Source organism: Oryzias latipes, chromosome 9 (assembly GCF_002234675.1).
Source record: "Oryzias latipes chromosome 9, ASM223467v1".
NCBI lineage: Eukaryota > Metazoa > Chordata > Actinopteri > Beloniformes > Adrianichthyidae > Oryzias > Oryzias latipes.
This window is the reverse complement of record NC_019867.2, coordinates 19,335,504-19,396,451: the sequence shown is the minus strand read 5'-3', so window position 1 is coordinate 19,396,451 and position 60,948 is coordinate 19,335,504. Positions and strand designations below refer to the sequence as shown.

The 60,948-nt window shown below is 38.1% G+C and overlaps 1 protein-coding gene across 1 annotated transcript; it reads right to left on the bottom strand.

The window, feature by feature from the left end:
• Positions 1–6,518: 6,518 nt before the first annotated feature.
• Positions 6,519–48,693, bottom strand: LOC101164318 (multivesicular body subunit 12B). The gene is made up of 10 exons (XM_023958624.1): positions 48,639–48,693; positions 45,001–45,102; positions 38,382–38,477; positions 36,606–36,696; positions 35,294–35,423; positions 35,024–35,131; positions 23,883–23,941; positions 12,100–12,155; positions 11,736–11,795; positions 6,519–7,363 (listed from the first exon to the last, which is right to left on the bottom strand). Exons 2-10 carry the CDS (start codon positions 45,094–45,096, stop codon positions 7,322–7,324), a joined length of 738 nt encoding a protein of 245 aa, XP_023814392.1. The 5' UTR covers positions 45,097–45,102; positions 48,639–48,693; the 3' UTR covers positions 6,519–7,321.
• Positions 48,694–60,948: the final 12,255 nt, after the last annotated feature.

The following is a 60,948-nucleotide window of genomic DNA, read 5'->3' as shown; positions in this document are numbered from 1 at the left end:
ATACCAAAGAATTAATTAAAGAAAAAGAAAAAAAAAAATAATGGAGTGAACCACGAACCATAAGAATTGTTTTTTTTTCTGCTCATTTATTTTCATAAGAAATCGAAAAAAATAAATACATCTATAAATCTGCTGTAGATCCCCGTTACTGCATTTGTTGGAACTTTAACAAAGAGTTTTCTATTGAAGCCATGACCAAATCTGTTACAATAAAGTTTTTTAATAATTTACTACTATTATTTCAGCAAACTACTATTCACCTGTCTATTGTATATTATATATATATATATATATATATATATATATATATATATATATATATATATATACATATATATATATATATATATATATATATATATATATATATATATATATATATATATATATATATATATATATATATATATATATATATATATATATATATATACATATATATATATATATATACACACAATAGATATGGGAATATAATAGTGGTATAAAATGTGTTTTTCTGAACAAAAGTTTTTAATTTTTCATAGCCTCAAAAGTTTGAAACTATCAACCAAACCTAATAAACATACAGACTTATTGGTTGACCAAATGAAGATAGTTTATTTTTTTTACTCTAGTTCACAATAGATAGATTTTATGTTTATATAAAAATTAGGCTAAAATGTTAAGGTAAAAAAATAGTTTAGGAATCAATAACAGTTTATTATAACAAGAAGGTAATTATTGCATTCAAGTTTCAATTTAAAAATTAAAATGTACAAATGGCAGAAATGCTAGACTAAACAACCACAAAAAAATGTTTTTTTATTTATATAAATTTCAGATCTCTTTCTTTGAGGCAAATAATGTTGCTGTGTTTGAGATCCTTCAGAAATTAATTCCTGTTGTCTTCCAGATGATTTTTGTTTCCTTTTTAACTTTTGTAAATTTACAGTCAATAAAAAAATTAAAAGAAAACCAGTAAAAAATAAATAGTTTGGGATATTTTGATGGGGAAAAAATCAAATAAAGCAAATAAAATCTGGATCTGATTTGTTTGTCATGAAATCTAGAGATTTAAAATGCAAAAGGTAAAGAACATGAAAAACAGCGATTAGAACATCTCAAAAACTTGAATGAGAGTTCCTCAAACATTTTTTTTCAGAGAATACCAGGAAGTACAGGTAACTGACATTTTACATGGTTCCCCTCAACACTTCTCTCAATGGGGTTAAAGCTTCTTCTCTAAACGATCATGCAATTTACCCGACTTGTCGCTGCAAAAAATAAAACAAAGAAAAGTTTTATGTGAGGAAGAAAATGGAACTCTGTAAGACTAGGGCCATGATTTTAGGATCCATGCCAAAATGAACAAGCATTGGCTCTCAGTTAGTGTAAAGTCTCTGTGTCTGCTGAACAAACTCCATGTGAGGGTGGACTTTGTGGCAGAAGAAGTGAGCAATAACCCCAGCTCATCCAGCTCCAAAAAGGGCCTTTTTTCAGCAAAACGTTTTCATGCCAAACACATCTAAATCAGCAGAACTCCTGTTTATTTATACACTCATGTATTGCAATAAATACAAAAGTTGTCAGCATGAACTTAACTGAGCCGAATATATGTAGACTAACAACAGAAATAATGTCTAACTAGTAACAAACTCCATCGTTTACACATGTGATGTTTTTATTCATCTAAATCAGACACACTTGATGCCTTTGTATGCACAAAAATGTGTGTGATTGGAAGTTTGTCATTAATAGGGCTGCACTTCAGAGGGAAGGGTACGTATCCACCAGATGTTTTGCAGCTGGGCGGATCTGGTAGTGAAGATCCAGACAGCATCTGTCACAGGCGAGCATTTCTAATCTGTCCTGAACATTAGACAGAGTGCACTCAAAAAAAAAAAAAATCTCACTTGCAGCATGTGCAGCTCTGTTCAGACCGTGCTCAGCTTTGGTTCTGGGAAAAATCAGCAAAACAAGAAAGAAAAAAAAGGATATTTGTCAGGTTCACTGGGAAAAAAGAGCAATTCTATTTTTTTTTTTTAATCGAATGTTGCTGAGGCAGAAAACGGCTGCTTTTAAGACAGACAGCCTGAGGCCACAGACCAGGGATTTGAACCAGAGATCCAGCAGAGCTTTGTGAGGTCAAGATCTGTCAGACAGCAAACCGCACAGAGTTTAAGGGAGAGGATTTCTTCAAAGCTCCGAACTGAACAGGAAATAAAGAATAAATATTTATACTAAAGTACACATTTGGGTTTTATCGTCTTTAGTGTAATGACTGATCAGAGGAATACGTTTTTCTGGGATTTTTCTGAACTGTAATTCAAAACGTACACAGGAGCTTTTAGATGACATACATGCTCTTTGGAGCTGTGGGAATCACAGCAAACTAAACTTGATGGTATCTAGATGTTTTTCCTTCCTGGGTTCATGTGCCTAGTTACCACTTGGTCAACCTCGTGCCCTGTGAACTGACCCTGTCCTCCCTCAGAGGTTTGAAAGCAAAAGAAACCCAATCCTCCGGGGAGCGCTCCCACTAACAAGAAAACTGCTGGCCCGAATCTCTCAGAAGTGCTGTGTTTTCCCACTGGACCACTTTCAGCTTAATAAACATCTTAACTAGCCAGAGGTCCCACAGGAGCCGCTGGGAAATCCTATGGGCAGCCAGAGCTCAGGAGCTGGCCTTTTATTACATCCAGGTGGCAGTTAAAAAAATGCTGGCTGACCATAAATGTCCAATAAAATGCAAGTGGCACCTTGGGGGGGGGAGACAGTCGGTGCACCTGTCTGTGGACAAAAAAATTCTATCTACTTCCCCTCGTGTCCGATCAGTTTGATGTCACACTCTGCAGGAGGGACGGAGTGGGACTAAAAGGGGCATCTGGTCCCAGAGGTTTCAGATGTCCTGATGGAGGGTTAAGGAGATAAATAAAAGTGGATGCACAAAAGTTGATTCAAAGAACCGTGAAAACAATTTCGTTTGACGTCTCATTTATTTAAAAAAAAATCTCTTTTATTTTTGCAAATACATTAAGGTAGGTTTGGAGTAGAAGTGGTTTGTTGCATATTAGCATCAACAGGCTTCAAGGGGTTAACATAAAAAAAGTCCAAAAACTGATGATAGAATGAAGGAAAAAATGTTAAAAACATTACAGCAAACAACAAAAAAGCCATGAAAGGAACTAAACCAACTATAAAAACTTAAAAGGAAAGAATAAGTAAATTCACACAGATGTAAGGGAACAAACTGTGTCCAAAAAGGTGTAAAAGACCCATTTCAAAAACTTAGTTACAAAATAAATGCATTCTACAACTGCAAAGCCACAAAAAGCAACAAAACAACACAAACATGATACCAAAACTAGTAAAACAAAAGACACTAAAGAAGTCTTTAAAACCACAAAGAAATGGAAAGTCTTTTAATGACAGACACTTTGTTTCTGCAAGTGTCTGAAAACAACCTTAAAAGTTACAGACATGAAGTCACAACATCTGGATGCCCCAATATTTAGCAACACGACACATTGTATGTGTGGATATTCTTGTTTACTTGACTCGTGGGCATAATCTTCAGCTGTCCTTGCCCTCATTAGCATCCGCAGGGAGGGTCAATTGTCCCACAGGTCTCAGTTGGACCTGGTCTCTATGTTGTCGCTTTGATCTGACTTGAAAGGATTTAATTGATTTCTGTGTTCCAGTGTCAGAGCGAAGAGGGGGAAAGATGCTTGCTGGTCATTTCACTACATGTGTAGACTATCTGAAGGAAAGGGGGGCAGGTGGTGGTGGGGGGTGGGTGAAGAGAGAGATCACTTCACACCTGACGACATCCCTGCACAATTACAGTAATGTGGCTCATGTGGGTTGGCTGCCGAGGCAGAGAGGGTAAAAGGGGAGGAGAGGCTGCTATATGTGGGGGAGGAAAAAGGTGGGTCTCTGCTCTGGGAGATCACTCATCTTACCTCAGCTGAGGTATGGATGGACATATATAATGTCCAACTCCCCCTCTGAGTGCAGTCTGGGGGCTTGTTAAGGTGGCTGTATGGCTGTAGTCACGCCACACGCCTAACCCACATTCTGAGTGGAGGTGAAGCTCTCCGGCACTTGATGACGTCAAGGAGGAGTTGGAGGTAAGGAGAGCACGAACAGATAAGTGTGTCACCTTTGAGGGAATCTATTTTTTTGCTTTCTTTTCCTCCCCAGTCATAAGAAGAATTATTCTCTTAGAATCAAAATCAAATCCTAATCTCTGTATTTGATTTGTGTCTGCTCCAAACATGCACTGCTAACTCCGTTAAACTTCACTTTTCCTACAATGTTCCACCTGAAAGTCCAGTTCTGGTCTGGACCTGCTTTGACAACCCCCCACCCCCACCCCCGCCCCCGCCTTTACTCCTTCACCTCACTCCATCTCTGGTCACCTCAGCTCAGGGGGAAACAGGGCTGTCAGAGGGAGAGTGGCAGGCTAAGCCCGTCTTAACACGGCACCTCAAACCACCTCATAAATACAGACTTCCTTTTCTAATTTCCAAGCAGCCTATCCACCTCGGCCTACATGCTTACACACTGCTGCATGTCATGGGCGAGGGTGTGAGTTTAAAAATGACCGTAGGACATCTGGCGGGCTCGCAGAGGGTGGAGCTTTGATCTGCTGCTCTGTGGTTTAGTTCAGCTGAGCCCCCCCCCCCCCCCCCCCCCCCCCCGGTCCACCTCTGCAGGTAACACAGCAGGAGAAAGAAAAGCCAGCAAGTTCAGGTGGGATAGATATGAAGGGATTCCAATGTTTTCAACCAGATTTGCAGAAATGCATAAATCGACACATTTCGGATGTAAAATCCTTAAAAACATCAAAACCAAAACAAAATAGAGTTTTTTTTTAAATACTAAGTGCAACATTTTTGCATGTTGACACTAAACTAACCAATTTTTTTCAAAGCAAAGTTTTGAAAGTAAAACAATTTGCAATCCCAATTTTAAATTTATCTTTTTTAAATAACACCAGTTTTTTTTAGGACTTGTTGTCAGGTAGATTTCACATTCACCACAGTCTTTTCTTGTTAACAAAACAGCTTTTATTAAGAAATATTACTCAGAAACCCTGTTGGATCGCTGAGGTTTTTAAGCTACATCAGATGTGTGGAGTTTGCTATCATCAGTAATGCAGCCCGTCATGTGTGCTGGAATGATCAGAAGCAAAAAGCCAGATGCTTTTCTTTTCTCTCTCTGACTGAAAGGAGAAGAGTTCCATGAGCGAAAACAAGCAAAAAATAGAGAGGAATTTAGAGCTTTAACTCAATTTTAAAACAGCAAAAGGTCACAGAAAACACAGAATATATGCTCTTGTTTCTGTTTTTCCCCCCATTACATTTCAGATATATTATTTGCATAATTTTTAAGTCCCTCTGAGAATTGCAGCTGCTTTTTATGAAGATGTGGGGATGTAGAACACACTGAATCTTCATTTTCTGTCCTCTCATTTAGAAAAAAAGTCTAGCTTTTTCCAATTTTTTAAAGAAACATGCAACTAAACCCAAAAATTCCTTTTTTTTAATTTATTTCATTTCCATGTTATTTAATTATTACACTTTTCTAAATGCCACTTTGGAGGCTGTAAAGTTTTGCTGTTGCTTTAACAAGACAAACAAACAAAAATAAACAAACAAACGAAACCATAATGATTTGCACAATAACTCTCTGACCATATATATATATTATTATTATTATTTTTTGTTTTTTGGTTGAACTGACAGTTCCATGCAACAAAAAAACATTTTTTTTTCTGAATGAAACTGAAATTTTAAGACGTGAAACTAAAATAAAACAGCTTTTAAATGATTTTTTTTTTATTAAAGCAATTGATTTTATGTCTGAACCAGATTTGAACAAAAATAGTGATTGGAACAGGAAACTTCCAACACTCCTTCCGAGTTAAGTTGTTTCAAAAAGTACATTACAAAGAAACATGTTTCTGGTGGCTTTTTTTATTTAATTGTAGGTTGAGCGTTCCCATTAATAAAAAAATAAAAAAAATATAAGGTTAAAAAAGAGTTCTAAAAAATCCTCTTACTATTGTGTTTATGTACATAGTTGTATAAAATTGATAGTAAAAAACAGTTTAAGAACAGTCTGAGTGATGTGTTTTGGGAAATCTAAAAGCCAAATGAGGGAAGAGTTAGCAGCGCTCAGCAGTTTAGTAGTGGGAGTTTGGATACATATGGCACGCTCTGTATTTGCAGCATTAAAACAGCAGGAAGGAAATCTGCTGGTGTTTGACGCTGTGCTGCTGCGCTCCAGGGCATCACTGACATGAGTGTCACCTTCGTGAAGGAGCGTGAAAGCTGCTCCCTCAGCAGAGGATTCCTCAGACCGACTCACTCTGATTTTAGCTACAGAACAGAGTAACACACACTCGCTGCGGGTTGTCATGTGCTATACGCCTCACTAAATACCTGTGAGTATTAAAAGCCATTAGGAACTTTGTTAGAAAAAGAATTCCCTTTACTGTTCACACACACACATAAGAAAGGAAAGCCCAGTTTACAGAAGGGGAACAAATGTATTTGTGTATTTTAACATGCAAAGCAGATTCTCAGAATAACCAACTCACAATCATTCATTATGACATAGATTTTTTAATGTAAAAAATATAATAAACTCTCTCTTGTTAAAGTGTTAAGTTTGAGAGAAAAAGTGTAAATGTCAGACCAAATTTACTCTTTATTCAAATGAAAACCTTTTCCCAACAGTCTTTTCCAGTTACAATATAGATTATAAATAAGTAAATGTCATTTTTGAAATAAAAACACATGCGACTGGGTGGAGGGGTTCCTGCTGACCTGGGCGGATGCCTTGGGAAAAAAGAAACAAAACAAACAAAGTCGTCTCTCAGAGCTCTGTCCATTCTTGCTGCACGCTGCTCATGAGGAACTTCCTGATGGAAAGACGTTTGTTCTTGAGATACCAGGGGAATCAGTTGGAGTGACGAAGTTCTGATCTTTCCTTTTATCTTACCTGACTGCATCTCTGTCAGCACTGCTGATGCACTTCAGCAAACAAATGATTCTACTTAACTTTGAGTAACTTTGTATGAACTCATAGCTTCTAGTCATCCATTTGTAGAAAATGTACATAAGATGTATATCACTGCAGATATAAGCAAATGTATTTATTATTTTATTGAAAACGAAAAATGTACTTTTTGTGATACAAGTAAAACCGAAAATTTGAACTAAAACAATAAATTATGACAGTCATTTCCAGAGTTTTGATTCTTTCAAAGAATTCTGTCTTTTACACATCATTACTGTTACTTTTTTGTACTGCTGCAGACTGCAGGAGTTTACAGAACGATGCTTCTCTCTGTGCCAAAGTTGTAGTAAAACTGTAAAAAGAAGAAGTAGCAAACTGTCAGTAACAGAAATGTCTTGGATTAAATCATCACACAAAGGGATACAAAAGGCATTAGTTTGAGCGGCAGAATAAGAAAAAATAAATAAAAGGCACAAATGTTAATGCCATCCAAAATAATTTAAATAAATTTAAATATTTGGGATTAGGCTTATTGTTAAATAAATTAAATTTCTTTAAAGCTCTCTTGCTATTACCAGAAGAATCCTGCTTCAGAAACCACAAAGAGCCACTGCCCCCTTGTGGCAATTAATGAGTATGGGATCATGACAAACATTCTTTGAAATGGAAGGCATTTCCGTTCATCTAAAATGCAGAATTTAGAAAAAATAAATAAATAAATAAATAAATAAATATATATGTATATATTTATTTGTAAAAAAAAAATGTACAAACATATTTATATAAACCTACTCTTTCATTAATGCAAAACCTTTTTGTGTTCCATAGTTAAAGTAAAACCTGTTGTATTATTATTTTTTTTCACACAAGTACAATCTGAGTAAAATTATTAAACATCGGTGGTAACACTGCATATGGCTTAAGCCCCTGATGAAGACCTAAAGGCATGCAACATGACACTTTCTTTTCTTTTTTTTAAGATTCAAATATGTGCTTCCAACCATCACTGTAATTACAGTTTTAAATGCCACATTCATTTCTGTGTTCATGTAAGCTGTCACAAAAACTGCTGCCATGCTGTGAGATAAAAGTTCCATTTGAGAAGAAAAATACTGTTTTAACTGCTACTGACCATGAGTTATAACCCTGAATGGGTATTAGAAGAGAAAAGGCTGGTTCAAAGCGCCTCTAAATCTTGACTTGCTTTCATCACTAACCTCAGAATTTAATCTAATACGTTTTCCCAAAATGTGCTCCACAGGGTCATATTTTTCCCAAAAAATGATTAAATGAAGGTCTAACTTTTTAAAGAAGTCAAATAATCACAAGAATTTGAATTTATGGTCCCAAAAGTTTCAAAAAATAAATGAAGCAAATGAGGTTTGCTTCGAAAATTTTAACTTTTCCTAACAGAAAAAAAAAAAAAAAAAAGCATTGCTTTCTTCGTTGTGCACATGATGGCTGTATTTCTTCAACGCAGCACTAGGTGATGCTGCATGATCACTGAAATAAGTTTCCAACTCTTCAACAGGAGCAACTCGGACACAAAAACTGAAAGTAGGTGCTCTCATTAAAAAAAAAAAAAAAAAAGCTGCACATTTTCATCTACTCGAACAGAAGCTGTAAATTAGTCCAAACCTGTCACCTATCACAGGCCTATTATTTGTGTAAGAATTCAGACCCCCCACCAAAAAAAATAAAATAAAAAAATCCGTCCCAACATCTGGCACATTAAATAAACATTTCGATGTGTACGTGAGTTTGTGGATGTGTGTCTGTGGATGATGGATGGGGGAATGGGGTGTTATCAGGGAGAGCATGTATCAATGTCTGCCAGTTTTACACACAGCCTGACAGGACAGTGACACTCCAGAACATGGGCGGCAGTCACCCAGATGAGCCCGGCTTCATTTCCTGTCCCTGCTCCACTGCCAAAAATATGTGACATGTTGTCTTCATTAATTCCACCTCTATCTGGAGCTCTCACATACCCCTGTACACTACTGTCCTTCCATACAGTAACGTGGAAACACACAAACATGGCTTGTTGCTCCGACAGCCACACGCAATGGCTCCACAGAAGCACTGAAAACCAATCACACATAGGTGCTAATGAAAATCTTGTCATGTGTGCACACACACACCACTTTCCGCTCGGAAAAATCATTAGCCAGCCGCCAACAACATTTTTCAGCAGAGCAAACTACATAAAGATGTCACTTTAAATCGCTGACTAATTAACACTTAAAAAGACACAAATTAGATATGCGTGGCTAAAAGCAATTATAATATCCGCAAGTTTTGTGAGTCATTTGGGAAATGGAAAAAATGCCTAATTGCTGGAACCAACATCATCTGAGACATGGCTCAAGTGATGCCTGTTAGCAAATGGTCTCCTCTACAACTGTGGCTGCGACTGCAACAGTTTTCTTCAGTGACCTGGAGCACAAAGACAGGCACACTGGAAAAAATGTCTGTCTCAAAAGAAGTTCAAAAATATAAGAAAAAACAAATCTATCAAAAGAAACTAGCAGAAATTGTCTTGATGAGATTTCTTAAAATAAGTTGTGAGGTCCAGACCTTTCAAAACAAAGTGTAACCATGAAATTAGCTGTAAATATTCATATTTAATATGTTGCTGTGATAATTGTAAATATTATGTCTTAAAACTGTTAAATAGAAGTTCCATATCTTTAAAGTACTTTTACATACATATGTATATGCTTATACTTTTCCCCAAAATATCACTTTTAAGTGCCACGGCATTCCAACTATCCACATTTCTGGATGAATGAAGATAAGAAAGGGAAAAAAAAACATAAAAAAAAAGGTTGCACATAAATAATATGTGAAATATGAGTCCAAAAAATTGTTTCATTAGAAATATTACTTAAAATAAGATGTCAGCTGCAATTTATGAGTCGATTTGCTGGATATAAAAATAAGTAAGTAAGTAAGTAAATAAATAAATAAATAAATAAATAAATAAATAAATAAATAAATAAATAAATAAATAAATAAATAAGATGTTTTAAAAATTAAATGACCCAACTAGATTTTTAAAACTTATTTTCTTAAAATAACTTGTTAAACCTAACTAAAAAGTCAGTTTTGTCTTACATCAAGCGTAAAAATATATTCAAGCTAGAAACTAGTGATATTTTTTACTTTTCCAATGTAACTAAAAAAAAAAAAAAAAAAGATTTCTTTTCGAAATAATTTTTTGGGAAAAGACTATTTTAAGCCTGCACAAAGAGCGCCTAATGGGACAGTGACCTCTTCTGGGCTAAAGAATAAAAGTACAAACACGGCAGAAAAGGGAATAGTTTTATACAAACGAAAAAAGCTTTTCCTGAATATAAATAATATAATAATTAGTTACGCTACATTCTTTAGATCTACCTTTCAACTTTTCCCAAGTTTAAAGCTCAAAAAAAGAAAAACCTAATTAATGTTTTAATACAAAACCATAACAAAAAGGTGAAGTTGGTCAGTTTCCAGCTTGTTCACAAGAGATTTACTGACTGTTTTCCGCCTCTTTGTTCTGCACATTTCTTCACAGCGTAATAACAATAAGAGGGGAGAAGTAAAAATAACACAATGGTGAGGGATGTTTCCACTTGGAAACTAATTATCAAGCTAAGCTGTGACTTATCCTCATCAGCCTGGTCCCACCATTAATCTTGTGCTGTCGTCCACTCCACTAAATCCTGTGTTACACTATCTCACATTTACTTCATCAGCTCCAGCACAGCTGTAATTAATGATTTCTCATGCCCTTCCCTTCTCTTCCCGAGCTCAACTCACCATGTGTCCTCCTGCTAATCACACTCGGAGAAGAACGAGAGAAGGAGGAGGAGAGGCAGGAGCAGAGAGAAGAAGAGAAGAAGAAGAAGAAGGAAACAGGATGAGCAGTCAGCCTGTCTCCAACCCAGACACACACACACACACACACACACGCACACATGCATGTCATTAATACCTGCGCCGACAATGAGCTTCATTCAGATGACCATGTGACAAGATGGCGACTCTGTGTGATTTGGATAGTATCTGACAGAAGACAGAGGCAGAGTGCAGAACAGACACTCGGTTTGATGAGGGAGTGTTTGCTCTGTAACACATCTCAAACCCAACAGCACCTGTTCTTTTACAGTGGTCTGTCACTTCCTGGCAGTTCTGATACCAAGATACCGTGCTAATGAGAGAGAAGGGGGGTTGTCACTCTCTTTAAAGCGCACACACTCACACACACTGGCTCTCTTTCTGCCTCTTGCTCTTACAAACACTAAAGAATGATTTTTTTTTTCCTCTTACAGATTGCCTGTAGGCTATTTCATCAGAAACGGAGAAGACTTTGAAATGCTTTTTATTTGTTCTACACAATATCTAACTTTTTATGCCAAAACTGATTGGAAACTTGAAAGTTGCATGCAGGACGAGTGTGCTGAGCTATGTAGAGTCTTTTTAAGCGATGCAAGAAACAGGATTGAGCTGTTACAGGAAAGAGCTGGGGAATATAAAAGTCGAGCATTTCTGAACAGGAGACGAAGCTTTTAAGAGAGAATGGCTGCCTAGCGTGGCCTTGCTTTTATTCAATTGGGGCTTAGTGGAGCCAACAGGGCCTCGCTGTCTCAGACACTTAATTACAACCCCAAGACCATTTGCTTTGCATTCTGGGCCAGCGGCGTCGGCTGCAGTGGAGCGTTACAGCCTCTACTCACTTCCTCCTCGATCTCTGCCAGGGATTTGATCGTAATGCCCATTAAATTGACTTGCTGCATCTGAAATCAAAAGCACAGAAAGGAGGAGGGAGAAGGAGAAGAAGACGAGAAGGGAAGAAAAAAAGTACACACACAAGAAACATGGCGGTTAGGCTCATGGCTAAGTAAGCATGTTTAAAATCTTTAATCCTCTCCTTCTCTGTGTCAATACAAACGGCTTTAGTAACAGCTTCTTCCAGCCAGCCAAATGGACTGCATTGAGTCAGCCCTGCCTGACTGCACACTTTCATCCACTTTTTTAATTCTACATTAGTAATAGGGAAATGAAGATGCACCAGCAACCTCAGTGTACAGGGATTTGTACCTTTTTGTTTTTTCCACCAAACTTCTCAGAGACCGTAAACGGCACGTCGTCCAGAGCTGCAAACAGACCGGGGAAAAAACAAGGTTTGGATAAAGAATTTTACAAAATAAACATGCTTTACAAAAATAACATATTTTTAAACCTAACTATTTCCTGTTGAGATAATAAAACAAGCGATCCCCAGACACCCCAGCACCTACCCTCCCACTGTCTACAGAGAGAAGATGAAAGGCTTTCTTATTCTTTGCTGTATTTGAGTACCTCTCTCCTCCAAACCAGCCCTTTCCCAGCTGTCTTCCAGTTTAATTACTCTTGATTATTCCAGATTCTGTCTTGTCTGAGAGATGTTCACCTCTGAAACAAAGACGCACTCACACTAGGCACTGAAAAGCGGAAATAAGGGAGACAAAACATTCGCCAGATAGGAAATTTGCATGAAAATACACCACACTGTTCAGCAGGCAAAAAGTGGATTGAAATGAGGACTTGCCAGAAGCGTGGTGGTATAATTAGCATTTGACCAAACAAACGAGCTTCAACAGAGCTATAATTAAGCAGGCCTGTAATTAAGTGTATGCCCTTTATCATAATGATCGTGGTTAAAATGGTGTGATGGCTGCCAGTTGATTATTAATGGTGTAACCCTGTCCTGCATGCATCCTGCACTGGAATCAAGGTGTCACGACTGTCAGGCTAGAGAGCAGCCCTTTGTTTATAAAATACATTAGGGCCCAAATTAACACAGGGTGACAAGAGACACAAAGGCTCCTGCTTTCAGGATGAGGGGAAAACTTCTGCTGCTCTGCTTCTTTATAAAATTCCCAATTTGGAGGCACAAAACTGGCTGAGGTTGTCTTCCAAAGAAACTCTACGCACTAGGAGGCCAAGCTTCAAAACTTGCAGCTCTGATGGACCCAAAGTCCATCAGACCTTTGGCGCAGGAAAAGGAGCTAATAAATGTAAGCTGGTGGCCCTTGTGAGTCATCATTTAGGAGGTGACGCTCCTTTTGGCCTTTCCTGCTCATTGACAAGTATGAATTTATAAGATTTCCTCCACTTTGACACTTATGTGATTTGCTTTCCTTTCCTCTGTAATTACAGATCCATTACAGATCCATTGCTAGGCACTGTTCCACAAACGTAGTACAAAGTGATCTTTATAATCAAAATATGACCCCTTGCCTCAAGGACCAAAGGTACACTTATCCCGTTTTTCTTCTGCAACATGTGGCACAGTGCTTTCTAAGACTTTGCACAGAGGTGCTTTGAGCTAAGCACTAACCAGGGCATGCTTTCATGCACAGAAGAAGACAGTTTAAACATTTACCATACTCAGCAGTGTCAAATTACATTATTAACACTTGAAAAGGGGACACTTCCAATACTAGGAAGCCAAAAAGAGTTATTCAAAGAAAATGATGACATTTAATTATGTGTTTCATCGAAAACTCTTAAATGCCACCTTTAGAGAGGTGCTAGAAGATCACCAAAATCATAAGGAAATGTCCTCTGAGAGCACCCAATCTCATGGTTTAATAACTGTTAAGGAATTCCAGCCCAGATCAAAATGATCCAACCAACTGGCAGCCCCAATAATTTCAAAACCCATGACCCCATCCTGATTTAAAAAAAAACAAACACATACCAGGCGAAGGGACCAAAAAGATGTCATAGCCACAACATTCTTCTCTACTACGGCATGCTTTAAATGTGGGGTTATTCGGAGCATGAAACCATGTGGGCTGACAGCATGTTTATAACTAAAACATAATATAAACATGTGCTACTGTGTCGCTGGCAGCACCTAGACCAAACCAAGGTAGGCAAGGAGAATACATTTGAATCTCCAGCCAGCAGTGGGAAGCAGAGATTGTGGCGGCTGATGGATCTACACGGCATGGACAGATGACTGCACACAGCTGAAGGCCAGAGGCTTTCTTTATTGCTCATGGATTACATTTAAAACCAGATCTCACTTTGTATTCCCCCTCCATCTATACTAAGAGGCTATCTCACATCCAGAAAAATGAAGACACAGGAGCTGACTGGCTGGTAAAAGATGAATGCTGTACTGTGAAGTAATCTGAAGGTGAAAGGGCAAAAATAATGTAAATCGAATCTCCTGACCGGCAAATCCAGCCTGAAACATGTTGTAGCCTCTCAAATGGCCAGGCTACACTCCATTAACTCATGAGTGTTCTGCAGTGTGGGGAATTGGGTGGTTATTTGGCACTTGAAGTCTGAGAGGGCAGTCAATACAAAAACATCTGGCAGGACTTTTGCTACTGTGACTATGATGATGATGGTGATGATGATGGCTGTGAGCGCAGAGGTGGCGTTAAGTAAGGAGGACCCTGTGGCTTGAGCGATTGCAGTGTAAAGAACGAAGTCAGCACAGGCCCCGTGTGGATCATTGCCTTATTAATGACTCCGTCAGGTGCGATGAGCAATGGCTGCATTGTCATCTCCAGCCCTCGGGCACAGATGAATGGCTGGTTCAGGGCGGGAAGGGCTCGCTCGTACGCCAGGCTGAGCTCTAATCCCTCACTCTTCCATTGTTGGATGCACTGTCACCCCGGACTTCAGCGGCACAGTACAATGCATTTCTTGGGGTGCAACAGACATGGCAACACATAACGCATGCAGCACACACTAACAGATAAACCACATCGAGTTGTGCTCCAACACTGACTGATGGAAAAATATGCGTGGGTGATCGAGCATACCCCATATTACCTGAACCACAACTCAACAGTAGCACTAGGAGAATGTTGATGAACTTTTATTTTACACTTCACTAAACCAGCAGAATTGCATTGATCTCTGTCTAGTATGATTACTGGGGTGAGTCTGTCTCGTTGCTGAATTAAGTGCAGAAGTCAAAGGCAGGGCAATAATGCTCAGCTGCAAATGAATGTCTATTAGGTTTGATTTGATTTTTTAGAACCATAGAGTCATAGAGAAATACAACTGTATGTGAAGCAGCTAAAAAAAAAATCTTTATTTTGAAGCTTCTGTATTTCAAGTTTTATAAAACTTTCTTTTAGTGGAGCCATTCTTTCCATGCTGATGTGACTCTCAATTTGAGCCAGATTCCTGCTTCTGACCACAGAATTGCTATTCTAGTTACAGACCCCACTCTCTGTCACCAATGCAGATAATGGTGTGTAGATGAGAGCTGGAGGAGAACCCCCTATGCCCACTCACAGCCCTTAGCCCCACTCTGACATGAGGAATAGTGCCCGAGCCTGACAGCATCTCAGAGACATATTACAGTTTATTTTGTCGCCCGGGCATGCCATCTGTGCCATTCCAATGGAGGGTGTGTGTTCAGGCTGCTGCAAGAGAGAGGACACGAGGCTCTGGGTCCCTTAGTAGCTCTGCAGCCACGGCAGGTCATTAGTCAAATTGCCTAATGAGAGAGAATACAAATGGCCCCCTACCCTGACAGGAGGAATTTTGGAGGTGTCAGAGCTCCTGACCCGTGCTATGAGAACAGATGATAGCACGTTGCTATTTTCAGACTCCTTTAATGACTATGGCTCTATGAAACCCATTCTTTTATCTACTTTTTTTTAATTTAAGACACATAAAATTTGAAAAAATTAAAAAAATAAATGAATAAAGAAATACATGCATCAATACATTAAAGGTCCAGAATGCAAACATTGGAAGTTTAACTCTTGAATTATTTAATGTTTACTCGGAAGTCAATTAAAATTCCTGAAAGAATTTAACACTGATACTAAAGCAGTTTTTGCCCAGAAATGATGTTGAGAGCTTTCTGGTAATGTATTTTTAGTTTTCTCCACTGGCTTGTGTGCAGCTAGTTTCCTCAGCTGCACTGAAGTGTATGCAACCTTCTGCAGCAATTCTCCTGACAGCAAGTTGGTTAGTGTGTGCTGAAATATTAATTTCTTTTCATCTGAATGTTCAAAAATGTAAACAAGTTTAAAAGGTTTCTGAATACTAAGAGTACCAGGCAAACGATGCAGTGAATGAGTATGTTTACAGTTTGAGCTGAGGCTCCTAAACACATTAGATTTATGAGTAAACAGTCAACGAATTTGGAATAAATATTTGTGACATTTAGTGGTTATTTTCTTTAATCCTATTTGCATTTTTAGTAATAGCTATCCACTCATCAAACTACATTTAGGTTTAATTTAATCTCAAGTACAGTACAACAAAATACAACTTTTAAAAGAAAAACAAAGATTATAATGAATGGTCTATTTTCAAAATGATGTCATATGTGTGCACCGAACTATAAAGCTAGGTTCACACCGGTTTCGCGTTCAAGCGGCCATTTTTAAGGAAGAGTTTATGTAAATGTGCGTTTCTGGCTTCTTTAAAACATCTCTCAAGTTTTCTATGACGGTTTTGGGGCTCTACGTACATTCGCACAGCCATTGAATGCGTGTTGCAAGTTAAAGCTGGCCGATGACCAATCAAACTTGGGTTTGGTGGTGACGTGTGGCTGTCTTCTCTTTTAATTCACACAAGTGTCAGCCATTTAAAAATTGATCACGGAGGACAGATTTTATTACCTGTTGACCATAACTCTAGAACCTATTTGTAACACGCTACACCTTAGTCATGTTAGAAGTGTTAGCCACATTAACATATTTGCAAAACCTGATATTCCTAATCTTGATTGCAACACATTATAAAAAAAACAGAAGCCAGCATGTTAAACCTTAACCACGTTGGCATATTCACAATAACACCCAACCAAACATTTTGACAGACTGCCTGTAGGCTACCTATAAAAGTCATGTTAACATCAATCAACACAACCAGGAATAATGCACATATGAGGTGTTCAAGATTCTGCCATCTTTTGAAAAAAACAAGGCTTTTTTAGTGTACCTTTTGGTGCAGAAAATATGGTAATTTGATGTAAGAATTTATTAGGATTTTTTTTTTAATCATGTTTTTTTCTTCAATAAAAGATTGCAAAAGTAGAATCAGCCATTAACTTTACCCATTTGCAAAAGGGAGTCCTTAAAATCTGATTGTGGGTTTGAGCGGATGGTCCAAGCAGACGCTGGTCCATCAGTTTTTCCAGAAGGAGCGCAAACTCAGCAGCATTTGCAGTGAAATGGTCACAAACACAGCTGCATAACTCAAGATCTGTGGCTTACACGTTTCAAAAACCCTGTATGACCACTAAGGAACAAGTTGTACTTTTAACTGCTGAGCATGAAGTATTCAGAAGGTGTGAGGTCTTTTTGTGCAACTAAGTGGCTCCAAGTTATTTATTAAAGCTGTAAACGTGAGAAAAAATACAGGGACAATCCTTTGTGGTGGCTAAGAGATTGAGATCTCTGTAGAAATTAAACAGACAATCAGACTTTAATCAGTAACACAGACTATTTTAAGACACTACCATGGAATTGATCCCCAGCTGTGGCTGCTGGTAAACGTGCAGCAGAATGTGTGTATAAATGGGGTTCGCCTCTCTGGACAAGTGTAAAAGCTGGCAGAGGGCTGACAGTAAATTGCATGTGCCGGATGGGACACAGCAGAAGGCACAATTACACAAATCCCCTCTTAATTAGCGGTTCTGTGGGCAAACTAACCCGTAATGATGCGAGGGATGTGGCGAGCCCCAGAAATCCTAACAAGAAACACTCAGCAGCACTGAAGACTGGGTCAGATGGTCCCAGCTCCCCTGAAGTACTGACTGACGCTTGATCTGTTTTGATCAGCACAGCTGCAGGAGACCACTCCCATGTAGCCGTTCCCCCCTCACAACCCCGAAGCCTCGCTGAACTACCTGCCCTCTGGACTGTGGGTAAAGCAGCCAGCCCTGTGCGGTTGTGGATGGCGTTATTAAGTTTTTCGTGCTCACAGTACCAGGCAATGTAAAGTGGCATCTCGCGGTGAGTGATGAACTGTGCCAGAGCGGAAGCAGGAGGGATGACAGCCAAAGAGGCATCCTTGGCAGCCACTAACCTGGGCATCCACCAATTTATCATCCCCTACTACCAATGCACCACTGCAGCCCCACCATTTGTCATTAATTATGCTGAAAAGGATGCCATTAGTCTCCTGATAAAACAGACTGGTGTTGGTATATTGCATTAACAAATGAAAAAAGATACATTTTTGCATTAGTTTTGTAAAATCTTTTTGCATTAACTTAAAAAACCCACATTCCATTATTTTAATAAAAACACAGTGCTGTCCACTTTGAAATCTAAATAAAAATGTGTCTTGCTTATTAGCAAAAAAGATGACTACAATGCTCAGCTTTAACTTCTTCCCTTTTCCCCTGTCTTTCCTTTTACCATTGCTTAAAAAAGTCTTCATCTATAAAAAAACACTGATGTGTTTGAACTTTTGCACAGCAACTTCATGGTTCTAAGCAAACCAGTCAGAGCAGAAAAATTTAATATAGCTTCTGGGAGCCCCAGATGCCCTTTTCCAAAACGACTTCATTCCCAGAATCTCATTGTGCTTTCTAAATCAGCACAGTATGTATTAGAACATCATTAATTACAAACTTAACAAGTCAGCAGAGCCATTAAAAGATCTTTAAGGCATATTTGACCATAAATCTCCTTAAACTATATTTAATGACTGAATTTTGTGAAATATTTTTTATCAAGTTCTAATTAGATGTGTGATAACAAACCCTGCTGTACATGGGGCAAATGAGGGAACCAAATGACAGGCCCATCCATTGAGGCCGTCCACCTCTGGACACTGAAACTAATGGAGCACTGCTTCTATCTCAAGGATGGATAGAAAGCAATGAGGGATGAGACTCTACAGTCCAGCCTGGCCTGCAAATGCAAAGCCATTTAAAGCTCCTTATTTGAATGTAATAAAGGTCCAAAAATGCCTGGGGGCCCTTGGGGCTTTAGTCAAAAATTCCATTAGATCCAAACAGGATTGATCCTTGAAGCCTAATAGCAACGGTACACTGTGATTGTGTTTATCTAAAAAGCACATAAATGCAAAAAGAAACAAGTTTGCAAGATCTTCATGTTCTCCCTTGATTTAGACTACATCTGAACGAACAACATAAATATATAAATGTATATATAAATCAATCTAAGGAAAAGCACTATAAAAATAAAATGGAATAGCTCCTAATAGTTGTGACAAGACTGAATAACAGAAAGAAATATAGAAACTACATTTGCTGTTTTCAACTGACCACTTGTGAGTGGAATGCTGAGAAGCCTCATTATGTCATGGCCTAAAAATATGGTGAAGAGATTTTTGGTTATAGCAAATGCTGAATCATGGTATACACTGCAAACTACTTGAAAACCTTGTTTTTAGGCATTCAAACTCTTTTACCAGGTTTTAAGTTTAACTTATCTCTGCTCTACACCTTTCAAAGCTCATCTCAAAATCAACAAAAAAAATCTTTTACAGAGTTTGAAATAAAAAAATATTGTAAAATAAGTCAAAATATTTTTGCTCTATACTAGTGACGTTTGAAAAACTTGATTCAAGACAAAAAAATGCAAATTGCTGGGTATTTTTAGTTCAATTTTTAGGATGTTAAAGTTGGACTAGTATTCATTGTCATTATTTTGGAAACAATAAGTTAGATTTAGGTTTTAAGAATAGGTGCTGGTTCAAGATTTTATGAAGATTTATTAAGATGTTATTCTCATTTTGTTCTAAAATGAGTCATTTCTACTTATGACCCTAGTTTTCTGTCTGTGTAATCAAATTGAACAACAGTTAGGACCAGAAAAACCCAAAATTACAAACCATTTGCTTAGAACTATCAAAAGAATGCCTATTATTGCGCTGCATAACATTCCATTCTTATTAAATCTATGTAACAGCTTTTTTAGTTTATTTTTCCATTTTTGATTGCTTGTATGGAACTCCTTGTTTCTAGATTTTTGCTATAAGATTTCTTGTTTAGTAAAAATGACTTGCTCCTTGGACCGATCATTTTACTATTTTCTAGTGATTTTTTTCTTAGGATTAGAGTTCTTCGCCTATTTTTTGGCTGCCTTTATTTAAAGTTTAGTGTCTGATTGTTTCAAACGTTACGGCTCTTTGTTTAAGATAGCCTGCTGCTTTTATTTAGTCCTCAGTATATTTAAGACCAAACCTAATCATCATATGTTCAGGTTTTTACTTTCTTTGTACTGCTTCTGGAAGTTTCTGCCACCGGGACAGTAAGTTGCATTTGCATTCCTAACCCAAATTATCTATAAGGAAAACAATTGTGTGTGTAGTTCCACATTTACTGACTAAAGATTTATTTATGCTAACAAGCAATGGCCATGTCATTTTCTGATCAGTAGATTTCTGAAAAAAATAAAATATTATATTCAATTTCTCACAAACAATATCCGAGTGTTCAATAATGCAAAGAAAAGCAAAACCAAATCAAACACAAAATTACAGTAAATAAAAATATTTAACAACAAGTCATGAACAATGTATTACTTTAAAACTGAGCTCACTTGTGTCTTTTGTCAGTGAGTGTTGTTTCGGGGGATCTGTCGCACCGTGTGCCCCTTTTGTTCTGTTTTGCCTGTTGCTGACCGTGAAAATTAAGAGGCCAAACACGGCTTTTAAAAGCATTCCTTTCGTGCCTTGATGTAAGCTCTGGCACTACTTCAAACGTCAAGACCGGTTTCATAGAAATCCCATTCCATCTAAAGCAAAAGTGCAGCAGTAAATCTGCCCGTGCCTCCCCCATAACACTTGCATAAATGATTCCCTCAGCCCAGTTTAGTTGATGCAAAACAGAATGTTAGTGAACTGTGGACGAGGCTGCAAAAGGCTGCCCAAAAAAAACAATGCTCGGCAATGCCATTGATCTCTAAGAGAGGAAAGTGGGACGGGGGAGGATGGAGAAAAGGATAGCATGCACTTGGAATAACTTTTGTGTTGGTATCAAATAGTCACATTTTAATCCCAACCTAAAGAATTGTGTTATTCTAAAATGTAACCCCATCGGTGCAGAAGCAGTTGACATCCATCATGGGTTGAGATAAGAGTGGGCTGATCTCTTCGCTCTGCACAGCCATGCCCACAACTACACGGGGAGATAAGATGGAACTTTTGTTTGAAACCTGATGAGAAGCCTCTTAGAAAGAAAGCGCTGTGCTAGAAATAATCTTTTTTCTCCATGTTAGTCAATCGAGAAATGGTGTATTTTACGAGGGGGGAAAAGAAAGGGGAGAAAGAAAGTAATTTTGCATAATCAGTGAGCACCATCTGGAACAATTAACCAAATTCCACAGAACTCGGAGGATCAGTCATATTGGCTTATTAAAGATCCAGAATTATACAAGTAATAAATCCTTGGAAAAACGAAGCGTCCCCCTGCCTGTCACGACTATTTTAACTTCAAATACAGTGGAATTCTTGATAAGGCTGAAAAAGGAGATTAATATATGCAAATTTTGTGGGGCATTTAAAAGCCCCCCAACAACTGTCTCATTTTTTCCCTTTTTTTTCTGTCTCTTATTATGAAGCTTTATGTTTTATTCATACACCAACTCACCTGTCATTTCATAAGCTATAATATTATGAGGGTATTATTAAACAGTATAAAGTGGAGCTTTAATTGGAAAGCTCTATTGCATTTTCCAATTATTTGTAGCAAATTAAAAGCAGATGCATATAGTTTAATAAGAATTCAAATATTGTCTCCTGAAAATCAAAAGTCGCTGTCACCCTGCCAAGATCTTTTGCAAATCCAAGTTAATTTTGAGCCACATATTCTTTTCGTCTTCCTTTTCATCTGAGAGATGAATTGTCTAGTGCTTGTTAATTGAAGGCCTCCTAATGGATGGGGAAATAATTGCTCTCCATATTATGTTAGATCAGGGCCAGTGTCAGGATTTATTTTTGATTATTGCTATAGATATGCAAATGTATTCTTTTTTATTAGATTTATCTTTTTATCAGGTGAATGCCTGCTGTTTAGTGTCTGTTGTTTAGTTGGTTAATAAAAAAAGCAGACATTGCATACTTTTATTTTGGAATTTCAGACTTATTTACTTCATTTCATCAAACCTTTTTCTAAAACATTTGAAGGTTTATAGAATCTGCTTTAGAATCTCTGGATTAACTGTCAATTATAGACCTAATAGGAAAAAAAAGACCTGGCATGGATCATAACAATGTTGTCGAATGAAAGTAAAAGGTTGAAGCAGCTGAGAAAACTTTTAAAATGAGCCTCAACTGTCAGCTGATGGAGGGCTGCAAAATAAATGTGAATTAGTTTTTAATATTCTGGTAATAAATGTCAAAGCTTCTGCACATCACATCTGTACATGATGTGACTGTAGATGACAGATTTTTCCGACATGTTACCTCTCCTCCCCTCATCTCTCAAGCTTTTTTTTTTTTTTTTTTGGAGGGGGGGGTGTTGGGGGGTAGGGGGTAATAGTGGTGGTGGTGGAGGTTGTTTTGTTGGCAAATGACGGAGGGTTTAATCAAGAAAGCAGGCAATTCATCAATCCTAAAGAAGGCGCCTGTAGAACCCTGACAGAGCGCACATGGTTTTAGACCAACTCGAACCCGGCCAGCTGTCAGCCCACACACACATGCGCGTGCAGGCGCCAGAGCACACACACACACACACACACACCAGAACTACCACCACACATTTGCTGTCAGCTGCAACCTCACACTTGGTCTACAGGCAATCGCATTATTAATGAAGCGGAGCTATGTTCTCTGAGATTTGGAAAGTGATGCTTTAAGGTTGAGGAGTGCGGCATATCAAGCAATCAAATGAGAGCCATCTTTGACTAAATCTATTATCCTCTTTTCTAAAAAAAAAAATCACATCAGTTCATGAGGGGAGAAAGGTGGAAGTCTGTACACCTGCAGAGGACAGTTTTCTGCAGACAAATGATGACTGCTGGCAGAGTACTGTACAGTGTGTGCATGTTATTCACTGTCACTCACATCCCGTCCCAGTGGACGAAGCGAACACCAAATGCAGCAAAGCATCGAGCTGTATGCTAATGTCTGCTACTTCAGAGCATGTCATGGCCACGCTTTCGAATGATGAAAAATTCCCACAAAATTGATGCATTTATTGTTAAATTATTTAAAAAGGTACTTTTGCAATGTTTTTTTTTATTTAAAAACATTCCTGATACGATTTACATCCAAAAGATTTGACTTGGAGCGATGTTTACTGCATAAAATTGGCTGCATTTAAAGCCTGATCCTGGGTGTGCCACTGCTTTTGTAGCATAAGAAATCCTCACCACATGGTGTCTCTCTCCAGCTGGATAAGAGACTGTCTGCCTCATTCACCTCGTTTGGCTCACACACTCCTGAAGTTCATAGGATTCCAGCCAACTCTGACTCTTATGGTACTAAGGCTGTCAGAGCTAAAGCTCTGTTCTTCGACAAATTCACCTTTCCCTGTTTTAGTCACGGGGCACCATTCGGTTGCTCAGTCGAATCTCTCCTCGACAAAGACTGTGGGAATTCCAATGTACATATGTTAGCACGGGATGTGATGGATCATCTTTGACAGCTGTTAATGCCGACCTCCTCTGGGAAGTCACGTTCTCGGAGATAAAACCCTGCCCTGTACAATATCCATCAGTAAGAACATCCAGACATGCAGCATTTTTTAGATCAAGTACCAGAAGAGCCCTGACTAAACTTATAGAAGTGTTTTTTATTGCATTAGAAAAACAAATACTTTTTCCAAATTCTAGTTTAGACTTTAAGTTAATGTTACACCTTCCAGGCACTAAGTGTAGATAGCTATATCTTAAATAGCACTCATCTCAATTTATCAGTGTGAGTTTTTGCACCTGTCATAGTGTAGATCCCTCCACCCATTTGTGTGTAGAGTGGACTGCTCACGATCCGCCTGTTGAAAGAAAAGACAAAAACTGTTGGCTACATTGATCAGTTTGAAGATGAGAAAGAAAGATATGTGTGCAGTTTGTGTGCAAAACAGACATTTGGACTAGTCTGGGCTTTGAAAAAAATAAAATTCAAAGAATGTCAAAACATTCGTGAGTCTAAAAACATTTATGAGCTTATTTTAAAGTTCACAATGCAAACATATATGGTAAATACCAGCAAGTGTAAAGATAACTATATGGACATGAACTATATCAACTAAAGATCCTAATGGTGAACATGTGTAGTCACATATGTCAAATGTCATTGTTTTTATTATTATTGTATACTGATGATGATGAACCCAATTATGATTGGTAAATAATTATTGTAGTATTCAGGTGTCATAGAAATCTTGATAATAAAATTGCAGCTTTTCATATATATATATATATATATATATATATATAGATATATATAAATATATATATATATAGATAAATATTTTATATGATGATCAGGTAGAACAAAAAACGTTGAGAACAAAAGAAAGTGGATGCAAATGAAGCAGGAATTCTTTGGAATCAAAATCAAAGACATGAAGATTTAGTGAGAATGTGTGAAGGTGCAAATGATGGAAGTGTATTTTGTGTATCATCCAATAAATGGGTTGCCTTTATGAATAAATACCATCCGTCTTTGCTTGAAAGACACGCAAAATAAAATATTTCATATTTATGTTTTAATCCGGGGACTCATATTCTGAAGGTGGCACATGTGAGCGGTGAGTTTCGAACCCTTATCTCTTTGAATGAGATAAATAAATGCAATAATTTCCATCAACAGCAATAGAACAGGACTTGTGACAGGCAGTGGTATTTATGAGAGAAAGTCTGCAACTCAGATTTATTTGCAATGAAAGGGTCGACTTTCTTCCCTCTCATTTACATCCACACTTGGCCATGTTAAACCCAGGCCAATGGTGAATTTTTAAAAGGTTGGCATCAATCTTGCGAGAAGGACTGCCACATTCAACGTGGACTTCCTTTACCTTGCAAAGGTTGCTTCCACTGCTAAGAAAGAAAGGTACACATCTTTCAAAGCGCAAAGACAGATACAAGTTAGGGGGAAAGAAATGAAAAGTGTCACCAAAAAATCTACTGAGTATCTGGATTGTTATGTTAAAATGAAGTCAGAGGTGAAAAAAAAACACAAGTCCTTCATTTTTTATGTATCACTATGAATTAAAAAAAAAAGCTGAACACAGCAAAGTTTGGTAAAAGAAAGATAAGTGTTTTAGGTTTTATTAAAAGTGTATCCAACAGGACTTTTAGATAGTAATGCATACATTAAATACACATTTAAACTTCAATTTGCAGGAAAAAGAAAAGTTATTTTCTAAACTTGTCCATACTTTGACCAGACGGGGATTGAAGATGATAGAGTAACAATTTGTGATTGTCAGACGAAACAGTGTTTACAATTACTTTCTGAAAGAAATATTTGCTGTGTATCCAGTAACGGTGTAGGGTGCTATCAGAGCCGTCAGCCAAAGTACAGAACTCCTCTGTGACTGCAGCATAAACACAGCAAAGAACTAAAGAAAAATCTGTTTTTAAAAGATCCTTCTCTTTTTCCTCAATCTCAGGTTTTTCAGCAAAACAACAAATATTCCGCTATAATGACATGGCCGTGGAAGAGGAGGATCATGGGAGTGTAACCCATGTGCTATCCTAGGCATTATTACATTAGGAGTTGGGTCATCTAGACCCATTAGACAGTGCTCTGAACCTTTTTTCTTCAATGATTTGTGATCTTCACTGGTGTCCATGGATTACATGAAATCGTTCCACCTTTATCCACCTTTGTCATGGTAGAGAGAACACGTCAATGTAAGGGTGGGGTCATCTAAGATAGCACAAGGGTTAAAGGGCTGTCTGCTGTTCTACTGAATGTAATAGTGACACGATTACTAATTCATAGGAGTTTAATGTAAAATTTGTTGCTTGTTCTGTAAGCATTAAATGTGAATTAAAAATAGAGTATTTTAAATGTTATTTTAACCAACAGAATTAGGTTGACAGTAAATTATGTCAAGAGGACCTGGCTGCAGACGTCAACATCTGGAACCGTAAGTCTTCGACCAGAACAGGAAGTCCCTCCATATTGCTCGAAATTTTTTTTTATCTTAACTACTAACCCTAACAGTTACAATTTTTATTGTTTTAAGCTTTAATAAAAGTTTTTCAACAATTTTGAACACTTTTGGGTCAAGGTTTGGGTTTGAGTTAGGTTTTGATTTGGGTTTGGGTCAGAGCAAGTTGTATAATTTCTGCTTCCAGCCAATGATTTCAGGTGCCATCTTGTCTGCAGTCAGGTCCCTCTGAAGAGCTTCACATTTTTAAATGAATACATTTTATCCAAATGATCATAAAAGCATTATTTACTTTATTCAAACTTTTGGAGACTTGAAAATGAGTTCAAAAAGATTAAAGAGACGTTTAAAGTCACTAAACCCAAGCAATTTGCTATTTCTTAAAGTAAATCTCAAAGGCAGGCAGATTTGTTTTCTTCATATGTTTCTTTTCTGCATTTTAAAAACACAAACGTGTCTAAATCCAAATAGCTGATTTCTAAATCCAATTTTAGGTTCATTGGAGTGGGTAACATATGGCAAATCAATTAGACAACTAATTTCTAAAACAAAAACATGGCAAGTGCACTTGCTAATCAACAGCAGTGTTGGTGCTCATATTATGGCGGTCACTGGAGTTTTGAAAACAATTAATCCTCATTTCGAGCTGGGAGAGCCATATTGACATATATTCCTAATTTGAATATTCAATTACAGGGAAGTTCCTCATCAAATTAAAGTAAAACTGGGAACACAGCCTGAAAGATTTACGCAATTACAGCAGAGATCAAGAGTATTACATTCCCATGAAATCTGCCCGTGTTAAAATCATATTAGAGTAGAAAAGCACAACACATCACAAAGGATTACTTGATGACTTGAATACCAATCCACCAGATTTGGTTTGTGTGAAGTTTATCTTTTTTTTCTTCTTCTATAGAATAAACTTCAAAAATAAAAGTTGACACAGTAAAAAAAAAAAAAATCACATGGAAGTGTGAGAGACGGTGGAGGCAGACAAGCAGTAGTCCATGGAGAGCTAAGATGAGAATGAAAGCAATATCACTGACTGAGGAGCCAGAGCTGCAATACAGAAAACTGGAAGCTCCTATTTTGACACACATCTAGCCTTTCCAGTGACAACATCTCCACACCTTTCTGCATGTGCCACCGCCGCTGCTTTATGGGAGCTGCTTTCTCACCCATCATTATCCTCCTTTAAGCTCAGTGTCAGGTGCTGAAAAGGGGGTCTCTGTGAATTTGGCGGCAAATCCCCGAATCGTCAGCGACCATCTGATCTTGGGTGATCATTCAATCATTTCCGATATCACTCTGTATCTGTCCGCTTGATCTCTGCTACTTTTTGGCAACTTTTTGAACATAAAATAATAAGCGAGATTGAGGTGGCAAGGATTGTTCTTCAGCACTTCAGACAGGAGATCTGTCATGTAAATGACAGTCACGGTGTCTTTTTCTCTCAAGAGTTGTGTGCAGTGAGAAGCCTTGGTTAACCAGTGAGCAATGAAAGCTGATACAATACTCCAGCAGAGCTCAAGCAATGTGTGGAGTGTCAGACCTGGAAGACTGTGCAATTTTAAATGTATTGATATAAATGCCAATTCTGACACTGATGATGACTGGCTAGACTTTTTGTGCTAAAAAAAAGAAAAAAATGGGCTTGCAATGAAAAAAAGACAACTGGCCTTGACATATTTATCGCTGTGTAGTTGATCTAAAATGGCTCTGTGTGTACAATAGCCTATTATTCAAAGAACAATGTCAAAAAAAACCTTGGTTTTGAGTGAGGCGAAAGAAATTGCAATATTAGGACAAAGCTAATTTATGCCGGCAGTCATTGTAGAGGTCAGATATCAGCGTCAATGATGACAGTTTTATCAGGAGAACAAATGGCAGCGCTGGTCAGGGGAAGAAAGGAGGAAGATGCTTTAGGATACATTTAAAAGCTGATGAAGAGGCATGGCTTTTTCTTTACATTTTTGGGTGGAGAAAGGGGTGATATGGACTGTTTTGACAGTAAACAAGCTAAAGTGGCTGGTAGGAAGCCACTCCTATAAATCAGAACAGAACACTGTTACTGTCAGAAATGCTGGAGATAAACTAGACAAAGAGGCATTTAACACACTTGGTTAATATTACCGTTAATCTTACCATTTTTACTGCAAATGTTCAGTAACCCCACAGAGACAGGCTCAGAAAGGAAATCAAGACGGTCGCAGAGTTTTGCTGTGATTGGGTCCTGCTGCATGAGCGGATTTTGATCTGGGCTTGTACAAGTACTAGTGTACAAGTACAATTTGCCACACAGAAATGGCCACCAAACGTCATTTTTTGGCCCACTAGAAACTGTTGTTGGTGTTTTTAACATGTTTTGGGGTATTTTTTCTGATGATCGTGGACATTTTCATTAATTCATTTTCTTCCGATTGTCCCATTCGGGGCCACGGGGCTGCCGGAGCCTATCCCGGCCACTTATGGGCAAAGGCAGGGGACACCCTGGACAGGTCGCCAGTCCGTCGCAGGGTCACAGGTATCACACACCCATGCATACTCTCATTCTATGGACAATTTGGAGTGACCAATTAACCTATGAAGCATGTTTTTCGACGGTGGGAGGAAGCCCCCGGAGAAAACCAACGCATGTACGGGGAGAACATGCAAACTCCGAAGACAAATAATGAAAATATTAAGGAAATTAAGATGAAAATGCATTTCTGAGTATTTTTTTATTCAAATTGTTGAAAATCAGTAGCAGAAAGAAAATGTAGTTTGGAAAACAACTATGACATATGGGCTAACATTCTGTGCCTGTGGTGTTGCCCACAACTCAGAGGTGAATTTTTACTGTCTCTTTGCAGAAACCATGTGTAACCCTGCTTAAGTTACTTAGTTTTTTTACTCTTTTATTTAGTGTAATTTTCAGTTTATCCACTGGTGGCAGTCAACATTTTGCTTGGTTTTTAGGAATTGCTAGGAGTGATCATCCTGTCATTTTTTTTTAATCTTTGACGTCTTTCCAACTTTTGCTCAGAGCACAGCGTTAGAGAAAAAAAGACTTGAGCAAGGTAAACAGGGAAAAAAAACAGAAATTAATTGTAGTTGTTAAAACTTTATTTGTTCTAAGTTTTGGAGAAAAAACAACTCCCTACCAATATTTAGTGTGTACCCAGGAAGAGTAATCTGGTTAAGAGCTACGTTGGACTTTGATAACATTGTGGGGAAATACGTTATCTTGGTGAGTGGTAATCGCAGTTAAGTTAATGTTGCATTTACCGGCTATATTCACTGGTAAAGTGTATTGATTGATTTAAAAAAGTGATTTGCAAACCAAATGTTATTAAAAAAACAGTTGAGGTAACCATGGAAATATGTGAGCAGTATAAAGTGTAAAGTTTTGTTAACTTTGATGTGTGGAGTCTCCTCGATTGGCCATGTGTTGTAGGCTAGCTGCACAGTAAGGTAGTTATGACTTGTTTTTTTGCATGCATGTTAAGTTATTTCATTTTGGTGAGTTTGTTAAGTTAGAGCTCTAAAAAAAGGGAAAATGACTGTGAAGTAATGTTAAAAGGACAATATATATGGACAATATTTAATGATTTTCTGCACATTTGTGTAGACTGGTTTTTTCTTGGCGTTCATCTGGATCCCCGACCGTCCTTCGTTCAACTCATCTACTCCAGGGGTGTCAAACTCGTTTTTGTTCAGGGACCACATTCAAGGCGTCTGATCCCAAATGGGCCAGACCAGTAACATAAAAGCAAAAAACAGCTTTGTTCTTTTTTTTTTACTCAGTTGGAAAAAAATGCCACAACCAACTAGGGCTCGGAATCACTGGGTACCTCACGATACGATACGACTTGCGATACATTGCTCACGATAGCGATACTATCACGATATGCCGATAATGTGATAATCAATATATATCGTCTCTAACAACTCACGATATATCAAACTTTTAAGAAAGAAGAACTTGAAAAACTGTTTTTTTTTTTTTAAATATGTCACCATTTATTTTTTTGTTTTTAAACACAATGATAAACAACTTGTGTCCTATTTGGTGTAATGAATAACAGACTTCTGAGTAACATTGCTGAAATCAGTAAGACTTTGTCTTTGACAAACATTTTTATTTGGAAATATTTGTAAAATTCGGTTTAAAAAATAGTGAATATGAAAAGCAGTGCCATTATTTACTAAAAAATAGCTGTAAACAGGATAAAAAATGAATAAGTCAAGTAGCTGCAAGGCACATTGGAAGTAACTGCTGAAAAACAAACCCATAAATTGCATTATTAAAAAAAAATAGCTGTAAATCAAATATTAATTCTGTGAACATATTACTTTGTTAAAAATAAATGACACCATTTAGTGCTACTGTGATGTAAACAAAAATAGAATTCTCCTAGAAGTAGCTAGAAACTTTCCTTTAAGTTGTATGTCTATGAAGACTCTTCTTTAAGTTATTTAAGACATGAACTGCTCTCAAAATAAATTACCAGGGATAAAATACATGAACTGAAAGTGCATCTAAAAGTAAACATCTTTGTGAAAAAAACGTTTGGGGAAAAGCTGCATGTGATGTATGTTTATATGTTCATGCTTTTCTTGAGAACCACAGGCTTTTTCGCGTCAAGACGCCACTCGTCTACCGCTGCCGAAAATGCAAATGTGCAACTCAATGAAAAATGTTACTAAATTAAACTTGCAAACATTTGTGAACATAAGAATTTGGAGTTAAGCTCTCTTTCTCTCCTGACACTTGACCAAGCCATAAATATAAGGATTCAGATCCTGTGCAGAAACACATTTACTGTCATTCAAATGTGCAAAACACAGTTAAATATCTTCGAATATTTTCCTGGTTTCTGCCTGAATTTTGTGGCAACACCTGCCTTCTTCCTGACCTTTAATGGGGCGCCATCACTGGCCAGACTGACATCACGTGACTAGTTCACTCCAACATTGTCCAGCACAGTAACTAGAGAGCTGACTCTTTCATCAGCTGTTGCTGTGTCCATCAACTCAAGATCCTCCGCTGTGACGTCTCTTTAACACCTTTAATAAATATGCACAAGTTGTGCAATATCTGTATCTGTTCTTTTATCAATAGTTACCAAGAATGCAAGAAATGACTGGATTCCTTCATTTAGTGCGCAAGTCTCCTCAGAGATGTTGGATCCGCAATAGTAATCCTTGACAGACTCATGTTGGCAAAGGTTGACTGCATTTTGGGGCAAAAGACTTCTTCTTTTCATGTCAGTGACCACTTGTTTGTTGTTTGTTGTTAAGTGGTAAATAAAAGAAACTCATTCAGTTCTGCAGACTTTATTTTGTATTATTTTTTTTCGTCTAAACCTAATTATTCTTTTCTGGTTCAACTGTTGGTCATAGTGCGGCTTCTTTGGGATGGAATATTCCTAGCCAAATATTGGGATATATGACAGTAATCAATCTCCTCATTGAACCTTAAAGTACTTAAAAGTAACTCCATTTGAACGTATTTAGTGTTGTCAGAAAGAGGAGCACCACCTATGGGTTACACATGTCTTAGAAAATAACAGTTTTTTAATTTATTTTGGGTTTATAGTGGGTGCAGCTTTTTTGCTTGTGCAGCACCTCACACTGTTTCACAGAAATGATTCTCTGCTTGATTTAATCTGCTAGATATACCACAAACTATAGCTAACCTTCCCCACCATAATCTTATTTGGTTTGAGAAAAATGTAAAACATTTCTGTTACTGTTGGATAAAAAAACAAAGAACTTAGCCTTGAAGTTGTGACCTTGTGAAGGGTACAACACCCTGTGGATACTGCAGAAAGAAAAAGAAAAAAACAAAGCAAAACGTGGTTTGTGGTTTGTTTCGACTCAACACTATCAGCGTTTACCTGCCTGAGGCACTTCAGAGCTGAGCATGGTTGACTCCACTAATACAATTATGGGAGCCAACACAAATTATTTTCTGAAATTTCGACTGCACTCTCTAGTCTCTGAAAACCATAAAGTTTTAAAGACCACTTTATTCATAATTGTGTTTTTGGTGTTTTTAACATGTTTGTGTTATTTTTTTGATGACGAAGGACATATATATAGAAAATTAAGATAAAAATTGCATTTCTGAGTACGAGTGGATAGCCCCGATATTGCTCACCATTTTTGTCACACCGGTATTGTTAGGTTAGGAGTGTGAGGGGCTGTAAGCTAGCGGGAGAGCACTGAAACCAATTAGTTATATCGCTAGAGAAGACACGCCCACTTGGGAAGCCTGGCCAAAGGTGGCGGAGCGCGACGCCATCTTGGTGAGGTCGTCGACGCCCACATGACACATGACCTCACCAAGATGGCGGTGATCTCTTCCCATGAGGAATCACGTGGTGTCTCCTTAAGCGATATAACTCATTGACTGAAACATAGAGGTGACGATAAAGGAGGCCAGATTGCTCCTTCCCAGCAGTCCTGCCCAAAACTTAGATGCAAATTTCTAATGAAATGTTGGCGATCTGCAGAAACTATGTCCTGGAATATGACAGGTTTTTTTTTTATTATTATTTTGGCTAAAAATGGCATAATCATAGTTAAAAGACCACTGGGAATCCTTTTACAATAGATCAAAAGAAAATCGGAGTGGGTCTTTAACCGATGACGGGGACACAGGCGAGAGTATTTCTTTCCAAGTGCTCTGTCGTAACAGGACACACAGGGAAGTTACTTCAAAAAATCTGGGCTGAGCAGCTGTTTATGAATCCCCGTGTCAATCTATCTAATCTGTGACTTTAAAGGGAGTGCAGAACTATTTACAGTCATATGTATGGCTGTCTGAAGTGCATGTAAGTACACAGAAATAAACAGTCAAAGAACTGCCACAGTGTAAATTGCCCACAGTGCCGTCCTTACGTGTCAGCGCTCCGCCGATGAAAATATTCTCAAAAGAAAATTCTCTGACTGTGGAATGAATTTTAATGTTAATACAAAAACAGCAGCCTGTGATCTCAGCAGGCATCAGGGGTGGGGGGTGCCAGTCGCTTCGAGGTGCAATTTATTCAAACCTCTAAGTCTCACAAACTTAAAAGTGGGCTTCAAAAGAGCTCCGTATTAATGGCAAAGAAACAGAAAAGCCCACACTGGCCTGAGCTCTCACCATAACTTCAGCACATCAAAGATTATTGACCAGTGACTTTGAAAATCTGTCCAATTCATTGCCCAACAGTGTTTTCCATATGAATCAGAAGACGTACAGTGATTAACTGGTTTAGTCTGTGTTGCCTTGAAGCACAAAGGTTACCAACTCAAAAATTTCACTAGAGATTTCTGTGGAGGCTGAGTGTTTTTTAATTTTTTTGCATGAATGTGTGGGTTTCTTCACACAAGCTGACATCCTCCCATACTCCCAAAACATGCATGGTAGCTTGACTGGTTACACTATAATGACCATGAATGTGAAGGGGCATGGCTGTCTGTCTCTCTTTTTTTTTTTCCTCCATGGCAGCCTTTCCAGGATGTACCCCGCCTGTTTTCTGTGACAGCTGGGATAGGATCCAGTCTGCCGTGACCCTGAGCAGGCTAAAATGGGTCTGGAAAAAGGAATGAATGAATCAACAGCTGTGCATTTATTGTTCTCATCCCACAGCAGGGCCATGCAAACAGAAGCTCTGTTTTGAATATGCCTGCTGGCATCCAAGCGCTCTGGTCTGATGTGGCTTTTAAGTGGCTTTTACTCAGCCCGGCACTGGATTGCAGCACTTCATGTTGGCAAACAGATCAGAACTCTGTGCCAAGATTCCCTCTCCTCAGCGCTGCCACACCAAAACAGTCTCAATTGTTTATTTACAATTTGCTGTGGAAATCCCCCAGTTCTTTATTGTGATGAATAATTGAGTTGTTTGATCTGGACAGAGTACAAAGGGCTGCTTCTCTCGCTTTGAGGCCTGAGGTAGAGGAAGCTGGAGAAGCGTGAGCCGAAGAGGGAGAGCTTCCATTCCAGGATAGCGGAGATCTCAAAGCTCTCCTCCTTTCCTCTGCAGCTGTCGCTAACTCTCGGGGCCACATCTCCTCCTTTCAGTCTGCACAGCAGAATGCTGCTGTCACAGAGGAAAAGAAACGACCTGCCTCTGCCTCACGGGATAAAGCACAAATAGTGGAAGTTTAGCCCTGATTGAACTCATGTTCTTGTTCTAGGGATTTTTTCTAGTTAGCCTGTCATGTTGCTCTCCTCTCTGCTACTTCAATGTCCAGACACAAACCTCACAGCAGTTTTCCCAAGAGTGATCAATTGCTTATGTTGATTGTGTATATGTGAAGCTACATTCACACCGCATGTTCAAACAGCCACTTCCAATGCAAAACGTATTTATGAGCAATTCGGGTTCAAAATTCTCAGGTTTACATGTTGCTATGCAAGTTTCTATGACTGTTTTTGGGTTCTTTGTACAAAACACAAACGTTCCAAGTTAAATCAAGTCAAACTTTGGCCAGTAGAAAACTCAGATTTGGTAGTGACGTATGGTTGGCCTCCCATTGAATTCACGGAGCTGCCATCTGTTAAAAAATTGATCATGGAGGAGAATTTAATAATTGCAGTTTGTGTCTGGACGTAAATATTTTACAGCAGGTCTATCATATATCAGCTGTGAAAGAAAAAGCCTGGAGCAAGATTCACAAGATTTGCACCACCTTAATACTTCGCACCAAGCCTCATCCAACTGTAGGTAATGGACATCACTTGTAAAAAGTAGAAAAAGAAGGAGAAGACCCTGCGTGCTCATCCAGTGTGAACACTGTGGGTTAAATGCGCGTTCAAGAACACAATACTGTTCTTGAATGCTCATCACGTGTCTCTTGTGAATGTAGCATGAGAGACACACAAACAGAAGAATTCAGAAGTAACAAAGAACAGTAGTGAAGTCAAGTACAGTAAAGTACAAGATACAGTTCTACAGGTAATACAAGGATGCTTACTTTGGTGAGCTGATCTGCGCATCAAATTGAAGATGGATGGTTGCCTGCTGAGGTAATTTACGAGCGACATCTCCCACCTTGCACCATATTCCCATATTGTTTACTTCACTAAAAAAACAAAAAATACAGATCACGGTGACAGTCCCATTTTTTGTGTGTCTCTAAATAGCACAACATTACAAACGAAATAATGAAAGAGCTGCTTATGATGTCTGACAAAAAACTACCAAAGATTCTGACTTTCTGCAGTTCCCCGTGTTTTGCACTTACCCTATACAGGTGTAGTTCACCACCTGGTACTTAGATTTGGCGGTGATTTGTATGTCATATATAGCCCTTTCCGCAGCCTCACGAGGCATCATTTTCACACACAACCTCCTCTTCCTCATGGCAGCTTCCTCTGATGGGAGAAACACATGCGAAGGAGCCAGGAAGCAGGAGGTGGGTGCCTATTCTGTTCTTTTTCCTTTGGGCTTTCACAAAAAAAAAAAAAAAAAAAAACACCTAGAGACATCTTTAATCTGTTAAAGTCAGATCATCTTTTTATCTATTGTAAAAGTGTTCCCAGTGATCTTTAAATTATGATTATGTCGTTTTTAGCCAAAAAAAAAAAAAAACAGAGTTTCTACACTACATTAGAAATTTGCCTCTGAGTTCTGGGTTAAGACCGTCGGCACAGAGTAAGCCCACCCTCCCTTTCCATCATCCATCTGTTATATATTAACCATCTTAAATTTCAAGCAAAAGCGACGAACAATAGGATTTTCTAAATAACTGTGCTCACAGAAAATAAATTAGTGGACACTGGATAACTGCAAAATTCATGGCTGTTATTATCACTTTTATCATTTTAGTGAATAAAACCACAAAAGCAAGTGAGTCCTTAATCAGATGTTGTGTACAACTGGGATTTAAACTTGATATTCACAAAGAAAACCCATACATACTGTCACATATATATATTAAAGAAGGATACACATGAAGTAATAAAACATGAAATTACAACACGACCAAACAAAGCATAATCTCTTTTCTTCATTCTGGCAAAAAAGCATTCCTTTGCCTGCTTATATTGCATCGTGCCTTGCTCATTTATTTCCCCAGCAACACCAGAAAGTGCAGTGTAAATGCAATGATAATAAAAATAATAAACAAGCTGTCCTCACTTCCCACACCAAAATATTATTACATTTCCAAGGCATGGATAGCAAGAGGGAAATACATAGCACTCAAAAAGCGCCAAAGCATCAGGGGAATGCATTTCATTAATATTAGATAACCCCCATCTACTGGTCCTCTCCCCAAATAAATACATAAATAAATAAGACCCTCATAAAGAAAAGCCAAGCACCAGCTCAGATAAACAATGAGTCATGATTCTCTTCTCTTTTACCTCCAGGGCAAAATGTTTATTTTATTCCCACTGTCTGCCATAAATTAAGCTAACCTGCACCCATAAAACATTCACTATCTCAAGAAAAGCTGCCCCTAAGGACCTCTGTATAGAAGCTGGTCAGAGTGGGCGAAAAAAAAAAAAAAAGGAGAGAAGTGGGCCTGCACCCGCAGCTGATTGTTTATTTACTTGTGTCAATTGTTTCTGGCATAGCCGTGAAGAACTCCGGTAATGGATCCTTGCTGTCAATTAGCTTTATATCCACAACAACTTCTGGCCTCTGAAAGACAAGAAATTCAAAAGTGTGAGAATATGTTCTTAAGACGAGAAGAGGAAAAAATAAGGGTAAAGCGAAAGGAAATCTCTGAGGACTAAGTAGTTCCAGTGGCCACTCTCTAACAGCTTCCATTAAAAATGAGAGGAATCTGTGACTGCCTAATCATTTTGGTGAGAAGCTGTGGCCTCATGGGAGACAGTGGAGGCGTTCTGATCAACAGAATGGGACTAGTTAAAAGTAATCAGGGACTGTGTAGTTGACATTTTCAAGCACGACTCCCCTCAACCTCCCATTACAGTTTCATTTTTTGCCATAATAAATTGCAATAAAACACAGCGGCAGTAAAGAATGGAGGGAGCCAGGCATGACCTGAAGCACCCTTGGTTACACTAATACTGTTGCCCGAGTGTCATTGCCATTAGAGGCATTTTTATTCATAGTTTTTATAGTAACATAAGGAAGAATATGGATGAATGTTATTACTATGCATGAACCCCTCTTTGTGAGTGTGTGTGCTTGTTGTTTGCCTTTTTCTAGATTTTTTTTCCATCTCAACCTGACAAAAAAAGACCATCTACCTTCAACCTAGAGTATGATAAATCACAAACTATTTACGCCCCCCCCACACACATAATTCAGGGGCTAATTTTACAGAATCTGTTTTTGTCATGGACAATTACAGTGGGAGTTCCAATGACTGGCAGACAAAATAGCCTTTGTTGATGGCTCTGTCATGTTTTATTTGTGTCAAAGCTTCTAAAACAATAAGGACACATATTTTAAGATAATACACAGCAAGTAGGAAGAGGCTATTTGTATGCTATCTTCCAAATTGTGCTCATGTAAGAGGCTGCTGATGCTCACTGGCTTCTAGAGGACATATTGGGGGGAAAAATGTGACTTGATTAAGTTCTGAAAGTGAAGCTGATGCAAAGCAGTAATAAAGAAAAAAACAGGTTTTGTTGACAATTCAGCCTGTATTGTGCACCTGGAAGCCAGGAAAACTTAATTATTAGTGAGGCAATAGTATGAGCAGAGGCTGGACAGGTGGATGACTCTGGCAATGCAAGCAGGTGTATTTATGGCCACAGAGCAGCTGACAGCCAAGATACACATCAACTGTGTGCTCCAGACAGGCAAAGAGTCTAAAAATGACTCAACAGCATCATGAGGAATAGAATGCAAAGAGCATTTTGGCCCCAGTGGAATCATGGCTGCTCAAATTGGGAATTCTATATTTAGCCCAAACAATCTGAAAGTGATGTTTTTTTTTTGTGCAATGTTAAATATCCATATTCAAACATATTATGCACATGAGCTTTCAAGAATCACTGGCTGGCAACAATTTTTATCCACAGGGACAGTGCGAATTGAATAAAAAGGAGTAGTTAAAATACAGCTCATTGTTATGTCATGAATAAACATAAATGGTGTCCTCCAGAGAGCATACAACAAGAAGAATATGTCTCCATAGTATTTTTCAACTGGGATATGCGTGCAAAAACACTGTGAAATATTTTAAACTCCAGCGCCAGTGCAGTGTTGTTTCTCATACGTGAGACTTCTGCTGATCAAAGTGCATCGAATCCTGGAAGTTGAGAAGTGAACTAAGAGATGCTGGAGAACTAAACAGTGTGGAATTAGTGGAACAGACATAAGCAACAAGAAAAGTTTGCAGTCATGCTTACTATTTCTTTGGAGAAACACAGGTAACGGGTGACCTTGGATTTGAATAAGCCGTCCTTCCACAGGTCGGCGTCACCACCATCTGTTGTTTGTGCAACCTACGTTAAAAAAAAAAAAAAGGAAAAGAAACAAGGAGACAAAAAAACATCCATGAGGTGGAATAAAGTTAATGTATGTATGCCATGGGCGTGCTGCTTGTGCTTCTTCCTTTGCATACTGGCTTTAATTAACGCGTGCATACACTTGTGCTTCATCTCATTAGAGCTCTACGTGGGTAAAGTCTTAGCCCCCTAAAAAGGAGGCTAAAAATATCATCCCTCGGGACCTGGCTGATTAAAGATGCCCTGACAAGTATCTGCTCTAATAAGGAAAGCGAAGTGCTTGAATAGTAAAGCCAAGATTACATCTGGGGTAAAAGTGGAGTGTATCTTTATTTAGGTAAACCTTTTGTGGTAAAAGCAACCAGGTCACAGGTAAACATATGCTGCACATCTGTACTGAGGGACAAGATGTACTGGCTTTTATTTAAAAAAAAAAATAAGATCACATTTTACTACATGTAGGCACCCAAATTCAGGCTTAACGTCCACTCTTATGTAAATACTGGAAGGAATATAGACCAAAATAAGGCGAAATAACCTGGAGGCTGCGATAGAAAAGCTCCACCATCACATCAGCAAATATGCTTGGCTGAAATGTCACGTTCCATTGGCCGTCCTGTGAGAATCACCCAAATAACTGCCAGAGTTATTTTCTAAAGGGATCCTTTACAAAGAAGAGTCAATCTAATGAGGTTCATTTAAATGAAGAAGTCATAGATCTCTGCACCCACCCACACATATTACCCTCTTGACAATAATGATGAATGACCCCAGTCACTAGGTGCGGGAAACACGGCGTGGAGAGATTCATGCAAAACCAGCACTGACTAAAGGGATGAGAGCAGGGGCTAGCATCGGGAGCAGAGACAGATAGCAGGATGCGGGAGAGAAAAAGATGAGAAGACGAGAGGGGAGAGGGATTGTGGGGTGTCTCCAACAGCCGTTTCCATGAAAGGTCCCAAAAGGAGCCTATACATCACCAGCCTCCCTCTTCCTTACAAGACAACCCGTCTTGGCCACTTTTTCCAGGTCAGTAGCCAGCGCATCCTGTCAGCGTAAACAAAGGGCTCGCTTTGTGAAACCCAAAGTCAAGCTGAGGAGTAACGAGGGCACAGTCCTCCAAGGAGGCACCTCAGGCATCATCCTGCCACAGCCGCAGGCAACAGGGATGGAACGCTACTTGAATGTGAAACAACCAACTGCTGAGCCGCAGCATGAAAAGCATGTGTAAAGTTGCACCGCCTCTTTTCTAACACTTTCAAGCCTGCTGCCATACGGCTGCTGCGTTAAATAGACTTCAATGAAAAGGAAGTCACAAGCCCGGTGAGGGACATCACACCCTTGACACAGAAAAATGTCATATCATTTGATTTTAAAAATGCAGCGACAGGTTCAACTGCCACTTGCAGTGATCTGAAGGCCCACCTCTGAATGATGTCGTTAGGGGACTTGTGAATAAGCCAACTTGTAAGGAGCTTTTCTGGATACAAATGGCAGGAGTGAGCTACATGAATAGGCGTGGAATAAAAAGCTATAACGCTGTGAAATGATTAAAATACAAAAACAAACAAACAGCAGATTAAAAAGTGCATGACTCATACAGGGAAGCCAAAAATACATTTCAGTCAGACAACTCATAATATTTATTTTTTACATCTTTTAGTTTGCTTTCACATACTTTGTTGCTTTCACATTCACTTTCCTTTAAGTTAGCATTCACTTTCCTCCGAGTAGGCATTTTGCATTCCTCCAAGTTAGCATTTCACATTCCTTCAAGTTAGCAGTTCACTTTCCTTCAAGTTAGCAATTCACTTTCCTTCAAGTTAGCAGTTCACTTTCCTTAAAGTTAGCATTTCACTTTCCTTCAAGTTAGCATTTCACTTTCCTTCAACTTTGCTTTTCACTTTCCTTCAACTTTGCATTTCACTTTCCTTTAACTTTGCATTTCACTTTCCTTTAACTTTGCATTTCACTTTCCTTTAACTCTGCATTTCACTTTCCTTTAGTTTGGCATAAAACTCCGTGCAATTCCAAGAGACAAATTTCCATAAACTTTTGGGTAATAACTACCCCTAACAAAGCTCACAGGTGGAAGCCGGGGAGGAGGGTGGGGCAAAGAAAGCAGTGCTGCAGTAAAGAAGGATGAACAACTTACACACCTGGACTTAAATAGGATGCTGCACAGGTGAATTGATTAACTGACCCACCCTAGGGGAGTGGCCTGAGGGAAAAGCCTGCCTGAGTTGCCTGCCCGAAATGCTCCCAAGGTCGCTCACTTCAGTCAGACAACTCATGCAGTAGTAATAATATTTATTTTTTACATCTTTTAGTTTGCTTTCACATACTTTGTTGCTTTCACATTCTTTGACATTCACTTTCCTTTAAGTTAGCATTCACTTTCCTCAGAGTAAGCATTTTGCATTCCTCCAAGTTAGCATTTCACTTTCCTTCAAGTTAGCATTTCACTTTCCTCCAAGTTAGCAATTCACTTTCCTTCAAGTTAGCATTTCACTTTCCTTCAAGTTAGCATTTCACTTTCCTTCAAGTTAGCATTTCACTTTCCTTCAACTTTGCATTTCACTTTCCTTCAACTTTGCATTTCACTTTCCTTTAACTTTGCATTTCACTTTCCTTTAGTTTGGCATAAAACTCAGTGCAATTCCAAGAGACAAATTTCCATAAACTTTTGGGTAATAACTACCCCCAACACCAATTAAATCAAGGTTGGAAAGAAATTAAATGTATATCAGTATGTAATCATTATGTAATGTTGCAGCTGTGACGCAGAAGCTAGATTCGACAGACAAGCTCCCCCTCCATTCTGATCTGACTAGATTTATATACATCCCATCTGAGCTGGCATGTGGCTCAAAACTGTACGCCTGGATAGTTCCATTATTTCTCGCCATTTTTTTTGCACCGTTAATGTTAGGTTGGGGTTGTAAGCTAGCAGGAGAGAGTGTAAACACTTGACGGGAAATGGGATGGACTTACTCCACACCAACATTCCTGCCCACAACTCACAACTCAATTTCTAGTGTACTACTGCTGCTCTGCAGGAATTATCTCGTAGAAAACGGCACAGGTTTCCTGAACTTGGATTAAAATGGCATAACTAAGACACCAACAACGCTTTGAAAACAGCAAAACTGAAACTTTGAAGAAGAAATAAAAGGTAAAAAAATTACAAATTGTGAGAAGTACCGTTAATGTTGTCCTTTCCATATTTAAATAAAACAAAAAGCCTACATATTATAAAAGAACTCAGATACATGTGCAACAGTTGATGATAACATGACATATTAAGGGTGTATTCAGACTGGAAAAGTTTGCTGGTCCAGACCATGTCTGTTTACTCTGGGTCCACTTAAAATGTGTTCTTGATTATTTGTGGAAACGGACACTGTTTCTCTTTAAGCGTACCAAATGTATCTAGTCTGAACACAACCTTAGATCCAAGGTCCTAATTGTGGACTAAGCCACCATTCACATTGACTGTAATCAATGTATGAGACTGTAGTTTTTGTTCCGCTCTAAACCTGTGCTTTCTTGTGCACACACAACTTGTTTAGGTGCAGAAATCTGAGTGCACCATATCAAACAGTTAAAAGCTAATCAGGCCTTTATTTTGTAATTAAAAAAAAAAGTTTTGGAAGGTTTCAAAGGGAAAATTTTGGAAGGACAAGAATAACTAAAAAACAGTACAGCCCATGCTAAACTAGACTTTTTAGTGGCATAGATTGAAGGAATGGGGATGGTCTGCCATTGGGCAGGTGCAGGTCTCCCACATGAACCAAACAGTACTCAAAAGACCAAACCAATTTTGATTAAAAGTTAGAGAAGGTAACCAATGGAAACCGAGGTAAACACAATTCATCCTCCAATGATTGTTGTGATTTTATCATGTGGCATTTTGGCATGAACAAAAATGCTGTAAACGTGGTAGCGACAAGAGGACAGTTGCTGTCCCAAACATATTCATTTAGACAGACATCAGGTTAACTGGTCTTGCAAAAACTTGGCCAAAATACTCAGAACTCATCAATGTCAAAACTCTGAATATGTTTTTTGATCCGTCCCTTGATGTTCCATATATTTTTTTCTACTGTTTCACTGCCTCTTCTCAATTCTTTATTGCCTCTTCTCCTTTCATGCAAGTGACCCAGATATTGACATTCCAGCAACACATAGAGGAATTTTTCTTGTCTTGAAATGCACCTGCAAAAAGATAAAGTCTGATAGAGGAGCAGTAAGTGAGGATGCACAGGTGTAGCTTCACTGTCTTTTTGTCTGCTGCGACATCAGTTTACAGTGAACAGAGCTTTCATAAGAACTGGTAGTATTCATCTGGCAGAGATCATGAGATACACTAGCATCTTAGAAAAAAAATCAATGGACATCCAGTTCCTCTGAGCCCCATGTCATTTTTAATTGGTGCCATTTTGTTTTCTACTGAGTAAAATTTAGATTCACATCTGCACCCTCATGTTTCTGCTTTTCCTGGTTGACTCATTCACTTTAACTCAGGTAAGTGAACATTAAGCCTTAAATTTCTTTTAGTAGTTACTTTTATTAGTGTTCATTGTACGTGGGTTCAGGGGTCGTATGTTGTCTGTTTTTGTTCTAAATGTTAGAGCGCTTTGAGTTGCGTAATGTGTAAGAAGCGCTTTTTTTATAAATAAAGTTTGATTTGACCTGATTTGATCTTGATGGAAATACTGTATAATTAAAAAGGCGTTGAAGCATATTGTTTTTAAAAAAAAATACATATAATAAAAAAAAAAGCCACAGCTACATCATGTCATGACAGACTTCACTGCTACGTGTCCAATGCTGTTGTGGGGATTGACTCACAAACAAAAATAAACTGTTCATAATGTTAAATACAACCAATACTTTCACAACATTTTGCTCTGTAATGTGTTTGGATAAAGTTAAAACCGGCTGGCAATATCTTGACGAGCACAGGAGCAAAACGGACACGGATCATGTCTATGACACAGACACATTGTGACTTTTCTCCATATAATTGCAGGTAATTTGATTGTTTGTTTGAATAGTTTGTTTTTGTAGTTCTTAATAAATTAGTACAAAAAAGACAAAAAAAAATTAAGAAAAATAGGAAAATTTGAAAGATCTCTCTTTTTTATTGAATATTGTACATTTTTATAAAAAAAAAGTATTAACAGAAAAACCATTACTGACAGTTTCATTATTATTTCATCTTTTTAATGTCAAATACATTTTTTTTGGTAACTCTTAACCAAGATTTGTATACAATTGTTTGACTATTAAACATTCAGTGGTTTCTGGCTGCACAAAGTTTGTGATTTTCTTCACATTCACTAACTTACTTTGAAATGTAAAAAAAATGTTGGTGCATGATTCACCTGCACATGCACATAATCTTCTCATAAACTTTAATGCATTACTGCAATGAGAGGAAGTCTTTTGGGCTTCCTTTTTTTTTGTCACTATCCTGTGGTGTGTTTATACTCCTGCCCGTGGGTGTGATTCCACCCACTATCATCTGTAGGAAGATTTGAACAAGCTGCCTCTGTAGGGTGGAGCAGGAAGAGATCAGATCTGGGAGCAAAGGGAGGGACTGGGGGCATAGGGTGAAAATAAAATAAAAAAAAAAGATAAAGAAGATAGGAAGCAAGAAAAAGAGGAAGAGAGATCTGCCCCTGAGCTTGATCCGAGCTGTTTGATTTAAGCAATCTTCTTTTATTGTATCCTTTTTTTATAGCCACAAAGCCGTTTCAATAAACACCTAACCCACAAAACTTTAAATCATGAGCCATTCTTTTTAACAGTAAAAAATGTTGTGGTACTTGAATATGAGAAACGCATAGGGACAAAGGGAAATGATTGGGGCCAGGACAAACATCATTAAACCCTTGCCCCTGGTGTCTCTACAGTACTGGGGGCAACTAGAATAGAGAAACCTCTCAACCATCAAAACAAGCTGTATAAATAAATTATCTGACTGGATCAAAAAAAGAAGAAGATAAAAAATAAAATAAAATAAAGAAAGGCTGCCAACATCCTTACAGAGCATTATAATACACCAAGTTTGCCCACACTTGTTACTACTGAATGAAGTGGAATGCCACCAGTGCACTTATGAAGTAAAATGTGCAATTTAATCAGAAAATTAGGGTGGGTCATTTCAAGCAAAAAGATCCATGGGATAATGGGCAACATATTAACAAGTATGGAGGGTGCGGCTTGTAATGTAAAATGATTGTGACCTAAAACACTGACGATAATATCCTGCAGATGGAAATGAAGTTTCATCATTTTAACATGTATTATATTGTATGATATGCTGAACTCTGTGAGAAACTATTTTGAAAAATCGTACATGTCATTAAATGTTTTTTTCAGCTTTTATTACCAACTAGTTTTAGTCCAAATTAAATTGTATTCTTTAAAGATTAAAAAGGAAAAGTCTGGATATTTAGATTCAACATAGTTGGTGAAACATGAATTGCGATGCAGCTGCACATATACTCACAACATAGTAGCCATCTGGGGCTTTGCTGGGTGAAGTTATGACTCCCATTGCAGTGATGGGCTCCGAGGGAAGCTGGCTGCTTTCTTCTGACATCATTGAGGTCTGCAAGAAAAATAAAAGTTCTATCCCCTTTAAATAACTTTTATTCACACTGAAAAGTGTGATGTAGAGTTAGTTTAATATTTTCTTTTGACAAATAACAATTAGTAAGCAAGGAGAGTACTGAAAACAATTGGGTAACACTTTCTTTTACAGTACAGTACTTACAGTGTACTAAAGTGTTATTTACATGGTACTTATTGTGTAACTACTGGGTACTTCTAGGGTATTTACATGGTACTTTTTATGGAATTTACTGGGTGCTTACAGTTTGTTTACATTGTACTTTTTATGGGACTTACTGGGTACTTACATGGTACTTTTTTGTGTCTACTCAGTACTTATATGGTACTTATTATGTATTTATGTGGTATTATTTAGTTCATACCTATGTGGTACATACTGGGTATTTATAATATACTTACTGGGTATTTACATGTTGTGCAAAGGAGTCTTTTGTGGTACTTACCACATGTAAGAACAAGGTAAGTACAAATAAAGTACCTTGACCTTTAGGTCTGTACTCGTATGTTTCATGGTATTTACCATGAATTTACCACAGAAACTACCCCTTAAGTACAATTAAACTGGACTATAAAAGAAAGTCAGCCCTATTTCCACTCAACTACATGGTACTTTCATTACTAAATACTAGGTATGTTCACTTGAATATTACTTGGTACTTACCCCTTAAGTACAATGAAACTGGACTGTAAAAGAAAGTCAGTCCTATTTCCACTCAACTACATGGTACATGGTAAATGCTGTGTATGTTCACGTATTACCTTCCCGTACAGTCTAAATACACACTTGGTCTTCTGACCTTACCAAATGAGACAATGCTAACTTGTTGGTAAGGGTAAAGTAACTGCATTGTAAAAACATATTCTGGCCTGATTACTTCTTGTAACATGTGGCAAATTTAAAACAACAATCTTTAATATGATGCACTTCTGCAGCATACTAAGTGTAATCACAATTACATTTCTTTAAAGTTCTCAACAGTACAGTAAAAAGGAGAATTCTGAAGAACACATTATTTTTCATATTATTTATCTTTTTTTCCAGAGTTTGGTGTTGTTCCAGGAATGATTCGCAATCCTTAGCATAGCTCATGAGTTTGTCACTCACCGTGAAAACAGGAAATTTCAAGCATTGCAGTCAAAGCAATAAAGAACTCGTAGAGATTTATCAAACTCAATACAGAATCATCAAAGTCGTTATGCTTTTTACGTTCATTTGAGCTTGTATTGTGATTTTTCTTGCAGTTACAAACCCTGAAGAAGTCCTCCACCCTTACCAAACTCTACTGAAGGAATTTCAACAGACAAAAAGCACAACCCTGACATGTCGCCAGTGTAATATAGACAAAACTACAATAGATTTGACTGCTACAATTGCAGAAATGACTTTGGCTGGAGAAGGTGATGATCTGGGGCCACTGTTTTCACAGTGGGTGACAACTAGTGAGTTAATCAAAGGAGTATGAATCATTCCTGAAACAACACCAAACTCTGGAAGAAAAGATAAATAATATGAAAAAAATCGGTTCTTTGAAATGCTCCTTTTTAACTGTTTTGTTGAAAACTTTAAACAAATGTCATTGTGATGACACTTTGTATGCTGCATAAGTGTATCATATTAAAGATTGTTGTTTTCACTGCTGTCTTGTTTCTCTTTAAATTTACCACATGTTACAAGAAGTAATCGGGCCAAAATATATTTTTACAATGCAGTTACTTCACCCTTACCAACAAGTTAGCATTGTCTCATTTGGTAAGGTCAGAAGACCAAGTGTGTATGTACACTGTACGGGAAGGTAATACGTGAACATACACAGCATTTACTACTGAAAGTACCATGTATTGGTATTCTTTTAAAGTCCAGTTTCATTGTACTTAAGGGGGTAAGTACCAAATAATATTCAAGTGAACATACCCAGCATTTAGTAGTGAAAGTACTGTGTAATAAAGTGGAAATAGGGCTGACTTTCTTTTAAAGTCCAGTTTCATTGTACTTAAGGGGTAAGTACCAAGTAATATTCAAGTGAACATATCCAGCATTTACTACTGAAAGTACCATGTAGTTGAGTGGAAATAGGGCTGACTTTCTTTAACTGTCCATAAATACACAATAAGTACCATATAAGTACCGAGTAGACACAAAACAGTGCCATGTAAGTACCCAGTAAGTCCCATAAAAAGTATCATGTAAAAACACTGTAAGTACCCAATAAATTCCATAAAAGTACCATGTAAATACCCTAGAAGTACTCAGTAGTTAAACAATAAGTACCATGTAAATACCACTTAAGTACACTGTAAGTACTGTACTGTAAAATAAAGTGTTACCTCATTGGAACAAACAAAACAAAACACAACCAATAACAAAAGATGGAAAACCTTAGCCAAAAGTAGAACTGCACCTTCTGCAGTCATTACATGCTGAATGGAGTGGGCTCTTGTTGGCTGAAATGGGTACATTATTGACTTCTTGATGAGGCTTATTAGCCTCTAGAAGAAAAAGTGACCATCTAATCCACAATCAAATGACCAGTGACAAAACACCATTTGGAGACCTCCAAATGACTTCACCAAATCACAAATTAGGGTGAGTGATCACATATTTTCAAGGAAGTCCAAATCAATTGCTATCTATTTCTGTCTGGGGGAATTTTTGCTTAATGGGGATGCAAGCCTTTTACTGGGTAAGTGGCTTTCTAAAGGTTCCCTTATGCAATTTTATTAGATTAGCTTTAAAGCATTCCTGCGCTAACTGACGAAGCTGCTACGTTCAATCTTGATATTTACAAAATCTACTTTAATTAAGGTGATCAAATTAGGGGATTTACTACAGAAAACAACTGTCTGTTTAACAAATGTAAGATAGTTATTTGTTTTCAAATGGAACAGGATGCCAAATTAGCTAAAAGAATGAATAATGTCCTGCAGCAAAATAATTTGTTCAAAAAGGAGGAACTTTAGACTGTCCAGATCATCTAATTTTCTGTGTTTCTTTAAATCAACCTTTATTGTGTGAACCAAATCAAAATTAAAACCTTTTTTTTTAAACTATTTTCCACCGCAAAAGCAAATCTATCTGAATTAAATTTTTAAATATTGCAAGTTGTGGCTATCAAAAATATAACAGATCTTTGGAATATAGTAAAGTTCCAAGCCCTGGGTGCTCCGGTTTTTCTTAGCTTTATTCAGACGGTGATTATAGTTTTGTTGTCAATGTACTACACTGTGAAACCCCTGAATATATGTTTTTATACCTGTTAATAGTGATTTTGATTGGGTTACCATGTCAGATGTACCATTGAGACCATAGGGGAACACAACAATTGACTTGATACCCTCAGTATCTACTGCTATTTAAAACACGCTCCTTTTGCTTTGACGTATGTTTTTATGCTCTCTATGGTAAATGTGGTTCTGGGAAAATGCCCCTTTAGTGCTCTTTTATATCCCGGTGTTGTCCCAAACTGGTCTGACTAAAAACTCTGCATTTCACAGACTGCAACAATCGCCTCTTACCTTGATGTCTCGCCCAACTGAGTAAACCGACGTCTCCAAATTCAAACACTTGGACTTTGCACATTAGAAAAGGGAAAAATTTCCGGGCTTCACTAGTTGTAAATGATTGACCCAAACCCAATATGGCACAACAGTCTCATTACTTTTGTAAGGTCACTCCACATATAAAAACTAAAAATAATGAATATAAATGAATAAAAAATGTAATGAAATATTTTTAAACAATTTAAACCTTTTTTTTTGTCTAAAAACAAAATTATTACCAAGTTCCCCTATGTTAAATTCTGTGTGTCAACAGGTCTCCCCTCTCACTGCTTTGACCTGTTATGTTTGTCTAGTGTTTGTGTGACTAAACCTGTCCCTTCAGCTGTATTACAGTCAAAGAAGACCTGCTGAGGCATATTTTCATCTAGTTGGATTCCCTTACACAACAATGCAATATGAGTTTAAAACAAGATCAAAAAAAGATTGTCCCTTTTAAATTACTTCATGAAGCTTTTGAAAGTACAGGCCGGACCATTACTGACTTCTGTGCATACTTAAGCAATAATTTACACAATTCAATTAAGCTATACTAACAAAATTACGCTCAAGCTTTACTGAAACACTGGCATTACATGAATATATACGCAGGTCACGCCTCCTGACAGTTGCTTGATTCTCTAACAGTTATCACATATCACTGTTGTAATTAGATAAAAGTAAGACAAAGAGTATAAAGACAAATGTATTAACCTACCAGCTGCATTAGGATGTGCATCTCCTTGAGAAGAGAACTTGAAAGCCTCTTTGTACATTGTCCAAAACACCAGCAGGCGACAGACGCTTCCCTGTGATGAGGTTTATTATTATTACCGCAATCCATGTCGATCAAATAAATTATTTCATTCTGAACCTATTATCCTAATTAGTTCAAATCAAAGGCTTGCTGCTCTGTTCTGTGAAACAGTGCCACGTGTCAGTAGGGTATCTTCACATGGATTGCACACAAAAAAGGTGGCCTCCTTAAGTATCTTACATTGTTTTACTATTACACTCGTAAAAAAGCATAAAACATTTGATATGATAATCCAAGTGTGTTTTAAAGGGACACTTGGATGTGTTTGGCTGCTAGTAGTATGCTTTCCTGTTAATGAACACAAAAAATTGAACCAAATCAAGCTATCACTGGGTGAGATGGTGTACTCTGTGCTGGACAAGTACCGTTAGTTGGTTTATTAAATATGTATATATTATATATTTTTGCAATTAAAATCAACAAAACTTCATTTTCTGTCATTGTGATGTTTGTATATTTTATCTTGTGGTACAAATATGTATGTTTCTTTAAATTATGTTGTAAGTTAAGATTCAGGAGTGCATTTAGAGTAACTTGTAGTCACTGGTATCTTAATGGAACTGTTTCTGTACTTTCATGCCAGCTACAAAAGCCATGGATAAAAGAAGGTATGAAACACTTTATTGGAATCCTTAACAGTCTCAGACCAAATAATCTTGACTTGTGGAGTTCCCTAGAACTCCATTCCAGAACCTCATATTCAATCTATACACAATTCTTCTGGCTGCACGGTGGAGCAGTGGTTAGCACTCTTGCCTCACAGCAAGAAGGCCCCTGATTCAAGTCCCGGCTGGAGGACATGAAAAACACAACATCAATGGGGGACCTTTCTGTGTGGAGTTTGCATGTTCTCCCCGTGCATGCGTGGGTTTTCTCCGGGATCTCCGCCTTCCTCCCACCGTCCAAAAACATGCTACATAAGTTGATTGGCAACTGTAAATTGTCCAAAGGTGTGAGTGTGAGAGTGAATGGATGTGTGATTGAGGATATTCCACCCTGCGACAGACTGGCGACCAGTCCAGGGTATCCCTTGCCTACGCCCAAGTGGCCGGGATAGGCTTCAGCAACCCCGTGACCCCGAAAGAGAATAAACGGTTAAGAAGATGAATGAATGAATGAACACAATTCTTCTAGGGCTGCTGATATACAGCAAATACATGCTGACACAATTATGCAGATGACATGCTAGTTTACATATCTCTCAGTCCAGACAAATAGGCAACATGAGACTCCCTATGTCACTGCTTCTTACAGATTTGTGAGTGACTGGGAAATGTTTTGCGGGAAACCACAGACCAGACTGAGATATTTATCTTTCATCCAGATTAACAAATAAAATATACTGACAGTCGCCTTGAGTCTTTTTCTTGAAAATCTACAAGTCAGGTTAGAAATTTGGCTGTAAACATGGAATCAGACAGTACATTAAATCTATAATATCATCATCGGTTTACCATCTTGAATTCACAGCGAAAATCTGAGTATAGTTGTCTAAATCACACATAGAAAGACTTAATCATGAATTTAACTATTGCCAATTAGACCAGTGTTCTTCAACCGGTGTGCCGCGGCAAACTTTTGTGCCGTGGGATTGGTCAGGGGTGCCGTGGAAAATTACCCATTTTCACTGATCTAAAAACATTTGCCATCTCCAGGATATCAGCTCTGTGTTCATCCAAACAGGCCCTGATAAAACACTGAGTATTAAGGAATATGAACGATCGTAAAATAAAATTTTCTTTGTGTTTATTTGATTCTATCAATGACACTATGATAAGAATGACGGTACCGCAATTTAGCCACAGCTTCAGCCCTGTTTTCAGAAAGGTTACGCCCCTTTAAATGTCTCCACCAATTATTCTTGGAGGCTTAATCATTCGTCATCAGTCAGACCAATCAGAAGTGGTTAAATTCTTCACTTCCTTGTTCGGATTCTGCTCATAAAGTCTCTCATTTCCAACAAAAACATTAGCTAAAGCTCGTCTTTAGTGGTATAGCTTTCCGTGGAATCCGGTGTCAGCCTGTGAAACAAGTGAACAAAACCACAAAGCTCAGAGAAGCGAGTCTGTCTTTCATCGGCGGCGGCAGTTCTTGCACTACATCTCCCATGATGCGTTGGGTTAAAGTGACAGCGTCTCAGCATACAACGAGTCTTCCCTGTCAAATGTCTTGAAACCACAACAAACACACATCAAACAGTTTTTGAATCTTCTTGATGAAATCAGAGGTCAACTGTTTAGTTCTCCTTCAAGGTTTGTGTTTTTTATTGACAGCCAAACATCCCAGTGTTTGGTCCAAGTCATCTTTCTAACTGAAACATTTTTCTAATAAGGTCTGGATCATTTTATATGTTAAATTTAAGAAGAAGTAATAACAACATTAAGGAAACAGGATAAAGGTGAAGTGGCCAACAGACACAATTAAACTTAATTGAATTAATTTAATAATCTAAAAGGAAATACAATGTTTTTGTTAAAGTTTTCAAGACTTCTTCTTTGATTAAGACAAGAGAAAAACTAATAAAACTTCGACATGTTCACTTTTTGTGTAGCTACAGAAAGCATAAATATAATGTTAGTCTTTCTGTGTAAATGTTATTAAACATATTGTGATCACATAATTGCTCAAAAATTATAGTTGCCTTTGCACAAACATTGAAAAAAATATTCAAAATAAAGAAATCCCTATTTACATAGAATATATTTGTTTTTTTGTGACGTTACATAAAATTGAATGTTAATAAACTGGAGGGAAAAAACAACTACCAGGGTATAATTACAAATAATTTAGTTGAAAATTAATACAGAAAACTAACTTAACTTTTATTACATCTTTTAGAAAAAAACAGCTGCAACTTCCAGCTTTTTCTGCCACATTCATCACAAAAATGCATGTGAGATTGCGAAGGGACATCAATACAGACTTTTTTCAATTCTTGGATGCAGGTGTGACGCAGGATTTTTGTCAAAGATAAAGTGTGCCTTGGCTAAAATTTTTTGAAAAACACTGGATTAGACCACTGTAACAGTCTGATCTAACTACTCGCTAAATATGTTATAAAACTGCTACAATTCATCCAGAGAGCTGCACAAGTCCTGAATAAAACCAGGACCGCATCAGTGCTGTCCTCAGGTCTTTGCACTGTCATTCAATTTTAAATCAGCTTTATGTGTGGCTTTCCACCAAATTACTTAACTAAGATGTTGGTCCTAATGGAACCACTTTGGAATCTGGGAATTCCAGGGAAACATCTTCAGCTGATCGTGGTGACCAGAGTCAGGTCTCAACAAAGTGAAGCAGCATCTTAGCCTTTATAACTTAGAGTATGAGAGCTAATAGCCCTTTATCTGTCCTCTCCTCCTCTAATCCTGCCTTAAAAAATGTGTTTTTTTGTTTATTTTTAACATGTTCTTGTGGCATTTTCCTGATGATGGAAAACAGATATTTAGATGAATAAGCTTAACCCCCCCCCCCCCCCCCCCCCCCCCCCCCCCCCGTGGACCGCCAACTTAACGTGGTGGGGGAGTTTGAGAGATCGAGTGATCCCCAGAGGCTAAGCTGTCGGGGGCTTAAGCCCCTGGTAGGGTCTCTCATGGCAGACAGGTCCTGGGTGACTCTTTGACAAAAAAAGAGTGGTTCAGAAGCCCCTGATGAAAAGAAAAATCAAGGACCCAATTAAGTCCCCCAGTTTGGCATCACCGGGGCCCCACTCTGGAGCTAGGCCTGGGGTTGCGCCTGGTGACCGTGGCTCTCCCCACGGTCCCCGGTTGGGCTCAGCCCGAAGGACTGACGTGGGACCACTCTCCCATGGGCCCACCACCCGTAGGTGACCTCAAAAGGGGCCGGGGGAATGTGGTTTGGATGGTAGTCAAAGGAGAGTGCCTCAGTGGCCCAAACCCAAACAAGTGTGCATTGAGGCAGTTTACAGCCAGTGTGAAGTGGCTGGGATGAGGCTCAGCACCGCTCGGCCTTTGTTCTCGACCAGAGAAAGGTAGTTTGCCATCTCTCGTGGGTGGAGTGTCCCTGCCCCAGGTGGAGGATGGATGGATGGATGGAAACTTAAAACTGTATTTCTGGGTTTTTCTTCATTCAAATCATTAAAAATCAGGAGCAGATAAAAATGCTGTTTGAAAAACATTTTATCTGTGTCATAGAATGGGTGGGCCACAAGCTCCCTACTCTGCTCCTTTCTGATTCATTCAGTTCTAGACAATCCATGTACGTCTTCATTTTCCTCAATCGAGCTGGGATTTGGCTCAAAACTGTAAGGCTAGATAGCTCCAATATTCCTCGCCATTTTTGTTGCACCAGTAATGGTAGGTTGGGAGTTTGAAAGGGTGAAAACCAGCGGGAGAAGGTGTACAGAGAGCTCTCAGCAAAGGGAAGGGAAAAGGCAGAACAGGGGGCTTTGCGATATCTTTAATATGACTTGTGTTAAACAAGTGAACTTTCTTCACCCTGCCAACATGTTTCTTTTGTCTTATATTAACCTTTAAGTTACAAGATCCATAATGTTTTGATATCCATGCAATTCTTTCAGATGAGGTAAGAAAAATAAACAAATTATTGTACTGTTATCTGGATTTGTATTAATTTAAGTTTTGTTAGTATTTCAGTGGACCGATCTCTACTTACAGACATTAAAGGTTTATGTTACTTTTGATCAAAATGCAACTCCAAAGAAATGGCATTGTACAATGAATATGATACATGTGTTTGTGAAATATAATTTTAGGAAAGAAAACTACCTCCTTAGGATTTTGTTTTATTTTTATTTTTTGCAGGAATCTCACTTCTCTCCTCTACTGAAACATCTCACATCATCACCACCACCCACCTAACACATGCAAAATTCCACCAACGCTGACATGTCAGTGTGATGATGATGCACTCAAACAGGCTTGGTTATTTAAAAAAAAAAAAGTTTGAATTTTGTAGAGAAATTAAGCTCAGATTGTCATTCCAAAAGATGAAATAGAAACTAAATAGAGACTCAGTCTAGACAATATAAAAAAAGAGCTACACCTGCTGAAATGCACCATCCATCTAATTATGAAAAAGGTGATGATGAGAATCTGAAGTTTGCAGAGCAGAACCACATGCAAAGTGTGGAAACAGTGTTTTAATGTGTGACATCTCACACTGAAGATTCTGGGGGTAACAGGAGGGATGGCGGTGGCAGGTGTCTGCAGGGGTGCAGCCCCTGAGAAGTACAGCTGGTATTTGGAGAAGGTTCATTAAGACTGAGATTTCTTTTTTCACCTTTTGTTTTATGTACACTTTATGATGCATGTCTGTTCATGTCGACCCCATAAATTGTGAATCATTGTGCAAAATATCCCACATGAATTATCTTAACAATAGTGTAGTCATCAGTGGAAGACAGATGAGCCCCTGGATCAAAAATTATGCCTCTGTGAAAAACTTCAATGAGAAAAAAAAACACAAAAAAAAGGTTGTTTTTTATGTGTAAAGGTCATTTCTGTGGGCTGTAATTTGCTGACACTAGTCCAGGGACCAAAGATGGAGATTTTGTGTAGCCATCCCTGGAGTAATAATATTCCTATCTCAACCTGGGAAATCTACTCCACCCCAATGTAACCAGCGTGAACCTATTATGTGCTGTGCAGAAATCTGGAGGTTTCATTTCATTCATAACCCCTGTGTCCTCCTCCACCTTTTTTTTGTCTACAAAGTAAAAAAAAAGAAAAAAAGAAGAAAAAAAGGGGGACTTAGTGTGAATAGTTTATAATAACAAGCTTTAAAAAGGCTACCCTTAGTGCCCCCAAAAGACACTGCCTTTCAGGGCTCTGTGGTATCTTGCTTCTTTCTAATTAAAGGTCAGTTTGGCCGAGTCTCATTGTCGCCCCGGCTGAAAAAGTCCCGTGAATCACGTTGGCTTTTCCAAGTGCAATTTAATTTTCCTTTTTTGTCATCTGTTTTCTTGATTAAAGTCCTGCACTGTACAAATTGGGAAAAAAAGTATGAACTGTCAGGTTCATTGATTAAATGACCAAATTTCATAGGAGAAATAATGACACAAATACACAAATATGATTAAACAAAAGAAAGAACTTTGGGTGCAAGCCTTCTGAGATCCATTTCTGTGCTTTCAGGGATGCATGCTTAAATACATGCATGAATCTAAAGGATCCACAGACAAGTTCAGCTCATAAAAGTATATTCTTTGTTCGTCTCAATCAACCAACTCTTCTCCTGCTCAACTTGTGATTTAACATCCACACATACACTCCCATGCATTGGTGCATGCAGACCACACACACTGCACACACATGTACTTTTCTCCGTCTGGTAGGGAGTCTGGACTGCTCCGACTGACTGCGCCTCACTGCCCTTGTGCAGCGGTGTGCCAGTTGTGCCTTCCCCCATTGCTGTGAATGCCACCATCTGGTGTGCCACGTGGACATCATAATCTCCCCTTAATTACATTAGCAGTGCAATCAGTTACTGCATTACAAGGCCGGGCGAAGAGCTTTTAAATCTTGGAGGAAATCATAAATAATTGCACTAAGTACCCAGCGCCAGATGTGCGTGCCAACTTGGCTGGTATGAGATAAATAGTAACCTCAGAAACGATGTTCAGTATCCAGTCTGCAAGCAGTTTTTGGCCGGTGTGATCTTCCCGTCCTTTGCTCTCATCCACATCGTTGTCCTTTCCATTTGGATTCTTTCACTTTGTGTTAAGCCCCGCAGAGAGGCCGGGTTCCAATGTGTTCTGTCATCAACAGCACCTGTTGCTGCTGTATTTCCCTGCTCTGTGACTGATGGCACCCAGGAAATAGTTTGTAACGAGGCGCCATGTCTTGTCGCTATTCAAATTCATTACCACCTATTCTGTAACACTTGAGCACATAACTAGATCTTTTTCAGGCTGTGATTTCTGGGCAAAAATGAGCACAGCATTCCGAAAATGAGGCATTCTGCCTTTTTTCTCTGAGAAAATGTGCTGTGTTATACTTTTTCCCAGAGTTGCGCACCAAACCTGCAGAGAGTGCTGTAGCGGCCACCAAGACACAGAATTGTAATGAGCAGGAGATATTAAATGATCTTTTTTTCAAAAAGCATAATACTATTTATGTTGGTAATGATCCACATAATTCAGTAACACATACTGCAAAAGAAATAGGTAATGCTTTTATCTGGACCTTTGGGTCCCTTGCTGTGCATGTTATAAAAGCTGTGGTGATAAAGTATACTGCAGTCTGCTCTAAAGAGCTTTAATTGCAGGTAAAAGACTTGTAAAAGGACAATATCTCAGTGCTAAGTGCTGTTAAATGTTGCATTTTAAGGATCATGAAGTAAAACAAGTAAGAATGCTTTCCCAGATGATATTTATGACGGACATAAAAATCCAATTTAGGAATAAAGCTTGACATCCCCTCTTAAAGGACGGGACAGGACTTTACAGCTGCACTGCTCTTGTTTTTAGGGTCCATGCCAAAAGACCAGAAACTCAAGTGCATGGATGTTATTATCCTAATGGCAGTGTTAAAGCATCACCAAATTACCCTCACTGTTTAAAAAATTAAATTACATTAAAAAAAAAACTCCTTGGATGTCTCTCTCCCGCTTTTTTCCATGTGTTAACAATCCACACGTATGTTTTAAGATCCTGCAGACTGAGCTAAAGGTAGGTTTGACAACTGGATAAAACTATCAAAACTGAAAACAAGATCTTTTTGGGTTTGCTTTAAGTGTTGGAATAACATTGTAACAATTAAGAAAAAAAATCATGGTTTTAGTAAAGGGCTCTATATTTTCTTTTTGATTTGTATTTGTTGCTGTGATGGATGGGCTGCATGGTGATGTAGTGGTTACCACAGCGAGAAGGTCCTGGTTTCTGTGTGGAGTTTGCATGTTTGCAGTGAGACGTGCATGTGTGGGCTTACACCACCAGGGTTCGTGGGTTAACTGATTCAACTGAACTGTCCCTGGGTGTGATTATATAAGTGAGTGTGGCCCTGTGATAATAGTAGCTAGGATAGGCTCCAGCAACACCAAATGAGATGCAGTGGGTTCAGAAAATGGATGGATAGAATGGCAGATTGTTATACTTTTTAAAAATTAGTTTGTTAATAAAATCTTTCTTTGAAACTTTTTAAACAAGTATATATAAGCCTCAGTCACCAAATGTTATCTTCTGTCTGTTTTTCATTTTTGTATTATAGTTGTTTCAAAGGTCATGTCTTAACTTTCTGCTTAACCCTTTAGCTCCAGTGTTTACATTCTTTTGACTACCATAACTTCTCAACGTTTTTGCAATGAACATATTTAACATATACAGTGGATAAAAGTAGCCGTGCTCTGTTATTTGTAAAGCCCCTTTTCTCTCACGTCAGAATTATGTCAAAGAACGGGGGAAATTTAGGTGTTGGGAGCTGCATTTCCAGTGTTAAACAGCTGCGTTTTGGCCACAAAACAGAGGATATTTGTCTGTTTCATTATTTCTTAGAATATATTTTAATCTTAGATCTTATCTTAGATCTGTGTGCCTTAAAATGGCGTGTAAAAAAAAAGCATTTGAGTGCAATGTTTTTTTTTCTGCTTTATTTAAATAAATGAATTGATATATATATATATTAGATGAAAAAGTAAGTTCTGCAAATTAAGTAATCGTTGAACTTCCTAATCAATGATTTCAACCAAGTAAAAAGGGGATCAGAGTCTCTTTCTGTTTTGCTTTTTGCTTTATTTTTTCCATCATTGAAATAAGGAAAACCTTTTTAAATTATCTTAAACCTCCTACTATGTTAAATTTTGTTCTAGTGCACTTTCATGGTTTGTAGTGTCATTTAGAAATTCTGTTATTCAAGAACTTGAAACTGAAGATTTTCTCACAGAAAGAGTAGCGGATGAGTTTGTTGCATCCAGATCTGCCTCCATGTAAATAAGACATAAATCCACTACAGGCCCCCCGACAATCTATCACCCACAAGGAGATATTAATATTAAGGTGTACAATGTCAGTTTAAATTTTCTCACAATCTGGCCTTCAAAGTGCAATTTGAATGAATGGGTGTCTTTTCATCTAAACAATTTGAGGATAAAAACACAGCCAAGTGAAGAAAGAGAATTACAGATATTGACTAAATATGTCTTATCATTTATCATAATTTCTCTATCCACTTTGTCACGGCTTCAGCTTTTAAGCAAGATAGATGATTCAAGATGTCGTCCCCTCTTTTATACTCTGTGCTCCAGGAAGTGTGTCCAATATGGACTTACTTTGCCACTTTGTAATTCAGTTGGATTGCATTTGTCACTATTGAGGCTTTCTGCTTTCTCTGTGCGCTGCAGCAGGACATCTGGCATTCGGAACTTTAACCTGTATGGCAAAGGATGTATTTTATTAGCAGCAATAAATCTTATAAAAGACAAATATTTAGAGGGCAGTGAGTCATATTGCATTATACCTGTTTTAGTCGACTAAGCAGTTGATATATATTATTCAGGTTGTTTTTGAAGGCTTTCCAATGTCATTAAGGTGTCATTAAGGGGTGTTGCTTGGAAAAGTGTGGTATTTGCTACTCTGCGTCACAGTGGGCTTTTCTTTTTGCTGAGGTGGTCGCCTCAGCAAGGGCAACCGTTAATGTCAAGGGGGAAGTATTCCCAAATGATGAGGTGGCAGGTGGAAGAAGGTCCTGCTCCTGCACAGACACCCACAGCAAGAAAGTTCAGGAAAGTGCTGACTTCCCTATGAACCTAACTAGTATCAGCCATCTGCTCCCCTGCTAATTACTATTATGAAAAATAAACAATTTATTACTAATTAATCTCTAAAAAGGATGAGATCTATTGCTTGGTTTTTCTTTCAAATTTGAAATTAGGAAATCTCCAGGTTTTGTAAAAGCATGGAAAAAGAAGACATGAGAAAATTAGTCACTCAGTAGGAATGCAATGATACATTTTAGCAACCAGTCATTTCATATCATAATTTGTGGTAGACGATACGATTCATTGGTTTATTTTGAAGGATTCGTAAGATCTGATACACTAACCTCAAGTCGATCTAGGACAAAAAAATGAACCAGTGTGATTCTTGCAAGATAATCAAGTGTAAATGAAATATGTGTCCAAACAAACAAGTAAACAAGAATTAAAGGCAAATCATTCACATTTTAGTTTCATGAAGTTCAGCCCACAAAAAAAATCATTATACCACACAATTACATTTTAAAGTTGAAGACCCATTTGTTTTCATGCACCTAGATGTGTGGAATTTGTCCTCCACATTTGACCTACTGCATGGACACTGACACACTCAGGAACCATTTGGTGGTTTAACCCCCTTAATGCTGAGTGTAATGCAGGGAGGCACTGGGTCCCATTTTTGGAGTCATTGTTAGATATTACTCTGCCATGGATTTGAACTTGTGACCTTCTTGTCTCAGGGCAGACACTTTACCACAAAGCCACTGAGCACATATTGACTTGTAAAATTCACAGTGTTTCCACACTTTGGACTGTAATGCTGGATCGATCATTTTTGCTGCCATCACATGTGTGTTGTCTGCTGTGATGAGACTGGATCGTTTTTACATCATAGCCAAATAAACTTACTGTGTCACAATCCAAATATTTTCCAATATCGATAAAATCATTTTATTTTATTATAAAACAACTTTATTATGGTATTGGTCGAGTTGATTACCAACTTGCCCCAGACAGATTGATCTGGTTGGATAAATCGATTTATTGGTTGAGTCATATCATTGTTACACCCCTATTCATCAAGGTTTGTCCCATAGACTATTGTGATTTTTTAAATTATTTAACTTATGATCATTTACTCTGTTATGTTTTTGGATGTGTTGTTTGCTTTGGTGAGTTGATTTACTGGGAACATTTTATCTGAGCTAGCCAAGAAATCCTGGTTCACCAGGGAGCCGGGCATTTATAGGGCTATAAATAATCAATGACACTGAATCTGTAATATGCTGTAATGCTGTTTGTTAACTCCCTCATGCCACCCCTCCCCCAACTGGGATGGCGCTCAAACAATAGAGGGACCTGCCAAGGCTAATTGACGAAGCAGGAAAAACCTCCCTGTCGCTGCCTCAGTTAATTTCTACGTTTCTTTTATTGTCCATAACGTGTCACGTGGGGGAGGCACCATTCTAGGTTAACTTATGTTACTTTACATTGTGCGGACAGATCTGTGACTGATCAGACCATGTACAAACACAGATTAAGGTACTTAACGTGTACCTTTAGAGAAGCCATAAAGAGCTGAAAGATTGTTTGAAAAATTAAAAGTTGCTGCACATAAGAAGATTTCTCACAAATATACGATGCTTATAAAACACATTCAAGAAAAAAAATTCAAATCAGAAGGAAAACAAAAAAAATAAAAGAAGTGTAGCCGCATGCCGAGACGCACACTCCCACTCCAGATCTTCAAAGCATGATCCATGTTTTGGGTTACAACCCCCCAAACACCCACACAGAAGT

What these genes read in the sequence shown, in the direction of transcription:
- LOC101164318 (XM_023958624.1), bottom strand. Translation starts at nt 45,096, where the DNA reads ATGATGTCAGAAGAAAGCAGCCAGCTTCCCTCGGAGCCCATCACTGCA. An exon ending in TGTGTTTCTCCAAAGAAATA is followed by an intron (nt 36,697 to 38,381) that starts GTAAGCATGACT and finishes CTTGTCTTTCAG; the next exon opens with AGGCCAGAAGTTGTTGTGGA. An exon ending in GCCAGAAACAATTGACACAA is followed by an intron (nt 35,424 to 36,605) that starts GTAAATAAACAA and finishes TTCTCCCATCAG; the next exon opens with AGGAAGCTGCCATGAGGAAG.